We start from the raw sequence: 60948 nt of genomic DNA, 5'->3' as shown, positions 1-60948 counted from the left end.
TGCCAGGCCTTTTGAAGCGTAGATCTGGAATTGGCACAGGGTGACTTCCTCCGCATTCTCTTGACCAAGGCCAGGCACAGGCCAGCCAGCTTAAAGGGGAGGGAATTAGATTCCACCCCTTGATGGGTGGAGTGGCATGCACGTGCAGACGGAGGGGATGGACGGCGGCCGTCTTGGAGACTGTCTACCACAGGACTCCTTCCTCATTCTCCTACAGCCACTGAAGCATTTAACAGCCAGTTCAGTCGCCCCAGCTTTCTCTTCCCCTGTAGTGGACAGCTGGGAGCCACATATCCTGGACGGAGTAACCACAGGATGCAAGCCGACTGGTCCTAAATCTCCACTTGGAAGGGGACTACCCAGCAGAGGCCCTGAGGCCCACGGCTCACTTCGCATGAGTGAGAAATAAACTTTGATGTATTCATCCCCTGGGACTTTAGGCTTTATTTTCTACTGTTGCATAATCTAGCCTACGCAGGTTGTAGGTATCATTATCCCTGTACTACATATGAGAAAACTGAGGCATGTTGGTTCCGTGACTAGTCAGAGACTGAGTTGAAGCTGGAGCTTGTATCTGACTCCAGAGAGCCTTTAACCACTGCATTGGCTGCTGTTACCCTGGGAAGAGGAGATGGTGGGGGAAGACAGTCCTGTGGGCCTGGATTCTGGGTCACTTGAAATAGCATTGCCTGTGGTGAGGACAGAGAGCTCATGGACAGCATGAAGAGAGACCCACAGGGAAGCGCCTAACACAGTGCCTGGAGAGCAGGAGGTGCTCAGCTCAGCGAAGGTAAGCTGCGCCCACGGCCATGATTTGACAGCCTGGGGATCCCATGAAGGGGCATTACTTCGGCTCACTTAACCCGGCCATTGGTCCCTGGGCTTTGCAGCTCAGAAACTGGATTTGTCACCACCAAGAGCAGGGCTGTCTCTCAAGGCTATGTTCACAGTGACTGGGCTCAGGAGACACATGGAGGAAACCAAGTGAGAGCCCAACTGCCAAGCTACTGTGTTCACTGCCATACGCCCTGCCCCCACCCCTGTTGCTCCAGGGGCCAAGTCTTTCTTGGAAGGTGGCCTGGCAGTCTCGGGACCAGTCTTGAAGAATCCTGGTGTCCCTGAGCAGCACACTGAGCAGCCCGAGGTCCCACCTCCACTGCAGGATGCCCCCATTCCACAGACCTGGGGCCCACATTTCCAGACCAGGGCTTCCTCTCTCAGGATAGAATAAGATGGCACTGACCCTCAGGTGCCCCCTTTCTCTGTGACCATGGCTGGCCAGTCCCTTTTTAGGAGATTGACCCCATAGAAAGGAGACCCGGCGCAGCAGAAAGAACGAAAGAAAGAAGAAGGAAGGGAGGGAGGGAGGGAGGGAGGGAGGGAGGAAGGAAGGAAGGAAAGAAAGAGAAGTAATTTTTAATTTTTAAAAAAAAAAAATGCTAAGCATGGTTCCTGGCCCCATAGGAAGCACTAGAAAAAATATGGCATATAAGTTCTCATTTACCTACATTTAAATTATAATTATTTAACACATACCACATTCTCCTTCTTTGTTTACTTGTTTATTGCCTGTCTCCCTCACAAGAATATGAGCTTGCTAAGAAATAATTCGTTGAATGAATGAGAGAATGAAAGAAGTCAAGGGCTGTTGCCCAGGGAGCCTTCTCTCGTTTTCAGATGATTTGCCTCTCTCTGTTCTGTTGCACTTTTTATACTCTAGCCCCCAGAGAGCATCCCTAGTACCCTATTTGTAAGTTCCTTGAGTAGTAGGTAAGAGCAGGAGTTGTGGAATGCAAATCCACCCTTATTAACTCTGACCTTAGGCAAGTCACTGAACCTCCCTAAGCTTTAGTTTCCTTCTCTGAAAGATGGGAATAATGGCACCTACCTTACATGGGTGATGTGAGGACTAAAGGAGATCATCCTTAAGCGCCATCCCTGGCAGGGACACCCAGCCAGTGGTCACCGTGCTGGTTTGCCCTCATGTATGATCCTTACGAACAGCAAGGCTCCAGGCAGTCCTTCCACATTTAAAGCCTGTCTCCTCTCCCCGGCTCGGCAGGATAAACAGGTTTGGGGCCAGCTGCTATCGCCCACCCCAGTCTTCTGCCCTCCACCATCCGTCTGCCATTTTAGACAGTTGCCTGCAGCAAGTAAAGCAATGGCCCAGGGCTTTTGCAGTTTGGGCTCCCGGGGCCGTGCCACCACCAGGCTGCCTCCCTGAATTCTCCAGGGGCTGAGGACAGGCGAGTCCTCTGGGGCCTCCCCTGGCAGCCCTGCGGCTGTCCACCCGACATCAGATCAACCTGTGCTGTGGGCGCCTTTGATGTCAGTTCCCACACTGGAGCCTCGTGCCCTGCCCTGAGGACATGGGCTTTGAAGTTGGCCTGTAAACCGAGCTTTCAGGAAGAAAGTTGTCTATTGTGCCTCAGAGCACAGCCAGGCCCTGTAAAGGCACTCGGAATGCCATGAACACCTGATAAATAATTCTTTCTGGGCTCAAGAAAGATTCGTTCCACTTACAGGGGAGGAAAATTCCCTTGACCTTTTCATTGAAGTCCTGTGTGTGTGTGTTTTGGGGGGGGTTGGTTAGAGAGGGTTTTTGCGTCTTCTCGCTGAAGTCACGTGGGACAGGCAGGTTGTCTTAGAGCTGAGCTCCAATGACTGCTCCAAAAGGGCTCCTGGTCCCTGACCCCTGGTCCGAGGTCCCCCCAGCCAGCCCCACTCCTGCCTCCTGCTGGGAACATGGAGAAGATTGGGCCCTCTAACGGGTAGAGGGGCCTTGGCCCCTCCAGGCCAAACCCTGCTGCAAATGGCGGGGCTTCCAGGAGGCACAGCCCTGTTGCCTTTCTTTCCTCCCAGGGCCTGGCATGGTCAAAGAGAGGGGGCAGACAGGATTTCCCACCCGAAGGGGTCCCGGAAGTGGATACTGGCTCACATACACTGAGCGCTTACCTCAGGCCAGGCCCTCTGCTGGGCCCCCTTTTGTGTGCAATTGGATAATAGGATGTGGGTATGTGTGTAGTTTTGTGAAAGCTTTCTTTATGGTAAAACGTAACATACATGTAGAAGGTATATAAAATAACAGCACACAGCTCAGTAAATGATCAGAAAACAAACATCTCTGCAGTCACCACCTTAGTCAAGAAATTCAAGTTTGCTAGGATGCAGGAAGCCCTGCTGGTGCCCCTTCCTGCTCAGTAGGCCCTCCCTCTCCCACGAAGGATAACCACCCTTCTGACTTTTGTTGTTACTACTTATTTGCCTTTTTAAAATTAATTAATTAATTAATTAATTTATGGCTGCGTTGGGTCTTCATTGCCGCGCCTGGGTTTTCTCTAGTTGCGGCGAGTGGGGGCTACTCTTCGTTGCGGTGCACGGGCTTCTCATTGCGGTGGCTTCTCTAGTTGCGGAGCATGGGCTGTAGGTGCGCGGGCTTCAGCAGTTGTGGCGCACGGGCTTAGTTGCTCCGTGGCATGTGGAATCTTCCTGGACGGGGCTCGAACCCATGTCTCGTGCATTGGCAGGTGGATTCTTAACCACTGCGCCAGCAGGGAAGTCCCTTACTTGCTTTCTCTTTATAGTTTTTCTATCTAATCAGGCATCGTCAGATACTCTTAGTTTTATTTGTTCTCTGAAATGTGTACAAATGGAATAATAGAATGGAATAATAATGCATTCCTTTGTGCCAGGCTTTTTTTCACTGAACATTGTTTATGATATTCATCCATGTAACTGTTTCATTCATTTTGCTGTTGTATAGTATTCACTGTAGGAATATTCGAGGAGTATTTATCCATTCTGTTAAAGGACATTTGGATGTTTCCAGTTTGAAGTTATTAAAAATAATGCTGCTATGTACATTTTTAAACATATCTCTTGATCCACGTGCACTCATATTTCTTTTGGTGTATACCTAGGTGTAGAGTTGCTAGGTTATAAGGTAAGCATATCTTCAACTTAGGTAGAAAATGCCAAACTGTTTTCCAAAGTAGTACTAATTTATACTCCTACCATGAACATGTGAGTTGCTTCACATCCTCGTTGTGGTGGCAGCCTCTGAGACAGTGATCCCCGCCTTCTTGCATTCACACCCTCTGTAAGCCCCTCCCCCTAAGTGTGGGCTGGAGCTAGCAATTACCTTCTAATGAACAGGATGTGACAGAACATAACAGGATGTCGCTTTCTTTCTTTCTTTTTTATTGGAGTGTAGTTGCTTTACAATGTTGTGTTCTGTACCGCAAAGTTCAGGATGTCACTCTCAAGATGAGGTTACAAAGAGACTATAGCTTCTGTCTTGGGCATCCTCTGCTTTCTCACTTGCTTACTGTGAAGGCCATGTTGTGAGCTAACCTGTGGGGAGGCCCACAGGGCAAGGAACAGATGTCTCTGACCAGCAGCCAGTGAGGACCTGAGAACTCACATGAATGAGCTTGGAAATGGGTCCTCCCAGCCTCCAGTTAACCCCTGAGATGATTGTAGCCCTCTCTGACACCTTGATTACAACCTTGTGAGAGAGCTTCGGCCAGAGGCACCCAGCAGAGCCCAGATTCCTGATTCATGGAAACCGAGATAAACGTTTATTGTTTTAAGTTGTGAAGTTTTGGGGGTGATTTGTTACATGGCAATAGATAATTAATGTACTCAACAAGACTTTTTTTTTTATTGTCCCATTTTCAATGTGTATGAATTAGGTGTGTCAGCATCTTCCTGATATTATTGGTATTGAGCACCGTTTCAAGTTTGTTGACCCTTTGGATTTCCTTCTTTGTGAAGTACCTGTCAGGACTCTTATCATTATTCCGTTGGGTTATACATCTTTTCCTTGTTGATTTGTAGGGGTTCTAGATGTAAGCCTGTCTTAGCCTGGGCTACCCCTAGGAAGCAGAGCCTGAGGCAAGGGCTTGCAGGCAGAGAGTTAATTTGGGAAATGATCCAAGGAACAGAAGTAGAAAGGAAAGGAGGGGAAACCAATAGAAGCACGCCTTCTCAAGTTGGTCACTGTTGTGGGAAACTTGGGCTCATTCTCATTGGGACCTTCTGAAGAGCCATGTAAAATGTTCCTCAAAATTATCCACCTGTGTTATAAAAGAGAAGAGCATTTATCTTCTAGCTCAGGGCCCCCCCCTTGACCAAGGGCTCCCCATAGGGTGTTAAATCCTTCACATCTCCAGATCCCACATGTGTGACTGATTCCCATAGGAAGCCCACACTGGGGCAGCTAAGAAGCCCTGGGGCATCACGTGAGAGGTGTGGCTAAAATGAGATCCTACTGCAGTAATATCTAGAATAAAATGGGTGCCAAGAGGATGTGCAGTGGAGCACGAGGAATATCTGACACATAGCCTCTTATAGATGATATGCTTTGTAAATGTCTTTTCCCATCTGGGCTTGCCTTTCCACAGTGACTTTCAATGAATAGACATTACTAATTTTAAGGTAAGCAAGTGTTTAAGTCTTTTCCTTTGTAGTTTGTGGTTATTTGCATCTTGTTCAAAAAGTCTTCCTGTACTTAAGTCATAAAAATCTTCTCCTCTGGTATTTTCTAGGAGCTTTCTTGTTTTGCCTTTCACAGATCTACAATCTACCTGGAACTGGTTTTTTTTTTTTTTTTTTGCTATACGCGGGCCTCTCACTGTTGTGGCCTCTCCCATTGCGGAGCACAGGCTCCGGACATGCAGGCTCAGCGGCCATGGCTCACGGGCCCAGCCGCTCCGCGGCATGTGGGATCTTCCCGGACCGGGGCACGAACCCGTGTCCCCTGCATCGGCAGGCAGACTCTCAACCACTGCGCCACCAGGGAAGCCCTGGAACTGGTTTTTAAGTAAGGTGTGAAGTGGGCATCAGGTTTCATTTTTCCACACAGATGCGCAACTTATTGAAGAATCTATCATTTCCTTCCCACTGCTGTACAGTGCCATTTTGTCATAATCGAGTATCTGTATATGTATGAATCTTTTTCTGTTCCATTGTTTGTCATTGTGCCAATATCGCACTATTTTAATTAGTGGAGCTTTATAGTAAGTGTTGACACACAGAAAAGCAATGTGTCTCTCTTGTTCTTATTTTTCACAACTATCCTGGCTATTTTTGGTCTTTGCCTTTCCTTATAAATCTTAGAACAAACATGTCAAGTTTTACTCCCCATCCTCCATTGGATTTTTTCTTCTATTGAGACTACATTGCATGTAGATTACTTTGGAGAGAATTACATCTCTACAATATGCATGTCCTAATCTATGAATATGATAAATTCATTTATTTAAACCTTTAAATATTTCTCTCCAAAATATTTTATAGAAAAAAAGAATTCTGCTTCTAGCAATGGTAGACAAGGATGCTTTGAACCAACTTTCCTACTGAGAACAAATGGAAAAGGAGGCTAAAATATTTTTGAAAATACATATTTGAAGGCAATGGAGAGCTAGTAAAGCTGCGAAAATTTATGGAGCCAAGATCCAGAGGAAAAATAGGAAGCATGAGGTCAACATTTGGTATCACTTTTCCTCCTGAAGTGAATTGTCCATTCCAAAAGCTGTTGGCTGTGAGAGCCTGAGCTGTTTTTTGATAGACTGTCCTAGTCTCACTATGTTTGTGTACAGCTTAGGAGTCAGTCAAGGACCCAGGGGAGTATCTTTATGTAGATTTGGGGGCTCTACAGCTCTCTCACGTCTGGTACTCTTCCCTCCAAATTGCAATCTCTTGTCAGCCCTGTATGCTTGTCTGTTTCTTCCACCCAGCGAGTCTGCCACCTGTTTGTGCTTGTTCACTTTACTGTGGTTGAAAAATGACCTCAGGGAGAAACCTGGGTGGAATGTGGGACTCATTGCGTGTGCTTCCCTTTCAATGATTAGAAGCCCTATATGGGTTGGCCACCACGGATTTCTTCACCTTTATTCGTGAAGGATATTTTCACTGGGATAGGATTGTAAATTGGTGATGATTTTTTTCAGTGCTTTGAGGATATCATTACATTGTCTTCGGGCTTCTTTGGCTTACGTTGAGAAGTTAAATGTCTTATTCTTGCACCCTTAAAGTTAATGTGTCCTTTTTTCTGTCTGTACTTGTTTTCTTCTTTTCTTTGGGTCACAGCTCTTTCACTGTTGTATGCCTAGATGTGATTTTGTCTTTATCCAGCTTAGGATTTGTAGATCTCAAATCTATGTGTGGGTATCTTTTGTCAGTTTTGGAAGATTCTTAACCGTTATCTCTTTGAAAACTGATTTTCTCCATACTCTCTCTTTTCTCTTTCAGGGACTCCAATTATATGAATTCTAGCCCTTTTTTCTCTCTTTGTCCGTTCCTGGGAAACAATATCTTATTATGCAAGAATCCATTACATCCATGTGAAAAGGATTTGACAAATCAACTAGCATTTCTCTTACTGAAATGCTTTTACCACTCGAATTTCCCTGTACTAAGAAGCAGTGTCTGTCTCTGACATAACCCACAAACCTTCATGGAATTGGGACATGGCCACCTTTTGTTTCAAGGACATAGGGCAAAAGGCGTGGAGGATTTTCCTGGTTACAAGGTTAAATATTTAAGGTTATAGGCTGCATTATGCTAGTCCTCAGTGGCAAATTCTGAGTGACTGAGGCACCCACATGCTCTTTGATAAAAATCTATTTGTGATATGCAGGACCGTCTAACACACAGGCCCCAAGGCAGGAGCCCATCTTACCTGGGTCTAAAGGTAGGGTTTCTCAATCTCAACACTACTGATATTTTGGGCAAAATAATTCTTTGTTGTGAAGGTCTGTCCTGTGCATGGTAGCATATTTAGCAGCATACCTGGCCTCTATCCTGTACGTATCAGTAGCACCTCCCAGTTGTGACAAGCAAAAATATCTCGATATTGCCAAATGTTCCCTGATGGGGCAAAACCGCTCCTGGTTGACAACCATTGGTCAAAGGATGGTACTCCAGACGAGAAAGACCCACTTGAAACTTAATACCAATGGCCTGCTTTGTGAAAGAAAGCACATCACTGGTTTACTAGAGACATAGGTGTGTGCACCTGACTTTGGCTGTTTGGAAGCTCAAAGCTAAGTTTCGTATTTACTACATTAACTAACTGTGAGCCTGTTTTCAGGACTGATCTTATTTCTAATATAACAGTCTTTTAGGAAATGGCTTCACATAATTTGAAAAGACCAGCAGGTAGAGTGTCTCCATATGAAAAAGCCTTAGGAGGCAACATCTTGGTACTGGTAACGGCACAAGAGGCACCATTTTCAGTAGTGCAAGTTAGGCTACTTGAGGCCAGCTTTGAGGGCAGGTTTTGGGAGTTGGGGAGAACAGGGAAGGCATTGTTGGGTAACTGTGGGTGGCATATCTTGTGGGGAGCATATGGGAGGTATTCCTTTGCTTTTTCTCAGGCCTGTAGTAATTGTGGAATGCTTTCTGAGAGTGGGGTAAGCAGCTGAAGTTCAGAAATCAAATGAGTAGGGGTTCAAGGCATAGTAATTTGGGTATTAAAAGTTAATGTGTACTTCCGAGTTTGGAGACAGAAGAGTTAAGTCCTTTCTCTCTTCTCTTGAAAATCACCCAGAAGCAGTAAGGAGAATGAGAAAAGGAAGTTGACTCCAGCTTCAACGAAACTAGGAGACATCTGAAACTCGTAACTCTAAAATGGGTGAAAGAGCTGAAAAAGTAGTAAAGGTCAAAGGAGAGTACAGGGGGTATGCTTGCCTCTGCAGGATCTGAGAAACCTAGCTAGTGTCTTCTTAAACGTGAGGCTATTTGTGAGACAGGTCTGTTAGAGCAGCAGGGAAGCGGTCCCCTGCGATGTGAAAAGCCATTTGGCATCTGATTTCACTGGCAGAGCTACAATGGTTCACACACATAACTCTGGACCATGATAAATTTTTCTGCCAGCTTGACCTTTCCCCTTCATGAAAACCCTGCAACACCTGGGAAGAACTTCATTTAAAGACGAGTCATCTGTTTCCCCATCCAGGTAAACAGAAGTTCCTCTCTTCCAAGAGCTCATTTCTGACTCCTCTCATATGCTACATCCAATCTAGAATCTAGTTCTCATTACTTCCACTATGACTACCCTAGTCCGAGCCCCTGTGCTCACCTAGAATCTTGCAATAATTTCATAATTGTGCTCTCCATTTTTCTAGTTGACTCCCTACAGCTGCCTAAGCTTTGTTAGATCATGTCACTCTAATAAAAACTCTCCAATGTCTTCTCACTCTCCTTAGCATAAAATCCAAAGTTCATGTCACAACTCTAATGATCTTATTCCTGCTCTCTCTTTGAACTCATCTCACAACCCTCTGCTGCCCCTAGCTTTATTATTCATTGCATCCCTTTACCTTGTTTTCTTAATATTTATAAAACAAATGATATATATTTGTTTATTGTTTGTCTCCCCTCCACCAGAGTGTAAGCTTCATTAAAGGAGGGACTGATTTTGTTTACTGCTGTATTCCCAGTGGTTAGAACAGTGCCTGGCACATAGCAGGTGCTGAGAAAATATTTGCAATTGACCAAACAATAAAAAAGAACTGGCACAGGGTTTGGAGGAGGATATAAAAATAGAAAAGGATCAAAAAAAAAAAAAATACATGGCAGGTGAAGAGCACTCACCAGAAAAATGTTGCCTCAACAGATAGTTGAAAACTATAATCAAAGATCTCATGACAACCTTAATATCTTAACATCTCGGTAAAGTGCCGACATCAGAAATACAAGAGGATGTGAGGAAACAGAAGAAACATGAGCTGGCAGAATTCAAGGAAAAAAATTACATAATAATCATAAAAATGAATACAAAATTGGAATGATAGAGTATACAGTGCTCAATCACGATGAGAAAGCATAAAAATAAAAATGACATGGAGATAGGAGATGTAACATGCACATAATTGGAGCTTCTAAAGGAGAAAATTTCTATTTTCTATTTTTATAGATGAAAGCACTGAGAAACCTTGCTCACATGAAGTCAGTAATAGATTTTAGAAACATCACTTAATCCTCTGAACTCTTGGAATTTAGGCCAAATATCAGTGACCTTTCTTCAAATTGTATGTCTAATGAATCAGCTGACAATCCAGTTCTCTACCAATTTTATTGAGGACATGTAACTGGAAACTACCTGACTTGCAAAAGGAGTCATTCAGACCTTTACATCAACGTTTCAAATTGTCCCTTTGTTTGGAGGCTTTACTCCTTAGGGTAAACACAGTGAGTTTTGGGATGGATGAGAGGTATTTCTTTTTTCTAACGGGTGAAGGGTTACAGTGAAAGGAATAGTAGTTTTCAGAGATCAATTTAGAACAAGTACATATGAATGTACAGTGTTGGGAAATTGATTCTGTTGAACCCCTTCATGTATCCCAGGAGTGTGTATTCATTTGAAGACTACTGGCTAACAATGCCAAGCAATGCTATCAGGTCAAGCAAGGAATGAATTAAAAAATATGGTTTAGGAAAATAAGAATTATTGATTTGATCAAAGTAGTTTTCAATACAGCTGTATTAAAGTTGGGTAGGGCTTCCCTGGTGGCACAGTGGTTAAGAATCCACCTGCCATGCAGGGGACACGGGTTCGAGCCCTGGTCCAGGAAGATCCCACATGCCATGGAGCAGCTAAGTCTGTGTGCCACAACTACTGAGCCTGCGCTCTAGAGCCCACGAGCCACAACTACTGAGCCCAAGCGCCTAGAGCCCATGCTCCACAATAAGAGCCACCGCAATGAGAAGGCCGCGCACCAGAACTAGAGAAAGCCTGCACACGGCAATGAAGACCCAACACAGCCAAAAGAAACAATAATAAAAAAAAAGTTGGGTAGAAGCTATATTGGAGTGGATTGAGGGGGAAGGGGATGGTACTGAAGCAGACAGTAATAGAAATGTTATTAAAACTGAATATTGAAAATGTGGAGATAGGATTATAGCCGAAGTGTATGGTATCTAGGAAAAATCTTTTTTAAAAGATGTGAAATACCTAGGGACTTGGGGAGAAATGTTGACAAAAAAAGGATCAACAGACTAAGGGAGGTTGAAGACTCCTAAAACAAGATAATCAAAAGTACTAGGTTCACAAGATGATGCAAAGGGTTAACAGTAGTTGACATTTACTGAGCTGTTTTTTATCAGTGTGCTTAAACTTTTTAACTGTTTCAACTAATTCTCACAATAACCATACAACGTGGTTGCTACTGATATTCTCATTTTACAGATGAGGCTAGGAGACTCAGATTTAATTATGCCCAAGGTCACTGAGTTTATCACTAAGTTAGTAGAGCTGGGATGTCACCTAGAGCATTGGAGCACTTCTCCACAGGTGTCAATTTAGGTGGAAGTTCAGGGAATTTCTGCCTGATAAAATCTCTTTCATGTAAGCCAGAAAGCAAGGACATGTTATAAGAGTGAAGGAGAAAAGACAGGGTCACAAGTTTGAGAAGTTTTCAACAGTTAAGAACAGGAAAGGAGTTGATGAGAGGTAACAGTAAGGATAACATGCAGTGTTGTTAATTAACACTTAGTAATATTGATTTGTACAGTTGGTGGCCTTTCTCCAGAAATAATCCATAGGGAATTGGATACATCTAGGGCTGTATTTTCCAGAAAGGTTATGACACTGGGGAGGGTTATTTGGGATACTGACAACAGTGACACTGAATTGACAGATCACTTAAAAATCTAGACAGGGCTTATGGAACTGGTGAAAACAGACTGATAATGACCTGATTTGAACTTGTGTAAAGGAATACAACTGTTATGGTGAGAGGTGAGGTTTCTACATTTGTGATTTCAGAGGTAAAGTTGTTTTGGGATATTGAAAGTAGCCAAGATGTGGCTGCTGTGGAGACAAGAGTAATGGAACTAAAGCCCTGTAAGTGGCCACTGATGTCAACCAGGTAGTTGCAATTTATTTCCTCAAAATTTACTCAAAGAATATGACCTATCTTTCTGCTCTCAAACTGTTGTTTTATCAGAACAGCAATCACTTCAGACTTTCTTCTGTACCTGCAATTCATCCGGATTTAAAAAATTAGATTTGAGAAGAGGATTTTTACCTATCAATACACACAAAATTGGAATCTGTGTTCCTGAAAACCTTTACAATAGAAAGATCACTGGATCACTGGTATAGTCAAGCACTTGGGAGAAGTGTATTTCAGGTAAGAAATTATCAATAGTAAGAAAAAGTTGCCACTCAACTTTCCCCTCAATAGCATGTTTCACTGCCCCCCAAAAAATGTGTTTTCCCTTATGGTACTTCAGTAGGGATATCAAAATGCCATGGCATCTCTCTTCCTTTAATCCACCCACCACACACACACAATTTGATAAGGGAAAAAAAAGCAAAAACCAACCCAATGTTCATGCTTAAAAGACAGCCATGATATTTAATGTGGTGCTGGGACACTAGGCCACATGGACCAACAGACCTAAATTTATTCCAACCCTGAATTTTGTTAATGTCCAATAATATATGAATTGGAATGAGAATTTCTTTCTCTGAAGATGAAGAAAAAAGGTCTTCCAGTGTAGTTATTTTAGAAGGAGGCTCTTCTATTTACATATAAGAACCAAGACTTATAAATAACCAAGCATATTTAAATAAACTGATGAAAACACCTTTTAAAACATAATACTGGTCTCTCCCTCTTCCATTCTTAAACATGTATCAGTCTTCTGCTTAAATTAGTTGTAATAAGCAACCCTACAGACTAGCTATTTGACAATCAGTGGCCAAACTGAAATTTGAACAAAGCCAAACTTGTTTAAACCAGATACTATTTGTTAAATGTTACACATTCTACTAGTCACTGACTCAGTATTTTACTATATAGGGTAGCACCTATTATAAAACAATGTGAGACATAAGAAAAAATGAAATGTTGGGGGTCTGATACATGAAAAAATTTCAGGATGGATTGCATAATCCAGAAATCGCTTGTTCTATTTGCTACATTCCTCGAAAATTCTAAACTTCAAAATGACACAGGAATTTAAAAAAAAAAAACAACAACACATTAAACACATACTTAAGTATCTAGATGTGTAACAGTTCAGCAAACAAAAAGGTTTAACTCAAAGCCTTTGAACATGTTACTTAAACATTAAGATTTTGAACCCAATTACTCAAAGATCATTGACTAGCCCATAATGCAGTTTGTGTTACTCTGCTGTACAAATTAACCACATAATAACAGTCAGATCTTACTCCAACAGAAGTGGCGATAAAATCATACAGCAATACTCCTTTTTGTAATTAGATAATCAGGATAACAGCGCTGGGATAAAATGAAGAGAATATCTTGTTTCAGCTTCTTGTTCAATAAGCCTATTCCTCATTTTCAGATAATGAGGATAAAGGTATCACAACCACATATGAGAAACTGCTTTCTCTTTATTTAGGTGTTAGGAAGAAAATTAACTTTGGTCACATATTACCTTAAAAAAAAAAAATCCAGTTTTACATATTCCTAAATAGATAGGACCAAATGATCAGAGAAAAAATTTCTTCTGTAAAAACTGGCCAATTTTATCAAAAATCTAACATACAGTGTCATTCAAATTATGTGAAGACTGCTTGGGATCATAACATTCCAAATATATGACAACTGCAACTCCATCCTAACCGGTGTGAAAAGTATTCGCTCTCATGTTGCTTTGGTCCAAAAGAGTAGAGCTGATTTAGTAAGAGTAAACTAAGTACCTAATCTTTTGCCAGCATTAATTTAGATTGTTACTGGCAGCAGAAATATCCATGGTGAATAGTTCTACTATAAGAGAGTATAATAAAAGAATATTTTTATGAACACATCACAGTACCAGATAAACTTTTATAAGAGAGAAACATGAAGGAACAAAAAAAGATAAACAGCTACCACACAAAAAATACTGTTTCCCCCGTAACTGTATTTGAAGGGGTAAAAAGGTAGTATTAGAAGTTTGATGATGCTAACATGAAAGGAAGTTGAGTATTGTATTTATTTCTTATTTTATACAACTCTTACTGTTTACAAAAATGGTTATAGTCATGCCCATAAAAGTGTAACCCATGGCATCTGAAAGCAAACACTCTTTGTAATTATTTAAAAGGGCCTTTTTAAAAATTATAATACAAAGGTCTGTGCTCTATAAGCAGTCCTCCACTGTGCATTATAACAATAAGGCTTACTTTTAATACAAAGACTAAGTGTTTGGGAGTTATGAACCACTGGATTTAACAAACATCATCTTATAGTTGCTTTTTGCATCTTTTTTGTTTTTGGGATCCTCCACTTCATCAGGGTGCTCAGTAGCTTGGAGTTCTTCAGCAGATTCTTCTTTCTCTGACTCTGAATCACTTTCAGAGTCATCTGGACTTTCAGGATCAGGTGAATCATCATCATCATCATCATCTCCAGCCACATCACCTTCTCCATCATGATCATCTACCTAAAAACATCAATCAACAGCTATTAAAATACATTATGCAGTATAAAAACTGGAAAAGACCCCAAAATTTTTCTCTCACTCCCTAGCCATTAACAGTTTAAGATCAGAGGCTGCCTAGGGAAGAAATGAGGACTCAGGCACCTCCATGTGTTTTATACCCTGGGACTTGAGTAGGATTTTGGTTTAAGAAAGGGCTCTGAAGACCACTCACCTTCTCCCCTCCCCACTAGTTTGAAAATAATATATTATTATCTTCCTGATGGAAACAGTATTATTTTAAGTAAATAAGGCAAGTTAACCACTGATCCATGGGAATATTTAAACAGTTATCAATGTTTTGCATATTATATTACTTTGGAGTAATGGACCAATAGTTATTATATGAAAAGAGATGATGTAGGAAACAACCAAGAAAACTCTCCTGAACCGGTATTTACATGAAATATTTCATGTAACTTGTATGTTGTTCATGCCTACTTAAGATGTGCCCTAATGATTATCTAAGCAGAATTTATATTAAGCTAGTATCAGAAAACATATTTCTAAAACTGTCAAAAATATCTATTCTCATTATCTACAAAGACCTAGTTTGGCATGTAAAAATGTAACTGCATAAAGAAAGCCTTCTACATAGGGTTCTTGATCGCTAGAGTAATTTAACACAAATAAATGATAATCAAATTGGAAATTATCTTCCCACTTAATGAAAATACATAATTACTACCTCACTGAAGCCAAGTCCACAATGTCGTCGATATCTTCCTGATAATTTACTGTCCATACTTTGTTGATATTGAGACTCCAGTTCTTCGTTAATTTTCTTGTCTTCTTCCCCTGTATGTCCAGTGTACTTTGATTATGTTTCAGTCAAATTAATAAAAATATTTGATTACACAAAAAACCCACAATACAGATGCTATTATATTCAGGGCTGATTTCTCTAACTGTGACTAATTTTACAGCGAATTTTGTGGATGGGTTTATAAACCATAGGTAGTTAGTTACCCAACAGATAAAATAACTGAAGGATGTATTTATGATTACTTCTTTAATAACCAACCCCCTGAAGCACAAGTTGTTTATTAAAGATGAAAAACTTAATTTTTCCCATGTAATAATTCAAACCAGATACAGGAATCTCAGAACTGCTTAAGTTTACATATTGTAACTATTAATTACTAAGAACTTTGGGCATCATGTTTTAGTTTATTTATAGTCTAATAATGGTTCTCCTGAAAGTTTCCTCCTAGTCATGCAGAAAAAATCCTCCAACAAACAAAAGCTTCTGTCTTTGAACAGAAATAATGAAAAGGCACACAATTCTGTTTAGAGAATGGCTAAATAAAATGTAAAATGACCTTGGAATGGCTTCCCTTTACGCCTTTCTTTGCATATCAGTTTACTGCACCAACATAAACTTATTTGTAATTTTATCATGCAACATTTGATATATAAATTATTTTTAACATATATTGTTATATATATGTTATGAAGCAGAATACTAAACAACCACCTATAAACTTACCACCCAAGAAGCAGAACATTACCAATACCAGTGAAGCTTTCTGTACGTGACATTTTAATTTGTAAATACAAGAAGAATTTCATATTTTAAAAGAATGAATGCAACAGTTAAATATATTTCCATTCTGCCAAAGCTCAGGGACTCTTTTGCCTTTTGTAGCAGTGCAAATCAATTTGAAATAACTGTTCAACACCAGAAATATAAAATGCCTATTAATTTCTAATGTCTAAGATTAGGGCCAATTTTAAATGGGATAAAACTTTACTTTTCAGCAGACTGAATTCAAATCCAAATTCTAATTCATTTTCTGTTTTTACTTTTAAAGTTTTTCCCCCAAAATTAAAAGAAAAATTAATTTCTTCAGGCATTCCAATGAGTTTATACTCTTCCAAGATTTCAGAGCAAAACTCAGTGAATAAACTAAAAACCAGTATAATATGCCAACTGTAACACTGTATATTAATTTACAAAATACATGTAAACTCTAGATACTATAGTTGGCAAGATGAGGCATAAAACCTCACTACAATTAAAATACTACATGTTGTGAGTTAGTAAAAATGAAGACAGAAACTGGTTAGAATTGGTTAGAATATCATATCGATGTACATATCAAACTTGGTTAGAATATCATATCGATGTACATATCAAACTTGGTTAGAATATCATATCGATGTACATATCAAACTTGGTTAGAATATCATATCGATGTACATATACTCAAATCTTTTATGAAAGTATATACTAACTGTTAAATGATATACGTAACATGTTTACATATACTACATATATTTCTAATATTTATTAATCATTAGAACTAATCAACAATTATACACGAAAGTTAGAATATCCCAAAATATGTACAAATATTTCATATTCCAAATTTAGCACCTCCACTTTAATTATATTTTACTTTCTTACCTGTTCGGAAGTGAGATGTGGATTTGTGATCTCCTATAACAAGACGACCAGTATGTTCTTTCTGTAAGAAGGCAGGAAATTTATTAGAATTTGAGACCACTAATTCAACATAATTATTAAGTGTCTACTATGTGCCTGACAATATTCCAGGCTTATGGGATACAGTGAAGAAAAAGAACTAAATTAAGATCCCTGTCTTTATGGAACTTACATTCTTGCATGGATAGGGATGGGGAGGGGACACAAAATCAGTAAGTAAATTACAGTATGTCTGAAGGCAGTGTAATTACAATAAACCAAGCAGAGGAAGGGGATAGAAAGTATGTAGAGTTCAAGCTGGAATTTTAAATGGGATAGACAGCTAGAAAAGTGGATCAATCTAAACATTTTCTTTCCTAAAATGCCAGTAAAATGAGTTGCTTTGATTTTTCCACCTTCTCTTTCTGATGTCTCAGGCATATATCATGGAAAGAAAGCAAATGAGATTTAACTGAATAAAAATAATAGCTTTATAATGAACAATGTGATTGAAATTTAAAATATAAAACATAAAAATAACCATTACTATTTAACAACATACCACAAATAGCTAGCTTATTACTTTTGACTACAATAAACACCCACTTTCAAACTATCAAAAAGCACAGAACTTAAAACAATCTAGTTCTATAAAACATAAAAATAAATCTGACTCAACTAATTGGTAATTAGTTACCAACTAATCAGCTTACATAATTACTCTCAATTTATCAGTTCCAATCCACTCTTCATGGTTCATATTTAGTTTTGAAACCAAGCATGAGCCTGTGGGGCTCCCGGGCATGGAAGCCTTTCCGTGTCCCCAGTTTCTTGTTTATAGGGAACAGACTCCAGCCTCCGTGACACTCCCTGAGTTCCAAAGGGCAGATTTGAACCGTTGCCATGCAGAGACAAGGGAGGAGCAGTCAAGAAACAACAGTGTAGCCTTTGGATAGGGTCCTGGTTCTGCCTGAAGGGATACACATAACAATGAGTTCTTTACAGAACGAAAACCCCCAACAAATGTAAGATGTTAGCATTCTTTATCCCAGATTAAAAGGAACCAGAGAAGCTCTTCAAGAGACCATCTGAGGCCAGATTAAAGGAGTCACAGAAACTCATCAGACCACCTGAAGCCAGGCCCTGCACACACCCTGATCCTTATCAGCAACCCTGCCTTTGAACCACTGCTATAAAACTCCTCACCAAATCCCTCCAGGTCGGGCAGTTTTGAGAGGTACTGAGTCTGCTGTGTCCCCCTTTGCCTGGCAGAGCAATAAAGCTGTTCTCTTCTACTTCACCCAAAACTCTGTCTCCGAGATTCAATTCCGTACTGGTGCACAGACGCCGAGTTTTCGGCATCAGTTTCACAAGGTAAATAAAGTGTTTGGGAGACTGGCCAAGATGGCAGAGTAGAAAGATCTTGAGCTCACCTCCTCTCACGAGCACACGAAAACCACCACTATCTGCAGAACAGCTATTGATGAAAAAGACTGGGAACCACCAGAAAAGATCTTCTACAACTAAAGACATAAAGAAGGAACCACAACAACCTGGATATAATCAAATTCCATACCCCTTGGGGTGGGTGATCCACAAACTGGAGAATAATTACACTGCAGAGGTTCTCCTACAGGAGTGAGAGTTCTGAGTCCGACATCAGGCTCCCCAGCCCAGGGGTCTGGTACCAGGAAGATGAGCCCCCAGAGAATTTGGCTTTGAAGGCCACTGGGGCTTAACTGCAGGAGCTCCACAGGACTGGGGGAAATACACTTCACTCTTCGAGGGAGCATACAAAATCTCACATGCACCCGGACACAGGGCAAAAGCAGTAATTTGATAGGCACCTGGGCCAGACCTACCTCTTAGTCTTGGAGAGTCTCCTGGAGACACGGGGTGGTAGGGGGACTGTGGCTCACCTAGGGACACAGACACTGATGGCAGAATACCGGGGAACACTGTTGGCGGCTGACATCTTGGCTCATTAGTTCCAAGACCTTATCCCACCCAACAGTCTGTAGGTGCTAGTGCTGGGACTCCTCAGGCTAAACAACTAACTGGGCAGGGACACTGCCCCACCCCTCAGCAGACAGGCTGCCTAGAGACTTACTGAGCGCACAGCCACCTCAAGATATGCCCCCTAGACATGGCTCTGCCCATGAGAGGACTAAGACCCAGCTCCACCCACTAGTGGGCAGACACTAGCCCCTCCCTCCAGGAAGCCTGCACAAGCCTCTAGAGCAGCCTTACCACCCAGGGGGCAGACACCAGATGCAAGAAAAATATGATTCCCGCAGACTACGGACCAAGTCTGCCCACAGCAGGCCAGACTGTGCCCGCTAGCAGGCCAATGCAACCTTCAGGACACCCTGGACCCCATAACCAACTGTGTCAAGAACTACCTCCCAACCCCAAATCTTATATGTGCTCTGGGATCCAGGGGCCCTGCAGCCAGACTCCAGGAACCAGCTCTGACTGCCCAGTTGCCTCCAGAATCCGGCTTAACCTGCCAATGGGTGGGCAACAGCCCCAGAGTCTTCATGAACCTGACTCTGACTACCCAGCCAGCACTAGCCTTGGGGCCCCCTAGGGTTCTGCAAGCAGTCACTTCATGACCAGGGCCTGCTGAACAGCAGCCAGCAGCATCCGCACAAGGCAGGGCCTGGCAACCAACCAAGCCCACCAGATCACCCACATAGTCAGGCCACCACAACAGAAGGACCCACACAGCCCTCTTAGGAGGAAACTCTAGAGCATATAGTTTGGGTGGCGAGAAGGGAGTGCACTGCTGGGATGCATAGGACACATCCTAGAGGGCCACTTCTCCAAAGTCAAGAAATGTAACTAACCTACCACATACATAAAAATACCAACTTAGACAAAATGATGTGGCAGAAGAATATGTTCCAGATGAAGGAACAAGATTCTACCTGAGAAAGAGTTCAGAATAATGATTGTAAAGATGACCAAAGAATTTGGGAGGAGAATGGATGCCAGAGCAAGAAGTTAGAAGTTTTTAACAAAGAGTTAGAAAATTTAAAGAACAACCAAACAGAGATGAAAAATACAATAACTGAAATGAAGAATACACCAGAAGGAATAAATAGTAGACTGAGTGATACAGAAGAATGGATCAGTGAGCTGGAAGACAGAGTACTAGAAATCACTGCCACTGAACAGAAAAAAGAATGAAAAGAAATGAGGACAGTTTCAAAGACCTCTGGGACAACATCAAGCACACTAATATTACCATTAAAGAGGTCCCAGAAAGAGAAAACAGAAAGAAAAGCCTGAGAAAATATTTGAAGAGATAATAGCTGAAATATTCCTTAACCTGGGAAAGGAAACAGTCACTCAAGTCCAGGAAGTGCAAAGAATCAAGGAACACACCAAGACACAATGTAATCAAGATGACAAAAATTAAAGATAAAAGAGAGAATATTAAAAGCAGCAAGGGAAAAGCAATAAATAACATACAAGGGAATTCCATAAGGCTATCAGCTGATTTTTCAACAGAAACTGCAGACCAGAAAGGAGTGCCACGATATATTTAAAAAAGTGATGAAAGGGAAAAACCTACAAGCAAGAATACTCTACCTAGCAGAGCTCCTGTTCAGATTTGATGGAGAAATCAAAACTTTTACAGACAAATAAAAGCTAAAAGAATTCAGCACCACCAAGCTAGCTTTAGAACAAATGCTAAAGGAACTTATCTAGATGAAAAAGAAAAGGCCACAACTAGAAACAAGAAAATTAAGAAATGAAAAAGCTCACAGACAAAGGCAAACATATAGGAAATAATCCAAATGCAAACCAGTAGGGAGACTGACAGACAAAAGTAGAAAAATTATCTGTATCTACAATAAGCAGTTAAGGGATACACAAAGCAATTAGATATAAAATATGATATCAAGGGCTTCCCTGGTGGCGCAGTGGTTGGGAGTCCCCTACGTCGGGTCGTGCCCCGGTCAGGGAAGATCCCACATGCCGCGGAGCGGCTGGGCCCGTGAGCCATGGCCGCTGAGCCTGCGCGTCCGGAACCTGTGCTCCCCAACGGGAGAGGCCACGACGGTGAGAGGCCTGCGTACCGCGCAAAAAAAAAAAAAAAAAAAAAAAAGATATCAAAAACAGTAATTGTGAGGGGAGGAGAGTACCAACGCAGGATTTCAAAAATGCATTTGTAATTAAGAGAGCAGCAACTTAAAACAATCACGTATACATATAGACCGCTCTACAAAAATCTCATGGTAACCACAAACTAAAAATCTATAATAGATATACACACAAAATTATCCACAACACTAGAGATAGTCATCAAATCACAAGAGAAGAGAACAAAAGGTGAAAGACCTACAAAAACAAATTCAAAACAATTTTGGGAGAGGGAGCTGTGTAAGAGGAAAGGTTCTCTAACCCCAGGAACCCCTTTCACCAGCTGGGAAAAATCAGCCAGGACAGAAAGTGAGCTTCACTGGCTCAGAGGAGTGCAGCAACAGGCTTTAGGAAGGCAGAACAAAGAGAGACCAGCACTGATGGTCCTGGCCACCTCGCTCTACTTACTCCCCAGCCTGAGATGTGTGTCTGCTGGTGCGAGGGGGCTGGGTGCTAAAACTCAGGCTTTAGGGGACAGACCTGGGGAGAGGACTGGGGGTGACTGCGCGGAGACAGCCAAAATGTATTGGAGTATGGCCCAGGCCACAAGGTGTGAGCAGGATAATGCCTGGGTCCACCATAGAAGCCCCACTGGTAATGTGCTCATGAAGGGAGGGTCAGGACCCCACCACAGCAGCCTCATTCTCTTTGTGCTCACAGTGGGCACAACTCTTGACTCTATGAGCTCTGCTAGTAGACAAGCCCTGGTGGTTGCCTACACACAGAGGTGGGGCTGAAATATGAGCTGTGTCCAGCCAGCAGCTTTGAGACTTTGGCGGATTTATGCCTCTGGTGCCTTTGTAAGCTCAGCACCTGGGGGACATCCAAGCAGATTATTGGTGCTTCTGTGATTAGGGCGGGTCCAGGGCTAATTCCATAGCTCCCACGGTGGGTCCAGGTGCCCGACTATGGTGGGTCATGGTGCCTGACTTTGGCAGATCTGCACTGGTTGCTTTCTGATAACTGCGCCTGAGGGGCATCTGGACCAACTGACTGCATTCCCACAGCTGAAGCGGGGCCAAGAGCAGTGCCAACAACAGTGTACTTTGTGAGTACTCATGACAGGTGACAGGAGACACCACAGAGCATACTTTTCAGTGGACAGCTCCTGGAAAGAATACCCAGTGGCTCTCCCAGTGGGAGCACTCTAGTCCCATCTACCTCACATTGCAGTTTAGCAACGGATCTGAGTGCTTTTACTCCAACACCTGGGGAGCAGACCCTGCCCCTGGCAGGGCTGTGACAGCTACAGAGCAAAGTGGAGGCCCCTGTTCAACATCCAGTGCAGGCTCTGGTCACCACAACACCAATCACACCCCCTATCAAGGGGAAAAGGGCAAGCACACATTAAGGAAAGACATGGCAGTCATCCATACTAAAAATGGCCTTTGCACCAAAAATATTAGACTCATTCAGGCTACACAGGGACATTCCCACATAAAAACAGCCCTTTAAGACCACAGTAGATAACTGTTTCTCCTAAAGTCATAGAGTCAGAGAAACAAGTATAATGAAGAAACACAGGAACTGCTCCCAACTAAAAGAACAAGAGAAATCCCCTGGAAGTACAAACGATGAAACACCTCTCCAGTCTACTAGACCCCAAGTCCAAACAGAAGGTAATAAAAATACTAAAGGAATTAACAAAGACTATCAGAAGAAATGCAGATCACTGTTACAAGAAACTAGAACTATAAAGAGGAGCCAATTAATATTAGAAAACTCATCTGCCAAGACAAAACTTGAGCTAAAGGCAATAAATAGCAAACTAAATAATGCAGAAGAATAAGTGATCTGGAAGACAGAATAATGGAAATCACCCAATCAGAACGGCAGACAAAAAGACAAGTGAAAAAAAATGAAAGCAATATACGAGACTTATGGGATAAAATAGAGCAAGTCAGTCTACACATAATAGGATCCCAGAAGGAGAAGAAAGAAAAAAGGGGATTGAAAATGCATTTGAAGAAATTATGGCTGAAAACTTCCCAAACCAAAAGGAAACAGATATCCAGGTACAAGAAAAACAGAGTCGGAAACAAGATGAACCCAAGCAAAGCTACACCATGACATATTATAATTAAAATGGCAAAAGTTAAAGTGAGGATTCTAATGGCAGCAAGAGAAAAAGAGTTACTTACAAGGAAACCCTCATAAGTCTATCAGCTGACTTCTCTATAGAAACACTCCAGGACAGAAGGGAGTGGCAAGATATATTCAAAGTCCTAAAAGGGAAAAATCTGCAACCTAGCATACTCTATGCAGCAAGATTATCATTTAGAATAGGAGAGATAAAGAATTTCCCAGACAAGTGAAAACTAAAAGAATACAGCAATACAAAGCCTAAACAGACATTTCTCCTAAGAAGACATACAGATGGCCAACATGAAAAGATGTTTAACATTGCTAATTATTAGAGAAATGCAAATCAAAACTACAGTGAGGGATCACCTCACACCAGTCAAAACAGCTATCATCAAAAAATCCACAAACAGGGCTTCCCTGGTGGCGCAGTGGTTGCGAGTCCGCCTGCTGATGCAGGGGACACAGGTTCGTGCCCCAGTCCGGGAAGATCCCACATGCCGCGGAGCGGCTAGGCCCGTGAGCCATGGCTGTTGAGCCTGCACGTCCAGAGCCTGTGCTCCGCAACAGGAGAGGCCACAACAGTGAGAGGCCCACATACCGCCAAAAAAAAAAAAAAAAAAAAATCCACAAACAATAAATGCTGGAGAGGGTGTGAAGAGAAGGGAACCCTTCTACACTGTTGGTGGGAATGTAAACTGGTACAGCCACTATGGAGAACGGTATGGAGGTTCCTTTAAAAACTAAAAATAGAGCTACCATATGACCCTGCAATCCCACTCCTGGGCATATATCCAGAGAAAAACATGGTCCGAAAGGATACATGCACCCCAATGTTCATTGCGGCACCGTTTACAACAGCCAAGACAGGGAAGCAACCTAATGCCCATTGACAGAGGAATGGATAAAGAAGATGTGGTACATGTAAACAATGGAGTATTACTCAGCCATTAAAAAGAAGGAATTAATGCCCTTTTCAGCAACACGGATGGACCTAGAGACTCTCATACTGAGTGAAGTAAGTCAGACAGAGAAAGAGAAATCTCATATGATAATGTGGTGTGGTACACATATACAATGGAGTATTACTCAGCCATAAAAAAGAATAATGTTAGTTGCAGCAACATGGATAGACCTAGAAATTATCATACTAAATGAAGTCAGACAGAAAAAGACAAACATCATATGCTATCACTTATATGTGGAATCTAAAAAAATGATACAAATGAACTTATTTACAAAACAGAAACAGACTCTCAGACTTTGAAAACAAACATATGGTTACCAAGGGGAAAGGTGGGAGGGGAGGGATAAATTAGGAATTTCAGATTAACATATACATGCTACTATATATAGATAATCAACAAGGACCTACTGTATAGCACAGGGAACTCTACTCAATATCCTGTAATAACCTATATGGGAAAAGAACCTGAAAAAGAATGGATATATGTATATCTATAACTGAATCAGTTTGCTGTACACCTGAAACTAACACAACACTGTAAATCAACCTTACTCTAATATAATATAAACATTAAATTAAAATAAAAAATAAAATAAACAACAAAGTCCTAGTGTATAGTACAGGAACTATATTCAATATCTTGTAGTAAACTATAATGGAAAATAATATGAAAAAGAATATATATATAGTACAGCAAAGTATCACTTTGCTGTATGCCAGAAAGTAACACCACATTGTAACTGAACTATATTTCAATAAAATATATATAAGTAAACAAAATGAGAAAAAACAGAAAACAAAAGCAATTATAAGAGGAAAGTTAATAGCAATACAAGCTTACCTCAGGAAAGAAGATAAATCTCAAACAGCCTAACCTTACACCTAAAGCAACTAGAGATAGAAGAACAAATAAGGCCCAAAGTTAACAGAAGGAAAGAAATCATAAAGATCAGAGCAGAAATAAGAAAACAATAGAAAAGATCAATGAAGCTAAAAGCTGATCCTTTGAAAAAATAAACAAAATTGATAAACCTTTAGCCAGACTCATCAAGAAAAAAAGGAAAGGGCTCAAATCAATATTAAAAATGAAAAAGGAGAAGTTACAACTGACATCACAGAAATACAAAAGATCACAAGAGACTACTACTACAACCAATTTATACACCAGTAAAATGGACAACCTAGGAAAAATGGACAAATTCTTAGAAAGGTACCATCTCCCAAGACTGAACCAAGAGGAAATAGAAAATATGAAGGGACTAATAACAAGTATTGAAGTTGAAACGGTGATTTAAAAACTTCCAACGGACAAAAGTCCAGGACCAGATGGCTTCACAGGGGAATTCCGTCAAACATTTAGAGATGAGTTAACACCTATCCTTCTAAAACCTCCTGCAGAGGAAGGAACACTCCCAAACTCATTTTATGAAGCCACCATCACCCTGATACCAAAACCAGACAAAGATAACACACAAAAAGAAAATTACAGGCCAATATCACTGATGAACATAGACACACAAATCCTCAACAAAACACTAGCAAACCGAATCCAACAGAACATTAAAAAGATCATACACCATGATCAAGTGGGATTTATCCCAGGGATGCATGGATTTTTCAATATCTGCAAATCAATGTGTGATACACCACTTTAACAAACTGAATAATAAAAACCAAATGATCATCTTGTATTCACAAGATGCTGTGGCCTGCTGTATCAGTAAATGAAGGATATTGTGGCCATCAAACCAGCAGCCACCCTCAACTGTGCACCCTGAGGGGATTCAGGATGGTGAAAAGCATGAAACTGGCCCTAGATAGTTAAGGTGTATATCAAAGGAATGATTTCAATGAGTCCAGACTCTTGAAACTTCCCACACGTGGAAAAGTGTTAAATTCATTAACTTGACATGTTTGGTTTTCCATAATTAACAGTTTCTTTAATTAACAGTAATCCTTTGATGTTTCGACTACCTAGTTTTTGATGCAAAATGCGTGTATCCTGGCTCCTCCCTTACCTCTTTGGAGCAGTCCCTCAGAGCAATATGAGAGGCTGACTTAAGTCCTCAGGAAATCCGCCAAATAAAACATAATTCTCCACTTTTAGGCTGTGTATTTTTTTCAGTTGACAGTTTTGGTGACCAGGAAGGGACTCAGAGCAGACGTCTCTGCTTTGCCTGAACTCTACAAGGAACTGGGGCCTTGGTACCAGCAGAGGCCTGCTGTGCCCATCCGGCTCCGCAGAGTCCAGATGAATTTGGGTGAGTCCCTCCTGGTTCTTGGATCTCCCAATTACTGGCTGATGATCCTGAGTTTTATTTGGCGGTGTCTAACAGGTACTGGCTCCCCAGTTAAAAGATATTGGGGAGTGGCCCCTGCTAGTTGAAAAATACTAGGGGAGCCCAGCTGAAAGACATTGGGAGAAAGTGCCCCTTACCTGAAAGATACTAGGGTAACTCAATTGAAAGACACCAGGATTTCCTCAGTTTGAAAGATACTGAGCAGTCTCAGCTGAACGGTTGGTTAGGTAAGAGGTTTACCTGACATTTTCCTCAAATTGGCTATCTTGACAAGAATGTGTCAGGATAAAAGTGCACTAATAAAATTTTATGCCTGAGAAATTCAAGTTCAAATGGGAAACAGATTCTCTCAGAGAAATGAGGGGCGTCAGAAAGCCAACCTCCAACTAGCACTCTAGCCAGATTCATGTATGTACAGAGCTCATACCTGCAAGTAAATAAAGGAAATCTTGCTCTGAAAATGACTAAATGGAGCTCTTTTATTGTATACGCAGCTATGTTAGAAAAAGTTGGCTTGATAAAAACATATTTTCAGAATTCTGATGTTAAAAAAACAAAAGCCCTTCTAGGCGGAAGTTGCATTCCTCCTCCTGTGTCTTTGAGATGTAAATGTTTTATCTGATCTTCAGGCGTGTGCGTGCGCGTGCATGTGTGTGTGTGTTTTGAGTACTTGATCTCTGTCATCCAAAAGGTACACATATGGTGTACATTTAGCAGCCAATCGAATAGACTGAGATTCTGAGCAGGCTTTTTTTTTTTTTTGTGGTACGCGGGCCCCTCACCGCTGCGGCCTCTCCCGCCGCAGAGCACAGGCTCCAGACGCGCAGGCCCAGCGGCCATGGCTCACGGGCCCAGCCGCCCCGCGGCATGTGGGATCTTCCCAGACTGGGGCACGAACCCGTGTACCCTGCATCGGCAGGCGGACTCTCAACCACTGCGCCACCAGGGAAGCCCCCTGAGCAGGCTTTTGTCTGAATTTTTGCCATCTTAACCTTCATTGCGTCAGCCTGTTTAGTGAGGGCCTTTACTTTCTTAGACTATTTTTGGGAGTAAACTTTCTGGATCTGTTTAGGTCGCATCCTTCACACTCTCCTGTGGGGAAGCCACTTGCATCCTATTGGTTTAAGTCACTATTAACATATATCTCATTAATGGCCAGATGACAGATCCTTTAAATTGGAGAAAATTCTAAATTGGTAAATTTTTAGAGAACTCTCATTATAAACAGGTGTTTTATTGATATCTATGGGAAAAAAAAAATTAAGGGTGGGAAAAAAATATATAATGGTTTACCTAAGAACTCGCTTAGTTTAAAACAAACCAAAAAAACTGGTTTGGGAGACCTTATTGTGGTTTCTGCTTTCCCTCAATGGATCTTACAGATGCTAATAAAAACATTAGAATAATTAATTAGGTTGATTAACAGAAAAATAAGAGAAAAAACTAAAGGGAAAGTCTAGAGACTCTTTCCCCACAAGGTAAACTTTTTAATGGAACTTATCCCAAATGGCTAAAGAAATCTTAAGATGATTACTTTAAAATGGGATAAATAAAATGAATGTTAATGGGATTAAAACAAAACATCTTGATACAACATTCCTAAGGTTCAATGGGCCAAATGGAACCCCCCCTCCACTGTATTGGTACCCAACATTAAAGGACCCCAAGCAAGTCTGCTCTATTTACCCCTGTTTAAAATATATATATTTAAATGGTGGAAGAAAATTACACTGAGGTACCTGACCAACAATTACTTGGGGCAACAATTAGGCCAATTAATCAAGTTGACAAAAGGGCCTGAGTCAGTTGGCTCAACCCCTCACTGGGGACCCCAGAGCCTTTTATACAAAATAGATAAAATGGTCAGAGAATAAAAGCAAGGAAAGCTTCTAGGACTCCTTGTAATACCAAGACTTGTTGATTGGGTCCTAAGAGAAACTAACGTCAAAGGTGTAAAAGTTGGCAGAATTGAGATGAAACTTTATAAAAATTGGTATTTATGTTCACCAATCTACAGAACGCTAATGTAAAAGACAGTTCATAATTGCTTACTTCTTAGTATTCACTAGAAATCAAAGTTTTTAAGGGTTGAGAATTCTAATTTAAATATGAAATTAAAGCTACTAGAAATAATACAGAAAAACAGTTCAGTATGCTAGAAAAATAAGTGTGTTGTGAACAAAGAAGGTATGAGGAATGGATTTGCATTTTGTTAAGGGAAAAGAAAATAATTTTGTCCTAGAGCTAGTTGTTTCTAGATGAGAAAAGTAAGAGACAAAATAATACAGATATAGAAAGTGATGGAAGGATTGTGGAAAAGGAACCCTGAGAAAAGAATTTTGTACACTGTCAGGATTGACTAAACTCAGAATGAATTTAATTATGTAAACGGATTTTGTTATTAAAAGTAGACTGGTACACGATTGGATTTGGTTCCTCTGTTTAAAGAACAAAGGTTTCTTAGAACACTGCTTCTGACAATGGATTGTGTGAGTTTCTCTGTCTTTAAGTGATCTATATTTGCTTTTGAGATCTTTTGTCACTGTGGTTAAGTATTATTTCAGTGACATATGATCCTATTTGACCAAGTGTTGATATTTTTGACAAACTTCCCAAATATCAAATTCTAAAGTTCTTTTGACCTCCAGCTAACTCTGGGATGCTTCAAAGGAACCAAGACACCTCAGAGAGCAATGTCAAACTAATTAGCTTATGTGGTATGATAAATTAATCAGTTGGCCAAAAAGTTCATTCAGTTTTAAAGTAAAAACAAAAGACACCACATTTTTCATTTTCACCAAGAACTTTATTTATTTTTAAAAAAATATTTAGGGACTTCCCTGGTGGCACAGTGGTTAAGAGTCCACCTGCCAATGCAGGGGACACGGGTTCGAGCCCTGGTCCAGGAAGATCCCACATGCCGCGGAGCAACTAAGCCTGTGCACCACAACTACTGAGCCTGCACTCTAGAGCCCACGAGCAATAACTACTGAAGCCTGTGCACCTAGAGCCTGTGCTCCACAAAAAGAGAAGCCACCACAATGAGAAGCCTGTGCACTGCAACAAAGAGTGGCCCCCCTCACCGCAACTAGAGAAAGCCTGCGTGCAGCAACGAAGATCCAATGCAGCCAAAAATAAACAAACAAATATTTATTTGGCCGTGTTGGGTCTTAGTTGTGGCACACAGGATTTTTAGTTGTGGCATATGGGATCTTTAGTTGCAACATGTGAACTCTTAGTTGGGGCATGTGGGATCTAGTTCCCTGACCAGGGATCGAACCTGGGTCCCCTGAATTGGGAGTGTGGAGTCTTAGCCACTGGACCACCAGGGAAGTTCCACCAAGAACTTTACTGAACGTATTCACTGTTTTGTTCCACTACCTTCTGCCATTTTTCAGGCAACTTCATAATTCCATCTTCCTAAAAATTTTATCTTTTTGAGCAAAGAACTGTTCCAGCTGCCTTTTACAGTATTCCAGGGAATTGAAATTCTTTCCATTAAGAGAATTTTGTAAAGACCGAAATAAATGGAAATCCAAAGGTGCCATGTCTGGTGAATATGGCAGATGAATCAGAATGTCCCAGCCAAACTGTAACAGTTTTTGTTTGGTCATCAAAGAAACACGCAGTCTTGTGTTATCCCGATGGAAGATTATGCATTTTCTGTTGACTAATTCCAGATGCTTTTTGTCGAGTGCTGCTTTCAGCTGGTCTAACTGGGAGAAGTACTTTTTGGAATTAATCATTTGGTTTTCTGGAAGGAGCTCATAATAGAGGACTCCCTTCCAATCCCACCATATATACAACATCACCTTCTTTGGATGAAGCCCGGCCTTTGGTGTGATTGATGGTGGTTTATTCCCCTTGCCCCATGATCTCTTCCATTTCACATTATTCTACAGTATACACTTTCCATTACCCATCACAATTTGTTTTAAAAACGGAACATTTTTGTTACGTTTTAGTAGAGAATCGCATGTGGAAATACGGTCAAGAAGGTTTTTTTCACTTATGAGGAACCCAAACATCAAAGCGATGAACATAACCAAATTGGTGGAAATGATTTTCAGTGCTTGATTTGGATATTCTGACTATGTAGGCTATCTTCCATGTGGTGTAACATTGACTGTTCTCAATTAATGTCTTGATTTGATTGTTGTCAACTTCAAATGGTCTACCTGACCACGGAGCATCGTACGGCGAGAAATCTCCAGCACAAAACTTTGCAAACCACTTTTGACACATTCAATCAGTCAAAGGTACTTTATCACAGTACCTTCTCCATACACTGCACAAATCTTTTTTTGCATTTTAGTTGTGTTTCTACCTTTCTTGAAATAATAAAGCATAATATGCCGAAACTGTTGCTTTTTTTTTCTCTTCAATATTAAAATGGCTACACAAAAATTCACCAGTTTTGATAAAGTTTTTTTAAAATGCACACTGATATGACAACTGTCACAATACAATCTAACAAAATTGTTTCGAATGAAATTAAAGACAACTAAGTGCTACTAGAGACAACCTATGGAAAAACCAAACGAACTTTTTGGCCAACCAATACTTGCAAAGCACTGGCAAGTAACTAGTGATGAACCTTATGTTATATTGTATGTATAAATGTCATTAATACAGATATTCCAAAATTTATATGAAATTACTAAAATCTGAGATATCCTGGTATAATGTTATCAATCATAATTCTAGTTATTATCGAAATATCCAAGTTCCTTGTCAACTGCATTGTAATCAGATCTTTAACCATGGCATTTTAAGTCCTGTCATTTATAAATAGTCATTGTTTTAGTCTGATGCTTTTATAAAAGGAAGATCTTCAAGATGATTCATAAAAAGGACTTTTTAACAAGTATAAGTTTCTGATAACTTTTAGATCATACCACTGAACTGGGTAAGAAATGACAAAACTCCAATGTAAAACCTGACTACTTCATCCAAATCAACAGGAATTACATGGGACTGAATGAATTTATAAATATGATTTATAACTTTATGACTTTTTTGGGGAAATATATTGGCTTTTCCTCTTTGTTTTCCAGAAAAACTTTTCCTCTATTATGCTATGACCTACAAGTTGATCAAGTATTCTTTTATAAACAAAAATAAAACATATTTTTTCCTCTCTACCTAATCCTTCCATATTTGGCTTCTCCACCTGGCTCTCCTATGGACTTGATGGTTTACTGTGACCAGATTACAACTAGTTATACTAATCACTGTTTTCTCTTTGAATTTAATTTATTTTTTATACAGCAGGTTCTTATTAGTTATCTATTAATCATTGTTTTAATTTGTTCTCTTTGTTCCTGAATTGTTTATGCTCTGTGTCTCTCTCTGCCGTACTATGACCTTATTAATGTTACTGACTATATTAATTATCCTGTCTAGTTTATAAGATTGTCTCTTACCCAATGTGTAACCAGGTCTTCAAAAAAATTAATGATGGCTAAAGGTCTTGAAACAGTTGATCATACACAAACACACACACAAATATATATATATATATATGTATATAAAAAACTCTACACAGGATAACTGTAACAGTGCAACTCTCGTATGAAAAGAAGCAACAAGAGAAAACATTTTCTAGGTCATAGCAGACTAGCAAGATAGGTGATCCAGAGAATTTTAGATTATTAACAGGTCCTAATCCAAAAATTTGAGTGGCCTATCAACAGAATCTTTGCCTGATCTAGGAATGAGCCTTCCTAGCACTGTGGGACAAAACTGATCATGAAATGCTTCCCAAATGTTGGTTGAATTTATGATCAAGGGGAAGCACTGTGAATGAAAAATGCTGCCCTATCAGTAAACAAAGGATGTTGCAGCCATCAAACCAGCAGCCATTGCAGCTACTCCCAACCGTGCACCCTGTGGGGATTCAGAATGGAGAAAAGAAGGATACTGGCCCTAGATAGTTAAGGTGCAAATCAAATGAATGATTTCAATGAGTCCAGTCTTGCATCTTCCTAGATGTAGAAAAGTGTTAAATTCATTAACTTGACATGTCTGGTTTCCCTTAACAGTTTCTTTAATTAACAGTAATCTTTTGATGTTCCAACTATCCAGTTTTTATTGCAAAACTCCGATACATCCTGGTTCCTCCCTTACCTCTTCGGAGCAGTCCCTCAGAGCAATCTGAGAGGCTATCTTCTAGGCTTAAGTCCTCAGAAAATCCGCCAAATAAAACATAATTCTCAACTTCTAGGTTGTGCACTTTTTCAGTTGACAATCTCAATAAATGCAGAAAAAGCTTTTGATGAAATTCAACATCCATTTATGATAAAAACTCTCCAGAAAGTGGGCATAGAGGGAACCTACCTCAACATAATAAAGGCCATATATGACAAACCCACAGCTAACATCATACTTAATGGTGAAAAGCTGAAACCATTCCCTCTAAGATCAGGAACAAGACAAGGCTGCCCACTCTTGCCACTTTTATTCAGCATAGTACTGGAAATCCTAGGCACAGCAATCAGACAAGAAAAAGAAATAAAAGAAATCCAAATTGGAAAGGAAGAAGTAAAACTGTCACTGTTTGCAGATGACATAACACTATACATAGAAAATCCTAAAGATGCCACCAGAAAACTACCAGAGCTCATCAATGAATTTGGTAAAGTTGCAGGATAAAAAATTAATATACAGAAATTGGTTGTATTTCTATACAGTAACAATGAAATATGAGAAAGAGAAATTAAAGAAACAACCCCATTTACCATCACATCAGAAAGAATAAAATACCTAGGAATAAACCTACTTAAGGTGGCAAAAGAACTGTACTGTGAAAACTATAAGATGCTAATAGAAGAAACTGAAGATGACACAAACAGATGGAAAGATATACCGTGTTCTTGAAGTGGAAGACTCCGTATTATTAAAGTGACTATACTTCCCAAGGCCATCTACAGATTCAATGCAATCCCTATCAAATCACCAATGTCATTTTTCACAGAACTAGAACAAATAATTTTAAAATTTGTATGGCCCCAAATAGCCAAAACAATTTTAAGAACAGAGCTGGAGGAATCACACTCCCTGACTTCAGACTATACTACAAAGCTACAGTAATCAAAACTGTATGGTACTGGCACAAAAACAGACAGAAATCAATGGAACGGGATAGAAAGCCCAGAAATAATCCCATGCACTTATGGTCAATTAATCTATGATGAAAGAGGCAAGAATATACAATGGAGAAAAGACCACTAATTTCAAGAAGTGGTGCTTGGAAAACTGGACAACTACATGCATAAGAATGAAATTAGGACATTCTCTAATACGATATACAAATATAAACTCAAAATGCATTAAAGACATAAATGTAAGACCATATACTACAAAACTCCTAGAGGAAAACACAGGCCAAACACTCTTTGACACAAATCGCAGCATTATTTTTTTGGATTCGTCTCCTAGAGTAATGGAAATAAAACAAAAATAAACAAATGGAACCTAATTGAACTTAAAAGCTTTTGCAGAGCAAACGAAACCATAAGCAAAATGAAAAGACAACCTATGGAATGAGAGAAAATATTTGCAAATGATGCAACCAACAAGGCATTAATTTCCAAAATATACAAATAGTTCATATAGCTCAATACCCAAAACAAAACAAACAAAAACAACCCAACCCAATCAACATACGAGTAGAAGACCTAAATAGACATTTCTCCAAAGAAGACAAACAGATGGCCAACAGGCACATGAAACAATGCTCAATATCACTAATTACTAGAGAAATGCAAATCAAAACTACAAGGAGGTATCACCTCACACTGATCAGAATGGTCATCATCAAAAAGTCTACAAATAATAAATAATGGAGGGGGGTGTGGAGAAAAAGGATCCCTCCGATGCTGTTGGTGTGAATGTAAATTGGTGCGGCCACTATGGAAAACAGTATGGATGTTCCTTAAAAGACTAAGTGTTACCACATGATCCAGCAATCCCACTTCTGGTCATATATCTAGAGAAAACTAAATCAAAAAGATATATGCATCCCAATGTTCATAGCAGCAGCATTTACAACAGCCAAGACATGGAAGCAACCTAAATGTCCATCAACAGGTGAATGGATAAAGAAGAAGTGGTACACACACACACACACACACAATGAAATACTACTTAGCCATAAAAAGGAATGAAATAATGCCATTTGCAGCAACATGGATGGACCCAGAGAGTATCATACTAAGTGAAGTCAGACAGAGAGACATAAATATTATGGTATCACTTACATGTGAAATCTAAAAATTATGATACAAATGAACTTATTTACAAAACAGAAACAGACTTACATAGAAAACAAACTTATGGTTACCAAAGGGGAAAGGAGGTGGGAGGGATAAATTTGGAATTTTGGGTTAACAAACTACTATATATATATAATAGATAAACAACAAGGTCCTACTATATAGCACAGGGAACTATATTCAAGATCTTATAATAAACTATAATGGAAAAGAATCTGAAAAAGAATATCAATCTATCTATATATATGCATAACTGAATCACTTCACTGTATACCTGAAACTAATACAACATTGTAAATCAATTATACCTCAATTAAGAAAAAAAAAACCAACTGAAAAAAAAGGGAAATTGTTCACTGAGTGAAAGTGAGATTAAATTTGACTTTGCAAAGCAATCTTAACCAATTATCTGTGTATATAGTAAATAACAAATCACCCTATTGTGAAATCATGACACATTCTCCATACCCAAAGATGATACTCCTGAAAAGGTTCAAGCATTAATGCTTATTGCCTTACATGTTATTAGCACAAAAGCAAATCAATAATTCAGTAGTTTGTTCCTTTATTGCAGAAGACACCTCATAACAAGATTTGAATATACATAATGGCATCAAGTTATTCTAAGATGATAGTATTATACTGGTCTATCGTACTTTCTCAGCTGGTTCTCCCTGTGACCAATAAAATACTCAGTGGCTAGGATTAGGAATGTACTTTGGGGCCACAAAACAGTATGAATCTAAACAGCCTACGTAAAAGATCAAAGCTATGATCTTTGCACTTGTTAGCAAAGAATTTAACGTACGCTATGCCTATTGATCGGCAGCCAAATTTTTTTTTTAATTCTTCAATTTGTTCTCCACTCACCCCCGCCCTGTTTTATTGAGATACAATTGACTATTGGTAGCTAAATTTCATACATTTTATGTTAGGGTGTTTCTTCCTAGGTACTTAAAGAAATGTGATCCTACTAGGTTGAGCATACCCTTAAACTATTACTTTATATATCCTTAGCAAAATCTTTTATTTGCATGAACCAAGAGAAACTTCAGACTACTTTCTATGACAAATCACAAATTATTGGGAAATCTGGATTAATGTGATATTATACAAATGCTTCCTTTGTATAGGGCTTAACATCTTACATGATCTCTCCCTATGCCCAAATCTACTGTTCTAGTCTGGCTAACTCTTAATCCCCTCAGATTCAGATCAATTCTATTTCTGGGAAGCTTTCTTGTGCTGCTAAGCCAGAGTGAGCTTCCCTTGCCTGTTGATTCCACAGCATTATGTGCATAGCTCTTCCATAGCAATTATAATTCTATATTGTCATTATCTGGTTTCCTCCAGCACATGATAGCTCCAAACTTATGTTACTGATCTACGTGACCCCCCCACCCACGACCTAGTACAGTGCCTGGCATGTAGTAGTCAACAGCTGTTGGTAAAATGCATTCCCATACAAATAAAAAACAAAGGGCAGAACTTATTTCTAAAGAGCTTAAAAGAGAAAAAAGTTTTCCTTTTTCTTCCACATCAGGTTTGCAGAAAGATTACTGGGACAGTGTTAGGAAAATAAATGTACTTGCTTACAAAAAAAAATCAGTATTTAGAGATCACTGTATTTGCATGTAAAAATTAATTGCTAGGAACAAGAGTTTTTTCCAACACGTGATGTTTCCTGGCACCTATATTTTATATCTTCTATTACGTTAATCGAACTTAAAAAGATTTCAAAATATACTGAACATTTTTAAAATTAAGTTTTTGACAAAGGCTATTCCCTTGGCTACTACTTCAAGGGCTGGAAGGAACTATAAAATATGAAAGACCTACCAAATGGTCTGACCAGAACTACCTTGTATCAAATTATCAGGCTAACAGATGGCAAATCATGAACTTTCACGTTTTCTTTCTTCCACGAGAGTCTCCTCAAACCAAATTTTTTCTCTATGCAGTCTCTAAACATTACCACCCAGTGGCACTGAGAATCCTAGAAGCAGCTCAGTGAGGTCAGCTATATTTCCTAAAGCCTAAAGTAGTCATGCAGAACAGTAAAATGGGATCCAAGTGTATTCATTCCTTCTCACTTAACATACATAAAAAAGGGCATTATTTTCACAGAAAAGGTAAAAATGTATTCTGTCTGATGCTTACCTTTCCTGCACCCATAAGTCTCAAGAACTTTTGTTTTCTTTCTTCATTACCTAAGTCTGCTGCCTCCCAATTGCTAGATCCAAGCTGGAAAAGAAATTAGCCAATTAATCTTTTTTGCATAGTAATAAATATTTAAAAATTTAGAGTCTACCAGTAAATCCCAAGCTTTTTCCCCCTGTCAGTTTTCACTATAAACTGGACTCACTCTTGCTTAGGAAGTTAAGCATATGCATAATATTCGAATTAGAATATACTCCTTTTCTGTTACCTTAAGGGAAAGTCCTTTAGTTCTTTTGCAGCCAGAGATCTGGTTTTCAAAAGTTTATACTATAAGAATTACCTGGAGGGCTGGTTAAAACACAAACTGCTGGGCTACACCTCAAGAGTTTCAAACTTAGCAGATCTGGGGTGGGGCTTGAAGATTTATTTCACTTCTAACAAATTCCTAAGAGATGCTGATGCTGCTGATGTAGGGTACCACACTTTGAGACCTACTGCTTTAGAGCCTTGCAGGGCCCTAGGGTACCTAATACTTTGAACCCAGGAGGCTGCTACAGCTGTTAACTGAACTTAAAACTCTGGTTATATTGATATTCTAAAGAACAGTACAATATCAGAGTCAACTGGACCCAATTTTAGTTTCTTTTTTGAACACTTTCCTTATTTGTAAGGACTGATGTGTGAGGACTTTTTTTTTAATATTTATTTGGTTGGGCCCAGTCTTAGTTGTGGCAGGCTGCCTCCTTAGCTACTGCATGCGAACTCTTAGTTGTGGCATGCATGTGGGATCTAGTTCCCTGACCAGGGATTAAACCCAGGCCCCGGGCATTGGGAGTGCAAAGTCTTAACCACTGTGCCACCAGGGAAGTACCTGTTAGGACTTTTATTCTTACTTAAAGGTCTTCCAAAGAACAAAGAGAAAATTTACTAATTTTTTTAAAAAAAAGAATAGAACTCATTCTATCTTGTAATTATCAAATGGGTCTATTGAACCCTTTTATAAATCTAATATATATTATGGAATCCTAGCGATATTTTTCCCTACATATTGAAACAAATTTAAGAATTATTTCATTATAATTCATTAATCATTCCCAAATATGCTAAAAATGACTAAAATAATAAGATAGAAAAGTTTTCTCATCGTGTTGTCCAAAGTGCTGCATCATCTTTCAAGAAGACATCACCCCTCTGTTGTATGCTTCTAGCTCTTTGGACCCAGCTGAAAATTTTAATTTCTACTCATGACAACCGAGTAAAAAACTGAAAACTGACAGAAGGCATTTCACAATTATTAGACGAATAACAAGGTGAATGCAAAATGACAGGTAGTGTCTAAACTAATGATAATGGCAAACTTAACTGCAATTAAACGAGTTTTTGGATGATGAAATACTAGATAACTTTTCTCCAACCGGCAGTCAATGAGAGACAAAATAACAAAAATATATGGTACTTTCATCTAGAAAGCCATTCAATAGGAAGAACTTCATCTTGCAATATTTTGCAATATTGCTACAACAGCCTGGACCATCCCGTTTTTCTAAAGAGGTATGTGACTATTTAATATCATCTTTTATGATATTTGTACACCAAAATTTACTTGATATGGTTTGTAAGTGGACAAGTACCGAGGGCAGGTGACTAGAAGGAATATAGAAATGAAAAACATTCATTGGATTGATCATTCTAATTGAGTTTATAATCTAAAAATGAAAATGTTTTGCAATTATAGAGCAAAGACGACAAACCCCGTTTGACACAAAACTATGAGCAATGAAAACACTTCAAAAAAATTCTTCAAGTATCATATTTTAATGATGCAAATCCAAGAACTAAAATAAAGCTAAAATCTATTAGAAACATATTTGAAATCTGAAATTATATGTTTCAGCTTCACACATGACAACTGATAAGCTGTTAGCTATATTCAGAAAATGCTGAACATTTTGGGTATATATATAGTGAAAAATCAAGAAAACTAGGTTTGCTATGGTTCAGTTCATATCAAAATTTCTAATAAAGTTGTTTTTACTATCCTTTTATTCTTCTGAATATTATTCATAAAAGACTAATAGAATAATACATATATCAAACAATGATGACCATCCCTCCTGGGCATATGAGAGTTGAAGTATTTGTACCATACTGGACACCCACTTATGGCTATTCCTTTTGGCTACCTAAGTTCCAAATCTCTACTTCTTTCCATCTGACAGTTCATATTTTTTCATAGACTAGTTAGTTCTTAACTGTTTCTGGCTCAATATAGTTAAAACAAAACAAAAAACCAAAAAACAAAGTACCAGTGAGGCTTAAGTTCTGATTCTCACTAAATCACTGTTCCCTGGACCTGGCATAGAGTAGCAAGTACCTTGCTCAAGTGCTGCATTCTAAAAATCACATGGGTGCCTGATACATTCTTAAAGATTCTCCAACAGTTACTAAAATTAACCTCCCCATTCCTCTTACTTCCTGAAAGATAGCTTTCAATTCTCCCCTCCAATCAAACCAATGAAACCATTTTTAAGTTGGCTTCATCCTTAATACCCTTATTATAGAACAGCAGTCAATTTACCTCCTCCTCAGTACACCCTGTAGTAACTCTTAGAATTTATTTCTACCATTGTCAGCGTTTTCCTACAACTGGATTCAATGATTTGTTACCCCCATTAAATGTGTGAGGTCAGTGGGCAAAGAAAACTTTGATTATCTTTTACATGCAGAGGTTTATTAGAAATTGCTGACCAACTACACACTATAATTGGGTTATTTTCTAAACGTAGACATATATTTAAAAAACAAATATATTATATTCTGGGGCTTCCCTGGTGGCGCAGTGGTTAAGAATCCGCCTGCCAATGCAGGGGACACGGGTTCGAGCCCTGGTCTGGGAAGATCCCACATGCCGTAGGGCAACTAAGCCCGTGCGCCACAACTACTGAGCCTGCGCTCTAGAGCTTGTGAGCCACAACTACTGCAGCCTGTGCCCCTAGAGCCCGTGCTCTGCAACAAGAGAAGCCACTGCAATGAGAAGCCCTTGCACCGCAACGAAGAGTAGACCCCGCTCTCCACAACTAGAGAAAGCCCGCGCACAGCAACAAAGACCCAACGTAGCCAATAAATAGAATAAATCTATTAAAAATATATATTATGCTTAAAAGATTAAAAACACAAGCACTTAAAGATAACTCCCAATTACCAACAAAAATAAAATTAATATTAAAGAAACTGACTAAAAAAAAAAATCACCGTCAAGGGACAAGTTACTACTGTATTGCACTAAAATATAGAATTAGCAACATAATCCTTTTCAGATAACGTGTGAAGGTCCTAGGACCTAATCTTGAATTGCAACTGTAACCACCTCTTTTAAAGAAAATGCTTATAGGATTGGAAAAGGTCTTAAAGGTCATCTAGTTTAAACTGATCCCATCAAAAGCTGTAGAGATTTAATTACTTAATCCCTTTAACTTTGTTAAATTACCTAACATTACCTAGAGTTTTGTGTCAAAAAGATTATTTCTTTGATTCTAGCAAAACAGGTGCTTGACATTCTAGCAATCAAGTCACAGTTAAATACCAGGAGGAAAACAATGTAATAGTTTTTAAAAGGGCACCCAAGTTACTCAAAAGCCTAGATACATTCCTGGTAGGTACTGGCCTACCACATTAACAAGAAAAGATCTCAAAACCAGTTGTAGGGAGGAACAGCAGGAATGAATAAATCTCACTATATAACTATTTGTCCCCAAATCTTTACTGATTACTAATCTTTCTGCACAGCTAAAATCAATTTCAGTAAAGAGCCTTACTATTCTGGACCTAACCCCACCACTTACCCGAAGAGGGATGAGTCTTAACATCATCTCATTTGCTACAACTGATGCACTAACAGTGTTCAGTGAGCTTTCTATAGTTCGCAAAGTAAAATATTATGAAAGGAACTCAACTGCACTATAGAAAATAAACTCTACACATTCAGAAATTGACAGCACTTTAAACAACCTAAAGAAAACCAGATGTCCTCCCTTCTTCACTCTTAACTATGACCTCTCCATCGCCCCCCCCCCCGTTTCCCCATCAACGTTTCCATGGCATTTATCCATTGTATGAAGGACCCAGTTTTACGTTTACTGGTTACTGCAGCATCCATGACACCGCGCTAGGGGCTAGTACAAACACACAAAAGGCCTAGGATAAACACCACAGTTATTCATCTTTGAATTCCCAACACCTGGCACAGCAGTAAATATTTAATGGTTTACTTTAAGGAATGAATGCTTTGCAATTTAAACTGGCAACTGTAGGGGGAGGGAGGAGAGGGAAGAGAGGTACTTGACATCGAAACGGGCTTCTACGTCTCAACGTATTAGGCCTCAGTACGGAGCGCCAGAACCAAATTATTCCCCTGGTACCATTTTTCTGTTCAATATTTTATTGGTTTACTCTTAATAGTACAGTTAAGTTTAACTCTTAACAGTACATTGCAAAAATAATCCCGGCCAGAAAAATCTGTCCAAATTTGCATGAACATCTTGACTTTATCACAGCAGCATTTTAAGCCTAAAACAGGGAGGATCTTGCCGTTTCTACTGAATAGAAAGGCCCCATAAAGAAGCTTCATCAGCCCACGAACAGGCAAACATGGTCCCTTGACTAAGCTCTTTCACTTCTCAACCATTCAGGATTTCCTTCCTCGATTCCCCTTCCTACGCAGGCCTCCGGCTCTTAGCATGCGGACCTCTTCAAACATTCCAACTCAAATTAAGCAAAAGGGATATCTCCCATTCTTCTGGGTCCTTCCCCTCGGCCCTCCCCCTTCAGGTCACCTCAGACGCTTCCTCCGTCTTCATCCACCCTTCCCGGCCTACCCCAGCCTTTAGTAGGCCTCAACCCTCCACCACTCCGCCATTGTTATTTACATCGTCGTCTGGGGAGGCTGAACGCTTCACCCCGTGCGGATGGGACTCTCTGGCAGCACTCATCGTTGCGGAGACCCCAACGGGAAATGCCGAACCCACTCGCCGTTCTCCTCAGCCGCAGCGCCAGCAGCCTGCAGTCCGCCACCAGCCCAAGGAGCGCCACTCCACAACGCAGAGCCTCTCCGGGTCTTCTCCGCCACTGTCGTCACCGCCGCGTGCGCTCTCCACCCCGGAGCACTCTGGGAGTTGTAGTTTTCTGGTTCACCACATACCGCCTGAACAAAGGGGACGGAGGGTTGACTAAAACTACAAATCCCAGGAAGCACAGCGGCGCAGCTCGCGCTGTGTGGCGGGAGTGCCCGCCGAAGCTGCGTCTTCCTCGGCTGGTGGAGGGAGCTTTTCGTCGGGTGGATATGGCGGTGATCCTTGTGCTCAAGCTTCGTCGCTACAGAAAGAGACTTAGGCTGGCTTTTCGCATTTTCCTGTGAGACGCTGCCCCATTGACAAATGCATTCGTTATAGTTAAGCACCTAGGTTTAAAGGTAATGTTTGAGGCTTATTGAATCCTCACGAGTACAGTCACCGCAAGACAAAAACCGTTCAGAAAAAAATATGGCTCCTACCGTTTCCCCCGTGGTGTTCTCTATTGCTCGTAGGTGATTTCTAAATCGGTGGGGCAGCTTTTAAAAAACTCCCGCCAAACATTTTCCCGCTTTCTCATTGTCACTGAAATGAGTTCATATTGGTGATAAATGCCACTTAATTGGCCATTATTGTAACCAAGGTTCATATGAGGGAATCCTGTAAGCTTTCCATGCGGCTTTCTGTGAAGTGGGAGTGACCCTCTTCAACCTCGCTGCTGGTATGTAGGCTTTGTACTTTGGGGGCCTTTTCAAAGTGAAGTCCATCTCTGCGAAAAAGCCCTGTATCTTTTTCTTTTCTTTTTAAGAAATATTTACTTTAAAAAAAATTGAGGTGAAATTAACATTATACAAAATTAACCATTTTAAAGTGTACAGTTAAGTAGCACTTAGTACATAAACAGTGCTGTGCAACCGTCACCTCTTCCTAGTTCCAAGACATTTTCATCACCCCAAAAGGAACTGTCAATACCCATTAAGCAGCCCTTCCCCCATCTCCCCTCTCCCCACCAACCACTGTCAGAAAGAAAGCACTGAATCTATAGGTATTACTAGGATACTGGAGTTTAATTCATGGAGTGTCAAGGTATCTGAAGTTTTAACTAGGCCTGAATCTGAACCTCCTTTTTCCTTACTTATTCTGAAGCTTTCTGACCTTGTTCAGAATTTTAATTTTGTTCTAAAACAGAAGTAAGTACAGTCTGTACAGACAATACAGATGAAGAGTGCATTTTGGTACTGAGAGCAGTCTGTGAAACTGCTTAACTATTAGCTTATGATCTCAGCAGTTACACTAGTTTGCCTGCCTGTGCAGAAATAGTATTACTTTCCTAGATTTCAGATGATCACTGAATCTTTTATAGAACTGTGACTAGTGGAAGACAGTTCTTTAACTTATGCAGTCATGTATTCAAATTTTGCTCTTTTATTTTGGAAGCAAAGGAATAACAATTCTAATTAGGGTAATATTTTTAAAAATCTAAGGTAGGGTCATATTTTATAACCAAGCAAGGGTATCTTTATCAATTAGTTCTGTGGTAAGAATAAACCTTAAGGAGGAGAAGAGTAAACCCATGAGGAGAAAAGGTATTTTTGGGAAGTGGTTGCTTGCTCTTTACTATTAATTAAATTATTTATAGTGCTTTGTCTAACTCCATGATTCTACCAAGTTTCTATTATCATAACTACAATGAAATACAGTTAAGTTACAGAATTTTCTAGGATGGACTACAGTTCATACTCAAAGGGTTTGACAGACTATAATATATATAATTTAGAATCCTTACTTTTGTTATCAATAAACAAATAGGATGGCTGAATAGGTAATGTAGACTTCTGAAAGAATTCTGAAATAAAAAAGGGCCATCAATAAGGTTAGTAGTTAGTAAATAGTTCAAACTTTACTAATTGATGAAAGTCCAGAAAAGTTTAATGAGCTAGTGACCTTTTATTTCTTCACCAGAATTGTTGGCACTTGGATGGCTAAATTTTCAAGTTATCATAAAACAAGATTAAAATCCAAGAAGTAACGTAGGAGATAATAAAGTCTGGATCGTTTCATCAGATTTTATTCAGTTTCATATACAGAAGGCTATAGTTAAGGATGAAATTATGCAGTGTAATAGAACTGCATATGTGGCAGAAAAACTCGGTAATACTCTTTTTCCTTGTATTTTTTTTAACATCTTTATTGGAGTATAATTGCTTTACAATGGTGTGTTAGTTTCTGCTTTATAACATGGTGAATCAGTTATACATATACACATGTTCCCATATCTCTTCCCTCTTGGGTCTCCCTCCCTCCCACCCTCCCTATCCCACCCCTCTAGGTGATCACAAAGCACCGCTGAGCTGATCTCCCTGTGCTATGTGGCTGCTTCCCACTAGCTAGCTATTCTACGTTTGGTAGTGTATATATGTCCATGCCACTCTCTCACTTTGTCACAGCCTACCCTTCGCCCTCCCCACATCCTCAAGTCCATTCTCCAGTAGGTCTGCGTCTCCATTCCTGTCTTACCCCTAGGTTCTTCATGACCTTTTTTTTTTCTTAGATTCCATATATATGTATTAGCATACGGCATTTGTTTTTCTCTTTCTGACTTACTTCACTCTGTATGACAGACTCTAGGTCCATCCACCTCAATACAAATAACTCAATTTCGTTTCTTTTTATGGCTGAGTAATATTCCATTGTATATATGTGCCACATCTTCTTTATTTATTCATCCGATGATGAACACTTAGGTTGCTTCCATCTCCTGGCTATTCTAAATAGAGCTGCAATGAACATTGTGGTACATGACTCTTTTTGAATTATGGTTTGCTCAGGGTATATGCCCAGTAGTGGGATTGCTGGGTCGTGTGGTAGTTCTGTTTGTAGTTTTTTAAGGAACCTCTATACTGTTCTCCATAGTGGCTGTATCAATTTACATTCCCACAAACAGAGCAAGAGGGTTCCCTTTTCTCCACACCCTCTCCAGCATTTATTGTTTCTAGATTTTTTGATGATGGCCATTCTGACCGGTGTGAGATGATATCTCATTGTAGTTTTGATTTATATTTCTCTAATGATTAATGATATTGAGCATTCTTTCATGTGTTTGTTGGCAGTCTGTATATCTTCTTTGGAGAAATGTCTGTTTAGGTCTTCTGCCCATTTTTGGATTCGGTTGGTTGGGGTTTTTTGTTTGTTTTTTTTGCGGTACACGGGCCTCTCACTGTTGTGGCCTCTCCCGTTGCGGAGCACAGGCTCCGGATGCGCAGGCTTAGCGGCCATGGCTCACGGGCCCAGCCGCTCCGTGACATGTGGGATCCTCCTGGACCAGGGCACGAACCCACATCCCCTGCATCGGCAGGCGGACTCTCAACCACTGTGCCACCAGGGAAGCCCGGGTTGCTGGGTTTTTTTGATATTGAGCTGCATGAGCTGCTTGTAAATTTTGGAGATTAACCCTTTGTCAGTTGCTTCATTTGCAAATATTTTCTCCCATTCTGAGGGTTGTCTTTTGGTCTTCTTTATGGTTTCCTTTGCTGTGCAAAAGCTTTTAAGTTTCATTAGGTCCCATTTGTTTATTTTTATTTCCATTTCTCTAGGAGGTGGGTCAAAAGGGATCTTGCTGTGATTTATGTCATAGAGTGTTCTGCCTATGTTTTCCTCTAAGAGTTTGATAATTTCTGGCCTTAAATTTAGGTCTTTAATCCATTTTGAGCTTATTTTTGTGTGTGGTGTTAGGGAGTGTTCTAATCTCATACTTTTACATGTACCTGTCCAGTTTTCCCAGCACCACTTACTGAAGAGGCTGTCTTTTCTCCACTGTATATTCTTGCCTCCTTTATCAAAGATAAGGTGACCATATGTGCGTGGGTTTATCTCTGGGCTTTCTATCCTGTTCTTTGATCTGTATTTCTGTTTTTGTGCCAGTACCATACTGTCTCGATTACTGTAGCTTTGTAGTATAGTCTGAAGTCAGGGAGCCTGATTCCTCCAGCTTGATTTTTCGTTCTCAAGATTGCTTTGGCTATTCGGGGTCTTTTGTGTTTCCATACAAATTGTGAAATTTTTTTTTGTTTTTTTGTTTTTTGCGGTATGCGGGCCTCGCACTGTTGTGGCCTCTCCCATTGCAGAGCAAAGGCTCTGGACGCGCAGGCTCAGTGGCCATGGCTCACGGGCCCAGCCGCTCCGTGGCATGTACAATCCTCCCTGACCGGGGCACGAACCTGTGTCCCCTGCATCGGCAGGTGGACTCTCAACCACTGCGCCACCAGGGAAGCCCTTATACAAATTGTGAAATTTTTTGTTCTAGTTCTGTGAAAAATGCCAGTGGTAGTTTGATAGGGATTACATTCAATCTATAGATTGCTGTGGGTAGTAGTGTCATTTTCACAATGTTGATTCTTTCAATCCAAGAACATGGTATATCTCTCCATCTATTTGTATCATCTTTAATTTCTTTCATCAGTGTCTTATAATTTTCTGCATACAGGTCTTTTGTCTCCTTAGGTAAGTTTATTCCTAGATATTTTATTCTTTTTGTTTCAATGGTAAATGGGAGTGATTTCTTGATTTCACGTTCAGATTTTTCATCATTAGTATATAGGAATGCCAGAGATTTCTGTGCATTAATTTTTTATCCTGCTACTTTACCAAATTCATTGATTAGCTCTAGCAGTTTTCTGGTAGCATCTTTAGGATTCTCTATGTATAGTATCATGTCATCTGCAAACAGTGACAGCTTTACTTCTTCTTTTCTGATTTGAATTCCTTTTATTTCTTTTTCTTCTCTGATTGCTGTGGCTAAAACTTCCAAAACTACGTTGAATAATAGTGGTCAGAGTGGGCAACCTTGTCTTGTTCCTGATCTTAGTGGAAATGGTTTCAGTTTTTCACCATTGAGGACAATGTTGGCTGTGGGTTTGTCATATATGGCCTTTATTATGTTGAGGAAAGTTCCCTCTATGCCTACTTTCTGCAGTGTTTTTATTATAAATGGGTGTTGAATTTTGTCGAAAGCTTACTCTGCATCTATTCAGATGATCATATGGTTTTTCTCCTTCAATTTGTTAATATGGTGTATCACATTGATTGATTTGCGTATATTGAAGAATCCTTGCATTCCTGGAATAAACCGCACTTGATCATGGCGTATGATCCTTTTAATGTGCTGTTGGATTCTGTTTGTTAGTATTTTGTTGAGGATTTTTGCATCTCTGTTCATCAGTGATATTGGCCTGTAGTTTTCTTTCTTTGTGACATCTTTGTCTGGTTTTGGTCTCAGGGTGATGGTGGCCTCGTAGAATGAGTTTGGGAGTGTTCCTCCCTCTGCTATATTTTAGAAGAGTTTGAGAAGGATATGTATTAGCTTTTCTCTAAACGTTTGATAGAATTCACCTGTGAAGCCATCTGGTCCTGGGCTTTTGTTTGTTGGAAGATTTTTAATCACAGTTTCAATTTCAGTGCTTGTGATTGGTCTGTTCATATTTTCTATTTCTTCCTGATTCAGTCTTGGCAGGTTGTGCATTTCTAAGAATTTGTCCATTTCTTCCAGGTTGTCCATTTTATTGGCATATGGTTGCTTGTAGTAATCTCTCATGATCTTTTGTATATCTACAGTGTCAGTTGTTACTTCTCCTTTTTCATTTCTAATTCTATTGATTTGAGTTTTCTCCCTTTTTTTCTTGATGAGCCTTGCTAATGGTTTATCAATTTTGTTTATCTTCTCAAAGAACCAGCTTTTAGTTTTATTGATCTTTGCTATTGTTTCCTTCATTACTTTTTCATTTATTTCTGATATGATCTTTATGATTTCTTTCCTTCTGCTAACTTTGGGGCTTTTTTGTTCGTCTTTCTCTAATTGCTTTAGGTGCAAGGTTAGGTTGTTTATTCGAGATGTTTCCTGTTTCTTAAGGTGGGATTGTTTTTCTATAAACTTCCCTCTTAGAACTGCTTTTGCTGCATCCCATAGGTTTTGGGTCGTCGTGTCTCCATTGACATTTGTTTCTAGGTATTTTTTTATTTCCTCTTTGATTTCTTCAGTGATCACTTCGTTATTAAGTAGTGTATTGTTTAGCCTCCATGTGTTTGTATTTTTTACAGATCTTTTCCTGTAATTGATATCTAGTCTTATAGCATTGTGGTCGGAAAAGATACTTGATACAATTTCAATTTTCTTAAATTTACCAAGGCTTGATTTGTGACCCAAGATATGATCTATCCTGGAGAATGTTCCATGAGCACTTGAGAAAAATGTGTATTCTGTTGTTTTTGGATGGAATGTCTTATAAATATCAATTAAGTCCATATTGTTTAGTGTATCATTTAAAGCTTGTGTTCCCTTATTTATTTTCATTTTGGATGATCTGTCCATTGGTGAAAGTGGGGTGTTAAAGTCCCCTACTATGAATGTGTTACTGTCGATTTCCCCTTTTATGGCTGTTAGTATTTGCCTTATGTATTGAGGTGGTCCTATGTTGGGTGCATTCTTCCTTGTTTTTAAAAACAAGAAGATACTCTAAAATACCTTCTTCAGGATTGGAACTGTTCCATCTTCATTTTTTTTGTTTCTGTATCTTCTAGGACAATGCCTGCCACAGGGTAGTTAATATTTTTTAAATTAATATAGGAAATATGAAATTATACAGTGTAACAGAGTTGTATCTCGTATAAGGCCCAGAAACTCTGCAGTGTCCTTCTTTCTTGGGTAGTAAAGACAAGGAAAGGAGACCCTGTTACTAATAGGATTTTAAAATAATTTTCCTGAGTATAGAGACCATGCCTTCCTCAGTTTTATATACTCAATGCTTAGCATGTAGTAGGCATTCATAAACATTTGTTGAGTGCATACATTGATATCCCTCAACTAAGGGGAGTCATAACTGAGCATAGTTAACAAACCTAAAGAAGAAATAAAAGCTCTGTACAAAAAAAATCTGCTGTTTTACTTGAGACTAAAAAAAAAATCCTGAAGCCATTATTATAACTATTATATATTGAATTCCACTATGTGCTATATACTTTGCTAGGTGCTTTTTAAATAACTGATATCAAAGCTTCACAACAATTTGCAAGAATCTTTATTTTATAGATAATGAAGCTTAAGAAATGTTAAATACTTGCCCATAATCATAGAGTTACCGAGCGAGTGGTTCAGGTGGGATTGAGTCCTTGAGTCTGTCAAACTCCAAAAACCCATGCACTTTCCACTGTGCCAGTATAACTCAACATTTATATAGGGTACTTAGTATGTGTCAGGCAGTGTGCTAAATTTCTGGAAAACCAGAATAAATAATAAGTAATCCCTTACCTCAAGGAGTTTACAGTTTGGTGGGGGAAGAATGATTAAATGGCACCAGTAAGTTACAGCAGTTCATTTTAGCTGAGGGAAAAGGGGAAATTCTTCCCCAAAAGTTTTTGAGCTAGGCCTTGGAAAACAGTGGAGGCAGGGTGGGGCATGTATTTGGAAATGGTTAGTGTCTTGTGTGACTGAAACCTGATAAGCACAAAAGTATCATATTCCGAGACAAAACTCTGTAGCCTGATCAAAGCCAGCCTGATCAAAGCCTTGAGTTTCAGTCTTCCACTGTCTGTTCAGGTTCAAATCATCTGTTTAATAGATTTATTATATCCTTCTCCCATCCTTGAATAGTTCCCCAGTTAAATCCATGTTACACATCATGGCGGGATCCATCATCTGAAAATGGAATGTAGACACTCTCCTGCTCAAAAACTTCTGGAGCTTTCCATTTTATACAGATTTAAGTTGATATAATTAAGCCTATAATTAAGGGTCTATATTCTGACCTCAACATCCATTCCAATATTATTTTCTACTACTACCTTTTATTTATCTTGGTTAGTCTGTCATCATTATTTACAACAAAAATATATGTGCTATCACAGAGGTATGAACAAAGATATATGTCTTGCTGGCTATTCTAGGCTGTAAGATTCTTTTGGATAGGATCTAAGATTAGCATCATGTCTTGTGTATAAACCATGATTCAATAAAATTTTATTGTATTAATATATGAATGAATGTGGTGAGAGAGGAGTAGGTTTATGTGGTAAGAAGTTTTTAATTTTAGACATGTTAAATTTAAAGTATTAGTGGAATACCAAGTGAAGTTGTCTAGTAGACGGTTAGAAATATGGGCTTCAAAGTTAGGAGAGAGCCATAAATGTGGAAATCACCCATCTAGATATGATGGGCAAACTAGTAGAGTGATTGCATTCACCCAGTGAACATGTAGAAGACAGTTACTTGGAAAAGAAAAAAAAAAAAAGTAGAATGAGGAAGAAGAGCCTGAGATTAAAAGATAGATAGTTTTTTCTCCAAAATCACTTTGCTGTTCTTGCCAATTATAAAAGTAGTATGTGAATATGAGGCTCAATAAAGTATGGTAATCCGTACAGTGAACTACCATGTAGCCATTAAAAAGAAAGAGGAAGCTCTGCAGGTACTGATATGGGACAATCTCTAAGATACATTGTTGAATGAAAAAAGGAAGATACAAAACAGTGTATACGTTATACTGCATTTGTATTAAAAAGACAGAAAAGAATTAATATATATGCATCAAATATGTCAACAAAGATACCCAAGAAGTAACTGCTAATATTTGTAGACTCCATGCTTGTGGTGGTGGCTGGGGGCTGAGTGCACTGGTAGCAGCAAGACTTTTCACCATCCTTTTTGTATCTTTTGAATTTTAAATTACCTGAATCTATTAGCATATTAAAAATTAACCATAAGTGAATACATAAGTAAATAAAATTAGATTTTAAAAAAGTCAGAGTCACAAAGGTAAGCAGACTTACATGAAGATAAAACAACCCTTTGTAGAAAATGTGGAAAATGAAGAGGAAATAAAAATCACTCATAGTGCCATAGTTGTGAGGTAACTAGTTAACATCTAAATGTAAATCCTTCTAGTTTCTTTTTTCTATTAATTTGAAGGATATACATTTTGTTTTCAATATTATTAATGGTTATACTTTAGTTTTTACTCTAATCAAGATTAAAACAATATCTCAGTGTCTCCTGACTCCCCTGTCAAATGTGTGAAGAATTTAACACTTTTCCCTTTGCCCTTTTCTTCCCTCCCTCACTTTCAGGATAATATAATTTAGGATTTAGGTACAGATTTTTGTTATTGCATCAGTTTTTATTTTACAAATATTTTCCATCAATAATAGTTTGGCATAGTTTTAGGCTTTTAAATAACAGGTTTATTGAGATATAATTCACATACCACATAATTCACCTATTTAAAGTACACAATTAAATATTTTTGTAATATAGTCACAGAGTTGTGCAATTATCACCAAAATCAATTTTATCATCTTCTAAAGAAACCATGTATCCATCAGCAATTTTTCCTTCCACTTCCCCAAGCCCTAGGCAGCCACTAATCTACTTTCTGAATCTATAGATTTGCCTATTCTAGCCATTTCATATAAATGGAATCATACAATATGTGGTCTCTTGGGATTAAGTTTGACTTAGCATAACGTTTTCAGGGTTCATTCATATTGTGGCATGTATCAGTACTTTATTCCTTTTTATAGCTGAATAGGATTCCATTGTGTCATATACCACATTTTGTTTATTCATTCATCACTTCATGTGCATTTGGGTTGTTTCCACTATTTGGCTATTATGAATAATGCTGTTATGAACATTTATGTACAAGTTTTTGTGTGAAAATGTTTTCAGTTCTCATAGGTGTATGTCTAGGAGTGGAATTGCTGTCATGAGGTTACTCAGTGGTTATCTTTTTGAAGAACTGTCAGATTGTTTTCCAAAGTGACTGTGCCATTTTACATTCTCACCAGCAATGTTTGAAGGGTCCAGTTTCTCCACAGCCTGGGCAATACTTGTTATTATCTGGTTTTTTTAATTATAGCTATCCTAGTAGATGTGAAGTTACCTTCAGTTTTGAAACCAAATCTTTGAGATGTTTTGTGGTAAAAAATGAGGTGTGCAAAACACCAAGTATACCAATGGCTATGTATACTAATGACATTGTATTAAAGTTCAGAGAGAAAGAGATAAAATCTTATTAATTTACACCAATGGCTCTCAAACTTCAGTGCGCATTGGAATCACCTGGAAGATTTTTTGTGAAAGCTTATATTGTTGGGCCCTACCTGAGTTTCTTTTTTTTTTTTTTTTTTTCCTACCTGAGTTTCTTAATCAGTTAGGACTGTGATGTGTCAGAAGATTTTGTAACAAGTTTCTGGATGCTGCTGCTGGTCTGAGGACCACATGTTTCCAACCAGTGATTTGACAAACATGTTGGTAATGCTTCCTTTGTGCCCAGTTTCTTCCTTAGGTGTTTTATATATGTTAATATCTCATTTTACAGGTGAGGAAATTGAGGCACATACAGATTAAGTAACTTGCCAAGGAAATGGAGGCATATAAAGGTTAATAATGTGCTCAAGATCACGTATCTAAAAACAGTAGAGCTGATGGCTTGCTCTGGCTGTAATGTTTATGTTCTTAATCACTATGTTATGCTGCTACATGTAGAGTTAGTTCACACATGGCATACAGGATATTTATTGAATGAAAACTTGCAAATAATCAATTTCCTACAAATTTGTGATGCTCAATTCCAAGAAATAATTGTTCTCTTTCAAGACAATAATCTAAAAAATCAAGGATTCCTTCAATGTGCTTGTGTCTAGTAGTTAATCACTTCATTCATTACCGTGTCCAGTAATTATTAAAATATTTTTGTGTTTATGTTTTTATGATATTTTATGTTTAATGTAAGGTAGGACTACTGTGAATTATAATTTTTATAACAGCAAGTATTGTTGAATATCTAAGTAGTTATATGACCTTGGAGTGTCACTGAAATACTTTGGGTTTCAGTTTCTTAGTCAAACTATGCTTCTGTGATTTGGATTTAGTTGTTCCATTGTAATACTCAGATGATGAAAATCATTCTTTAGTTGAGAAGGGGAATTTAGTTCAGCAGATGGAATTTTCTCAGTTTTAAGATTTTCTCCCTTAAAATTTTCTCAACTTTAGAAAAGTTACTGATGGAAAAACAGAGTTGATCATGCTTTATTTGACAGCATGTTTCTCTATGGACATTTGTGTTTGGGACTATGATTTTATATTGAATTACTCATCATTTCTTTATACAGTTTTTCCTATTTTGTATATCAGTATTTCATGATGTTTTATAATTTATTAATGTTTTATCATTTAGACTGGTGTGAAGTTTCTAAAGCTTGTACTACCTCAAATATTTTGTGATATACCTTGACCATATACAAATTAAATTCAGCACACTTTACTAAACATTTCTAGGGGATGCATAAGAAAGAGAATTAAATAAATTAAAATTTTAATTGTGATAGTTTTAATTCAGTTTACTAATTAGTAAAATGTATCAGAAAAATTTGTCAAAGACTTGGAAATGGGCAAAACAAAATCACTGGGTTTCTTTTCAAGGGAATGCTGAATGTTTAGGGGCCCTAGAGGGTTTATCTGATTCTATATGAGTGTGTACTTTTTGTCATGTTTGATTGACTAGGCTGTTTTACAGCTCTGCAGGGATAAAAGTTAAATTGTAGAAAACTGAAAACAATGCAGATGTTTTCTGCCCATAGCAATGTAATTGATTCCTATTCTTGGCAATGCAAAAGAATTTTTTTCCAGTAGAGAATATAAATCTCTGTAAGTCAGATTCTATTATGAATTGATTTTCACTTCTTACTGGTTTCCTCGTTAATATGTTAAATAAAATCCCTGGCACTTAACATTTTAACTCATGATTGCTGTCCTTGTTGTTTGTATTTATATGAGAGTCATGAGTTTACCATTTTGGAAATTATACTTTAGAATTTTTAAATAATAAAATACACATGTAAATAGCTAAATGTAAGCATATATGTATATGAATTTTTAAGAAGTACTCATATGATGTGCTGGAAGTATTAAAACAGCTCTTATTTTTTAAACTATGAGCAGCATTTTCCCTTATTACAAACAATGCATGTACACTTAAGATAAATTAAAATATATTCATAAGCAAGAAGAAAATTAAAAACATTTATGATCTCACCACCCAGAAATAATAACTGTTATGACCTTGGAATTCAGTGTTTCAGATTTATATTTTGTGTTTATTTAATTTTTTTCTAAAATAGGATAAGATTGTATCATTTATTGATTTAAATGATTTAAGCCTTTTTTTTTAAACTTAAGAGGATATAAATGAGCACCTTTTTGACACTTAGTTTTTGAAGATTGTATTTCAGCATTTCTAAGGAGAGGGAGCTAACAAAGCTTCTTGTCAGCAATTTTAGTTGTAATAACTTTGCAGGTGACATGTCATTATGTTAAAAATGAAAGGATGTTAAGTAGGCACATGAAAGCACCAAATACAGAAGAAATTAAAGCAAAAATATTTTAATACTCTGTATTCGAGAGATGGTCACTCTGTATGGGATCTCAGAAGTCTGCCTATACACATTACCATGATGAATGAAATCTTTTTTTTTTTAATTGTTTTTGTTTTATTTTAGAAAAGAAGCTGGCATGGAGGTTATTGGGGGATTTTAAGGGTGGGGAAGAACCCAAGACTACAAAGGAAATGAAGCCTGGAAAATCAGTATGGTAAAGCAGTCCTATCCTAGCTGTTAACATTTAAAAAGCCCTTTCAAGGACTATAGAAATAAAGGCTACAAATGTCTGGAGCTTGAAATGGCTTTTATACTTTTGAACCTGTTATGAAAGCTTTTCTTAGAACTCTCCTTCCTTCCCCTCCCCCAAAACAAAATAGTTAAAAAAAAAAGAGAGAGATTAAACAGGAAAAGACCAGACATAAAGGATGTTACCATAGCTTATTTTAAATTTCTGAGCCAGAAGAATGGCTTCTTCTTAAGATAGAAAGAAAGAAAGAAAGAAAGAAAGAAAGAAAGAAAGAAAGAAAGAAAGAAAAGAAAGAACAAAGAGGAAGAATTGCTTCAAAGTCTGAAGGAAACAAAGAGAATAAGTGGTTATAGCCTTGAATCTTGTGAATTGCTCGTAGCTCAAATGTAGCTGCATTTCCAGCAGGAATCAGCACTTTGATTTTGTTGCTACTAAACTGGTTTATGCACAGGTTACAAAAGTGAAAGAGAAAGAGGCAATGTGCATTGAGACTACTCTGTTTTTAATACAGTATTTGGTTGAACACAAATGTTCTGTATGTTTTCATAAAGAGTAAGTTTAAAAAAATGTTCAAAGGACATGGATTGCTAATTCTTATAAAGTTCCTCACCAGAAGGCTGAGTATGATGTTCCTTCCTTGTTTTATGATTTATTCATTATTTTATTACAACAGAAATGGAAGAATGAATGACCGACTTGTAGTTTTTGTCCTTTTAGCATTATAAACCATCAAGATTATAGAGGGACTCCAAGTCTCTCTAATGGAGTCTAACTCTACTTAAAAACTTTTAAAGTCCTTCCATGTAATATGGAAGTTCTAAATTTTAGTCCTATCACTGCTATCAATTTAATCACGGCCATGTCACCTAAACTCTCTTAGAGCCAAACTAGTTTATTTTTCTTCCATCTGCAAAACTCTGTAATTCTGTGAATTTAAAAACTGTGGAAGTATTGTTAAGGATAAAATCCTCTTTAAAAAGCAAATCTCAATTAAAAAAAAAGATTCCTAAATTTCAGATGATGTCTTAATTTAACTAGTAATATAAAATGAAATTTTAGTGTGACCACAGAATTTTATTTTTTGAATTTTTTAATAGAAATACTATAGATATACAGAAAAGTGTACAAATTCTAAGTATATAATTCAGTTGTCACAAAGTAAACATATCTATGTGATCACTGCCCAGGTCAAGAAATAAAACATTTTGGGACTTCCCTGGTGGTGCAGTGGTTAAGAATCTGCCTGCCAATGCAGGGGACATAGGTTCAATCCCTGGCCCAGGAAGATCCGATATGCCACAGAGCAGCTAAGCCTGTGTGCCACAACTATGGAGCCTGTGCTCTAAATCCCGTGAGCCTCAACTACTGAGCCCGCGTGCTACAACTACTGAGCCCATGTGCCACAACTACTGAAGCCTGCATGCCTAGAGCCCGTGCTCCGCAAGAGAAGCCACCACAGTGAGAAGCCCACGCACAGCAATGAAGAGTAGCCCCTGCTCACCACAACTAGAGAAAGCCCACACGCAGCAACAAAGACCCAACACAGCAAAAATAAATAAATAAATAAAATGGTTAACTTAAAAAAGAAAAAATAAATAAAATATTTTAAGTGCCCCTTAAGTCTTCCCTCCCAGTTACTACCTTTTCTTCCTTCCCAAAGATAGCTGTCTTGACTTTTAAGAACATAAATTAATTTTCCCTGTTTTTGAGTTTTATTTAAATAGAACCATACCGTATGTATAATTTTATATCTAGCTTCTTTTATACAATGTTGTATTTGAAAGTACGTGGTAAAATTTAAGGTGTTACCATGATCATGATCATGATCATGATCACCATAAGGAGAATTTAGTTTTTTGTAAGAGGAGGAGAGATAAACAGTTTAGGTTACAGTAGAACTCTGTTTATTACAGTTGGGCCAGTGTTGTACTATAGAAATAAAAAGTAGTCACAAATATGAGTCATGTATGTAATTTAAAATTTTTAGTAGTCACACTAAAAAAAGTAAAAAGAAACGTTAATAATGTATTTTATGAAAATCAATATATCCAAAATATTACTGTTTCAACATGCAATCAATATAAAAAGTATTGAGATAGTTAACATTATTTATTTATACTAAGTCTTCAAAACTCCAGTGTGTACTTTATTTTTTTAATTAATTAATTAATTAATTTTTGGCTGCGTTGGGCCTTTGTTGATGAGTGCCAGCTTTCTATAGTTGTGGTGAACAGGGGCTACTCTTCGTTGTGGTGCGCGGGCTTCTCATTGCAGTGGCTTCTGTTGTTGCGGAGCACAGGCTCTAGGCGCATGGGCTTCAATAGTTGTGGCATGTGGGCTCAGCAGTTGTGGCTCGCAGGCTCTAGAGCACAGGCTCAGTAGCTGTGGCACATGGGCTTAGTTGCTCTGCGGCATGTGGGATCTTCCCTGACCAGGGCTTGAACCCGTGTCCCCTGCCTTGGCAGGTAGATTCTTAAGCAGTGCACCGCCAGGGAAGTCCTCAGTGTGTACTTTATACTACAGCACATCTCAGTTAGGGGTAGTCACATTTCCAGTAGCCCAATAAGCCACAGATTGCTATTGGCTACTATATTGGACAGCACAGGTTAGGGGCTTTCCATGATAGAATGGGAGAGTGCTCAGTGCTGTACAAACTTGATATTATTAACTCATGCTTTTAGCTATATTCCACTATAATGTATACTAATAGTGGGTTGTTAGTTTATGTTTGAGATATAGGATTTTGAGTTTCCAAAGTGAATAAGAAAGAGCTCTGAACTCTACCACTGAAATTTATTTTTTGAAACTTTTTCAACAGGACTGTTTTTCCAGAGTTTAAATGACAACTTTTAAATCAGAACCATGAACCTATAGGAGTCCAGTATATTCTGAAGTAATTTGCATACTAATGAGCAGCAGCAAGAGAGACATTTGGTGGACTAAAAAGACCTAATGAAAATTAAGAGACACAGGCACTTCCCTGGTGGCACAGTGGTTAAGAATCCACCTGCCAATGCAGGGTACACGGGTTGGAGCCCTGGTCCGGGAAGATCCCACATGCTGTGGAGCAACTAAGCCCATGCGCCACAACTACTGAGCCTGTGCACTGCAACTACTGAAGCCCACGTGCGTAGAGCCAGTGCTCCGCAACAAGAGAAGCCACTGCAATGAGAAACCCGCGCACTGCAACGAAGAGTAGCCCCCACTCGCAGCAACTAGAGAAAGCCCAAGTGCAGCAACAAAGACCCAACGCAGCCAAAAAAAAAAAAAGAAAACTAAGAGACACAACATTCAGAGCAATTGGTAGGTAAATAACAAAGGTTATATAATAACTGTGAAATTTTAATGAGGGAAAAACAATAGACATGACTGACTATATGAAAATGACTTTGCTGTAAACTGAATGTTTATGTCCCCCCAAATTCATATGCTGAAACCTAATCCCCAATGTGATGGTATTTGGAGGTAGGGCCTTTGGGAGATGATTAGGTTATGAGGGCAGAGCTCCCTTGACCCTTCCACCATGTGAGGACACAGCAAAAATACAGCCATCTATGAACTAGGAAGTGGGTTCTCACCAGACACCAATCTGCCGGGGCCTTGATCTTGGACTTCCCAACCTCCAGAACTGGTAGAAATAAATGTTTGTTTTTTAAGTCACCGAGTCTATGGTATTTTTGTTATAGCAGTCCAAATGGACTAAGACAAACTTTGAAAGTTTAGCATAGTAACTTTAGGGAAGTTGGAACTCAAACAAAATTTCCATAGAAGCAGATTTTTTGTTTTTGAGAACAATGCTATAAATAATGTTCACTAGGATAGCCTACATAAATCTATCTGAACTGTAATATAGCTGAAATAGTTATCATTTGCAGTAATAAATACTATTATATGCTAAAAGTAAAAGATTTGTATTTTATAGTTTTTAATACTTTTGAAAAATTATGTAGAATTCTTTAGAAGATGAGGAAGGAGGTAGATGATGACAAAGCTGTTTCTAAGGACTAAATGGTTAATGATAGAGCTTAATTTTTCTAAATTTTTATCATGGAAATTTAAATATATATACACAAGTAGACAGAATAATGAGTATTGATACTCTGTGTTTAGTAGGGAAGTAAAAGTTGTTGGTGAGAAAAGTTGGATCAAAGTTTTCTCCATCAGTCACCAGGTGACAATTGCAGCTTGAGATGGTTTAGTAGCTATTTGATTTGGGTTCTGGAGAAGTGGAAGGAGCTGGAGGTAGTATGTAGTTGTGACAGTGCCGACTGCATTGATTCATGAACTGAGTAGGTAGACTTATGGCTAAATGCTTTACAAACCAGAAATTAGATGCCAGAAGTAGGCAGTATAGGATTCCTGGGTTTGATTGTTTCTTCTTTTACCTGTGGTTATTACTAACTGTGGATATTTTGCTTAGTTTCTTGTTTAGTTTCAAAATTACATGAATTTTATGTATGACAGTGTGGTTTGGGACTGTTTCTTTGAGGTTGTGACTAAGGAGGAAAAGGAGCTAGAATTAATAGGGAAGTGTTTTAGGTAGAGGGAACAGCATCTGAAAAGGCCTTGAGGCTGGGAAGAACCTAGTGTGTTCTGGGTGCTGAAAGAAGAGCATTGTGAATTAGAGTGTAGTGAAAAGATAGGAGAATGGCATAAGATGAGGTTGGAAGGATAGGCAGGGTTTTGTAGATCATGCTATGGAGTTTGGATTTTATCCTAAGTGCCATGGTAAGCCTTTGCAGGGATTTTAGCAGAAGAGTGATTGATTTGATGTTTTAAGAAACTAACTCTTATTACAATATAAAGAATGGATTAAAGGAGGTTTGAGTAGAAGTGAAGCTTTTGCACAGTCCAGTTGAGAAATAATGAGGACCTGAGTTAAGGTGGTATGGTGGAGATAGAGAGATGTAGAAAAATTTAAGATATTTTAGAATTAGAAGCAGCAGAACTTTCTGATGAATTGGACATTGGGGATGATGGAAAGGAAGGAATAAAAGATGATTCTTAGGTTTCTGACTTGAACACAATTGGTAGACAGAATTTCTCTTTACTCAGATGGGGGAAGATGAACTGATTTGGGTGAGTAGGTATCATGATTTCTTTTTCGATTTCTTTGTTGGACACAATAAGTTTTCAGTGTCTTTGACATGTTTAGGTGATGATGTCAAGAAACAGAGTAGGTAATTAAATATTCAAATATGAAATTCATATAAGTCAGGGCTAGAGATACATATGTGGAAGTCATCAGCATAAGGATAGTATTTAAATCCATGGGAATGGGTGTACTATTCCAAGAAAAGAGACAAGTCTCAGGGGACTTTGGCCTGGGTCTGAGGAACTCTAGAACTTACAAGTCAGGTAGAAGAGGTAGATTCAACAGTGGAGACTAAGAGGTAGTGGCTAGCGAGGATGAAATAAACCAGGAGAGTATGGTATTCATAGGTGAAGAGGTCAGTGTTTCAAGAAGGAAGGAGGTGTTGATTGTGTTGAATGCTGATGAGAAATGCAAGTAAGATGAGCACAGAGAAATGACCACTGGATTTGGCAACATTTGATTTGAATTCTGGCCCTGCTACTTTCTATCTGTGTGAACTTGAACACTTCATTTCATATTATAGAGTCTCAATTTTCTTCGGAAAGGGGAATAACAATACTTCTCTCACACAGCTCTTGTAAAGTACATGATGAACTAACATGTCTTTACCTGGAGTTATGCCTGATAAATCTGGGATGCTCAGTTGATACTAATTTCTTTCTTCTCTAGGTGTGTGATGCCTTTTGAATATTTAAATAGAGTATACCTATCCCTTGCTTAAAGATGTTAATTTGTTTCTGAAAATTCTGCTGTTTAGTGAAAACCCATAAAATAAAAAATATTTCCATTAATTTTAATGGTAAAAATTATGATATGTATTATCCCAACCCAAGATACCCAGGCTCTTTACAGATAGAAAAATATATTATTTGAGGAACAATGAAAGCAAGTTTGTATAAATGATAGATAACATTTGAAAGCAAATAAATGTAGATTATACATAAACTATAAAATAATACAATTTTATTGTATTTGTTGAAGGAGGAGAAGAAGAATGGATAATGGATGGTGGCTGGTGGAAGAGGAGGTATTCATTCTTTGGAAGGTATGTTCTTTCTGTACCATTTCCCCATCAACTTTTTAGCCTTTTAGGGGCTCATAATTATCTTGTCTTCACATGAATTTAATATGAACATATGGCACACTTTTAGAGTTTTACAAGATGCTACATCTTCATTGTTCATTAGCAAGGCAGAACATTTTGGGTCATGGTACAAAATGCAGAATTTTCCAGATGATATTGTCTGACTAGAAATTGTTAAGTTCGGTAAATTAGTGAGTGTTTTTGCCTGAAAGTGTAATATCAA

General features: G+C 38.7%; 1 protein-coding gene and 1 long non-coding RNA gene across 3 annotated transcripts; one reads left to right on the top strand and one right to left on the bottom strand.

Annotated features, from left to right (window-relative positions):
• Positions 1–416: 416 nt before the first annotated feature.
• LOC309965577 lies at positions 417–18562 on the top strand. Its single transcript, XR_014326398.1, has 3 exons — positions 417–790; positions 11955–12140; positions 17926–18562. It is a non-coding gene; the product is annotated as an uncharacterized lncRNA (long non-coding RNA).
• On the bottom strand, positions 12121–41934 carry LOC309965576 (small acidic protein). 2 transcript variants are annotated; one of them, XM_082845127.1, is made up of 5 exons: positions 41736–41934; positions 36811–36894; positions 16856–16916; positions 15134–15243; positions 12121–14409 (listed from the first exon to the last, which is right to left on the bottom strand). In XM_082845127.1, exons 1-5 carry the CDS (start codon positions 41796–41798, stop codon positions 14179–14181), a joined length of 549 nt encoding a protein of 182 aa, XP_082701253.1. In that variant the 5' UTR covers positions 41799–41934; the 3' UTR covers positions 12121–14178. The 2 variants fall into 2 exon arrangements, with proteins under 2 accessions (XP_082701253.1, XP_082701254.1); XM_082845128.1 differs by having other exon boundaries at positions 41835–41869.
• Positions 41935–60948: the final 19014 nt, after the last annotated feature.

The sequence above is a fragment of the Leucopleurus acutus genome, assembly GCF_964270905.1.
Source record: "Leucopleurus acutus genome assembly, chromosome: 8".
In the NCBI taxonomy this organism is placed as follows: domain Eukaryota; kingdom Metazoa; phylum Chordata; class Mammalia; order Artiodactyla; family Delphinidae; genus Leucopleurus; species Leucopleurus acutus.
This window is presented reverse-complemented; position numbering and strand designations above follow the sequence as displayed.

Bases quoted from the DNA above. Each gene is read 5' to 3' on its own strand.
- LOC309965576 (XM_082845127.1), bottom strand. From the start codon at position 41,798: ATGAGTGCTGCCAGAGAGTCCCATCCGCACGGGGTGAAGCGTTCAGCC. The intron at 15,244-16,855 runs GTAAGAAAGTAA...CTGGACATACAG, and splicing joins CACATCTCACTTCCGAACAG to GGGAAGAAGACAAGAAAATT. The intron at 14,410-15,133 runs GTAGTAATTATG...TGATGTTTTTAG, and splicing joins GTGGACTTGGCTTCAGTGAG to GTAGATGATCATGATGGAGA.